The 72089-nt window shown below is 36.6% G+C and overlaps 1 protein-coding gene across 1 annotated transcript; it reads right to left on the reverse strand.

The window, feature by feature from the left end:
* Nucleotides 1-3934: 3934 nt before the first annotated feature.
* On the reverse strand, nucleotides 3935-45802 carry LOC129252995 (dendritic arbor reduction protein 1). The gene is made up of 3 exons (XM_054891204.1): nucleotides 44429-45802; nucleotides 16618-17478; nucleotides 3935-5951 (listed from the first exon to the last, which is right to left on the reverse strand). The coding sequence occupies exons 2-3, from the start codon at nucleotides 17444-17446 to the stop codon at nucleotides 3949-3951; spliced, it is 2832 nt and encodes a 943-aa protein (XP_054747179.1). The 5' UTR covers nucleotides 17447-17478; nucleotides 44429-45802; the 3' UTR covers nucleotides 3935-3948.
* Nucleotides 45803-72089: the final 26287 nt, after the last annotated feature.

Raw genomic sequence — 72089 nt, forward strand, 5'->3', positions numbered from 1 at the left:
TGTAGCTTATTTGAAAATATCATCGAATGTTTCTTGCGCACTTAATTTTGTGGAAAGAACATTTATATGCAAGTTTTGAATTTATTTTCAAAATTGTTTGTGTTTCATTTTCTATCAGAAAGGGGGGTAATAGCAAATTGGGTGATGCTGTGCTGGGAGATGTCTGTGGTGCAGTTCAGTATGACAAATGACAATTGACAGTTGACATTGACAAATTGTAATAACGGGTGAAGACTGCAGCTATTTAAAAGGTTGGGGTCGCAGAAAAGAAAAAAAGTATATACAATTTTAGCCGGTGATGCATGATTTTTAAAACAAAGGAAACTAAAAAAAACAAAACTAAACAACAGCTAACAGCAGACGCGCTAAAGAGAGCAAATGTTTTCAACCGAAAAAGCGATACTCGTACTTAAAGCTTTATGCTCAGCTCATATCACAGCTTAATGCCAGCCTCATTTTTATTTAGAGCCTGTTGCTTATCTTCTGCCTGTGTGATGCTCATCAGGACAAGGGCTGAATTTGTCATCACAATGTGCTATGAGACTGAGTGTGCCCCCTAGTAGAGAACTTATCCTAATCTAACCATGATGCTCAAAGTTTTTCTCTCTATCGTGAAGGTTTGAACTTTTAAGTTTGTTGAAGAATATTAAGCTGTATCAATTATGATCAATCATGTCGCCAAAGACTCGGCAGCAGAATTCTGCTCGCTCGTTGCACGTGTATTCACGAGCTTGTACAATCAGTTGTTGTTCAACCGATGTAACATGAGCGGAGATTATGCTGATCTTTTGTATATCACCAATACAATCTCAGTTGTTTTGTAAGCAAATCGCTGTTATGACCCCGGTTACGTCAGCCAATCAGCTGATTCTTTCAAATTTGGTTAGATTCAGAAAGCTAAAGACTGTCTGTTTTCACCATGGTTACTACCATCAAAATCTCATTTGAAAGTGGTGAGTTTTATGTTCCCCTACGTTTAGAGCTTTAAAGCGTGAACTACTTAATCCCATGCAAATTACTTTACTGTGCAATCAGACGCGTTACTCAGTACTTGGCTACATGTGCGAGTGCGTAAGAAAGCTTCTTGAGGAGTTGATTAGGCTTGCACTGGATTGTCGTGAAAAAAATGTTTTTTATCTTATTTTATGGAATATTTTACCCTTTTGGTTAGTTACAAAGATGTGCTAGTTTTTAAAATAATTATCAGAATAGCTTCCATACAAAAAACAAAATTTGTAAGGATGTGAAGAAGGATACACTAAACTCAAAATTTTACTGAACTTTACTTTAAATTGGAAACAGAACTAACATTTAACTGAAATCGAATATCTTGAAAACGGTTGAGTTTGAAACATAACAAAGTTAATCAGAAATGCCTTTAAGTGTCCAGGACTGCTTTGCCGGTAACCCTGCATATTAAAGCTGGCAGCGATTCATTTATTGATTTATGTGGAAATGGAGTAAATGAAAAATTTTACAAAGAAAATTAAAGATGGGTCCAAATTACGGAAATGTACTCGGCCAATAATACTTATACATATGCAATCTATTTATTCACAAAGCTTTTGTAAAACTATCTGCTTTCATCAGATTTGATTGATTTGAGTAAGCAATTGAAGTGAACGGTTCATATTTACATTGCATTCCGCTCATTTGCTGTCTTAATCCATCATATGTGTCACAATCCAAAAAAATGAAACGAAAATGTCGATAAGAACGGCTTCATAGTTTTTAATTTGCCTTTGTAGTTTACTTAATTGTAAGTAAAGCCACTTACATCTCCATCTAATGAGATACTATGATACAAGGTGGGGCAAAAGTAATCATCCAATTGGTTTTTAAATCACTTCAAGTCAGCAGTCATTTTGGAGATGCCTGTAATTGGCAAATGTCGGGCTGTAGAAGCCATATTAAACTGCGATAGGCCACAACAGGAAAGTGAAGATTTCGAGGAAGCGGTAATTTGGTTACTAAATTAAAAACAACAAAAAATATTTTGACTGATGGAAATTTCCTACAAAATGCAAAACAAATTATTGTGACTGATGGAAAGCTTTATTTTTACCTTTACGCACTCTAGGGCTTGTCTCTTTGCTGCCTCAGCTGCCTAGTTCACAAGCGTCAAATATGATTGATGTGCGATGCCATTTGAAAAAATTATAAATGTTTCGATAGAATGATTAATTTTGCGCTACCTTGTATTAATTGATAGATATCGCCATGAATTTTTTGCATAGCATAAAAGAAGAGCTTATGGTCAAAATATTTTTTTCTTTTGGATTATGACACGCTTGCAGGGTATGAGCGATTTGTTGGAAAAGGATGGAAAATTGTATCCGCAAATTTTTTATATAATACGACCATTTCTTAGGTGGACCATAGGGCCTCAATTCACAAGTTGTAATTTGATTTATTTAGAGTCAGCAATTTAGTTTGAATGACCTGTTATTTTCGCTTCAGCTTGAACTTTTCGCCTCCACGGCCGTTACCCTTACGAAAATGCTTACAAAATTCAACAGTATTGGTAGCCAGCTGATAGCTAATCCGAAGTTTACATTTCTTACAGGGTACACACGCACATACACACACACATATACATATCGTACTAGATACATATCTCTCTATTTATTCTATTTCTATATCTTTAAAGTGCCCTTGGTTGTCGTCAAGATTTGCGTCTCCACTCATGTGGAATACACATATGCATGTATACAACAACAACCATACTTGTGCATATGTATTACTATTCATATAGGCGACAATTGCGCCATTAAACTTAATGACAATTTATGAGACGAAACACAGTAAAGTACAAAGAATTATTGTTAAGTCCATTTTGAAAAGAGTAACATTACAATAACAAAAAAAAAAACACAAAAGTAAACGATAGTCCTCGGACCAATAGCAAATTAAACCAGTTTTATATGCATTGCGATCGAAATACGTATGTGTGTGTGCGTGAATGTATATGTATGGCAAGTAGGTACACCCTGTCTGGCTGCTACCAATTGTCTGTCATAGGTAAATAAAAGTGTTGTTACCTTTATGAGTTACTGACTATTAAAAAATTATGACTAAAAATGTTAATCAAACCAATCTAATCGTAAATATTCGTCGGAATAAGCGGCAGGAGTGATTTGAAAATAAAATGAACTTTAAAGTGTTTCACTTCCTAAGATATTTTGAAAGCAGCACACAATTACCAAGTATGCCAAGTTAAGTTCACTTTTGAAATGATCAGCTATCAACTGCCAAGTCACAACACCAAGCAACTCCCTAAAGGTTTTTGTTTCTTGCGTTTTTGTTCGTTTGCCACATTTTGACACAGATCTATTGCATTTGTTAAATAATCAGCTGTTGATATCTTTACTGCGAAAGAAATACTATTACCATATCCTGATTACTGCCATCCGAAAGGTGTGTATGGATTCCGCGCAATATGGCGCATGGTGCATTACCAGCCGGCTCAGCCCCTCTGCCACTGCCACTGCCACTATGACACAACGTGCCCACGCTGATGTGACCATATTTCGTATTCAACGGCGGCGTTGTATTCGTTGCCGCTTCAACAGTGCCGCCGACGCCATCTGCTTCACACTCACTGAGTGCGCTTAGTTCCACATCGAGCTCGGATTCGGTTTCATATTCTTCCATCTCGTAGTTTTCACCACCTAATGCCGCATCCTCTCCGGTCAGCTCACTGTCTTCGGGTGTTCCAGCACTTTCACCCGCCGGCGCATTTGTGGGAAAGGGGAAAGCCGTTGTCATTACTTCATCGTGTCTGCCGCGTAACGATAGCTCGGCTGTAGGCATCGTGTCCAGTGGCGTATTTGGTGAGAAGGGTGATGATAGTTTTGCGTGCCAGTCCTGCACCATCAGTGTTGGTGTGTTCGTCGATGGCGGGGTGTATTCGGAGAAGGAATCATTCGATGATGAGTTACTTTCGCCCTACAAACTAGTGGCGCTGCTCGTCACAATGGGTAGATCACCGGAATGGAGCATATGGTGGGCTGTGTGATGGTGATGATGTTGTTGTGCAGCTGCTGCCGCCGCGGCTGCTGCAGCGGCCTGTTGCTGCTGTTGTTGCTGCTGCTGCTGGCTCAGCTTGGACTCTTTCTTGATGCGTTGCTTGAGATGCACTTTTGCGTGCCGCTTTTTCTCATCGGAGCGCGCAAATTTGCGTCCGCATATGTCGCAGGAAAAGGGTTTCTCGCCTGTGTGCGTACGAATGTGCGTTGTGAGGTGGTCTGAACGACTGAAGGAGCGCATGCAAATGCGACACTGGAACGGCTTCTGGCCGGTGTGTATTCGTATGTGGCGGGTGAGCTCGTCAGAACGCGAAAAGCGTCGATCGCAGTTTTCAACAGGGCAGGCGTATGGACGCTCGTGCACGGGTGTTTTACTCGGCCTGTTTGGGTACTTTCGTGGCTTAACCGGCACAAGTTTGAGTGGCATTGTGCTTTGTTGGTATACCTGCGAGAGAATTTCGTGGCCTTTGCTTGTTGATGGACTGTACTCGGCTAACTGCACGACGGAATAACCAGATTGGCTGCCTTGCGCCGTCGATGGCTGCATGTGATGTGGCGGTGTGGGGTCTGTGTAGGTTTCTTGCTTTGGAATGATGCCACCAACTACAGCGGAAGCTGCCACTGACGTTGCGGATGAAGGACCAGGTACAACCAATGACTGTTGCGTGCCATACTCAGCGGGCGAGTCCAGCCACTGGTACTTGGTCGTGGCAACGGATATTTGCTGGCGATACTGCTGCAATTCGTGGCTAGCCTGCGCCTGTTGCATATCAGAAAGGCTAGTGAAGCTGCTGGTGCTGCTATAGCTCGGTGGAGGCTGTTTTAGTATAATCGGCGAGCAATCCATATTGAGACCGAGCAGTTCGACATGTTGCGCTGCTGCACGTCCATCGTCGTAAGCGGTGTGCATATGATGCGAGGGTGAGGGCGTGGACGATGGTTGCGCCACGGCTTGTTGGGCGGCATAGTGAGCCTGAGCGGTACTTTGAGGGCCAGGGCCAAGTAAGCTAAATATGGGCGGCTGAAAGAGTGTTTTGTCGGGACTAGGCAAACCCCAACTGTTGCCAAGGCCAGCGGACGGTGGTGACATTTGGCCGGGCAGCACGCTCATCTGCGGCGAGCCGATTTGTTGTTGTTGCTGTGCAGCTTGCTGCTGCTGTTGTTGTTGGGTAGCTGCAGCGGCGGCCGCGGCCGCGGAATTCAAGCCGCTCATTGCTGTATTACCTGTAGTGGTGAAAATGCCACGATATGATATTTTGCCGCTATTGCTATTGCTAGTTGCATGCGTCTGTTGTTGTTGTTGCTGCTGTTGTTGTTGGTGGTGGTGTTGCGCATGCTGTTGTTGTTGTTGTTGGTGGTGGTGGGTGTGTTGTTGATGAAGGCTATGGGGCGAATGTTGATAGTGTGGGTGTTGTTGGTGGTGGAGTGTATGATGACTGTTGTGTTGCAGATGTTGCTGCTGCTGCTGTTGTTGTTGTTGTTGTAAGGCATTGTGGTGAGATATTTGGTTTAGCTGTTGTAAGTGATGTTGTTGCTGTTGATGTTGATACTGGTGTGGTGAATGTTGGCCGCTGTGTTGTTGCTGGTGATGTTGGTGTTGTGAGTGATGTTGTTGCTGTTGTTGTTGGTGATGCGATTGTGATTGTTGGTGGGACTGATGGTGATGGTGTTGTTGTGTATTGCTTTGTGTACTTGTATTTGTTGTATTATTACATAATGTTGTGCTTGTTGCTGTTGTTGTTGTTGTCTGATTCTGATTCTGACTTAGATGTGTAGGGTACATGGTACAACTATTATTACTTGTTTCTTCCTTGACAATTGCCAACGTTGGAGGTGTGCTGCGCTCTTCCTTCAATGGACTGCACAGCACAGGGCTGGTCGTGGGCTGGGGTTCGAGGGACAAGTCCTCGGACTCAATAGAACCTGCGAAATGAAAGAAAAAATAAGGGCTTTTATTAGTAAGAACTCCTCTGTAGTTTACATGAAAGATAGACATTCCACTCAAAGCTCAGTGCGAAGAAAAAAATTATTTAAAGAACTGCTGGCGTCAGTAGTCAACCTTACCACTAGGAATTGTGGAAGTAACAGCAGCACTTGATTTAAACATTTCTGCTTCTTGATTTAAAAATATTTGCAAAAGTTATATTCAAATCAATCGCTGCAATCGGATCTCCCTTGGACACATCGCCTAAACATTTCGCAATACCCATCCCAAGCTTTAGAAATTCTCCTACAAGCAAACGCCAAAAAAAAAAAAAGAAATCAGCTTACACACTCCATCCAGCTGTTCGTTACCAATTAATTTCGCTCACTTGTAACGAAAGAATCATTCAGCATTTTGCGCCCGCTTCCACAAAAAGATAACCAACCGTTGCAGCAAAGTGATTTCCGCGAATGCCGCCCAGTAGCTGCCGTCGGAACTACGTTCGACGAACTTGACTGCTCGAATTGACAAAAATCAAAACGCCAAAGCCAACAGCTACAAACGAACATACGTACATATGAGTAAAGTGGCTGCCAACCAGTCAGCTGGACTCTTCTCGATTCGCAAGAAATCATCACGGGAGGTCGGCAGCAGCAGCAGCAGCTTGAATTGCGACAAAAGAAAAACGTAAAGCGCAAAGTAATTGGAGGGCGACAAAACAGTGGCACAAACAATAACAACAGAAACAAAAAAAAAAACAACAAAAACTATGGTGGCAGCAATGTTGATTGCAGAAAGAAGCAGCACCACCAAATGGGCAGAAAAAAGCGCGAATGTAGCACAGCTTTGGTGTGCAAAGAAGACTAATTACATTCCGAACACCGGTCTTTGGACACTCTTTTGTTTGCTGATACATTATATAGTGTGTTTTTATTTCGATTTCTTTTTGTACTGTATTTTCTTGCAATGTGTGCGGCGGCAGAATTTCTTCGACTCGAATTGATTGAGTTGCAATACGTTTTTAATGCGATGTGACAGCAATCCTGCGACGTTACTACTGTGGTCTTCATGTGAACACTTGTTTGAGTGACTGTAAGTGGAACCACATACGCATGTATGACCATAAGTATTGTTCAATGAAGTAGTCACATCCTCTGCTCTTCCTACCGCGGCGCGAAGAATTCAGAGAATGGGATTTCATCGCATTTTTAGTTCGTATTTTTTTACCCTTTATTTGTTTACTTCTTTGGTGCGATTTTATACTATTATTATTGTAGTTTCACATGCTGTCGTTCTTATGTTTTTCTGCCGTTTTGCTGCGTGTGGCTCAAGTTGTTCTTGTTCTTGCTTTTTTTTTTGGAATTTGTGCTACGCTCCTTTTAGGTTTGATCTATTTATATATTTGCGAAAGTAAGCTTCACAAAGGTCAATTTATTGCATAATGATTTGCTCTGATGATGCATTCCTATAAATAGAGCAAAATAAATATAAAAAAAGGAGGAAGCGGGGAGACTGAGGAAGCAGGGAAATTAATACCATCAACCACAGTGATTTTAATAAAAATAATAAGTTGCTTTGGCTCTGCTTTCCTCACCTCAATGGCGTATATTCCAATAATCTCTTTGAACTACAGAGAGATCAGTAACCAACTAAAGCTCTCGCAACATCGCATGATGAGAAGGACCTGAAGTCCAAGTATTCACATACTCTCTAGGCAGCAGTAGATACCAGTTTTGGACTTGGTGAATCTACCACCTAAGATGGTGGTAACTAAATGAGCCATCTCTGGTAACGAAGATACTGCTAACTTTACCACTGTTGCTACCGGTAAAAGAATTATGCGATACCTCTGAGTGGCTTAATAAAATCACCTATTTTAGTATTTGAACCTGTTCGTCCTTTAGTATGCACCAGCTAGCTTGCTGCAAAAGGACTGCTTGACTGCTGAAAAAGCAAGAAATTTCATTCGCGGACAAATAATATGGACTAAAAATTGAAGAGGCGATGGTCGGCGTAGCCGAATGGTTAGTGCGTTACTACCATTGGGAAGTGCACGGGATCGAAATTGCAAGCATGAAATATTAATTAATAGAAAAAGTTTTTACTAAGAGCGGTCGCCACTCAGCAGGGAATATTGCAAATGAGAGTAAACAGTCGGTCTTTGTTCTTCGTGTACATGAAAAACTGTACGTAAGGATATTGGCTTACGTGCCTATAAAATACAGCTCATGCAAGAATTGAAGCCAAATTACCATCGTTTGCGTCTCATGTTTGCCTAATTGGGCTAATATAGATTTGTCATTTAGCAGTTTTGGGAAAGTAGTCAAAAATTTGACTGATCGAATGGACCATGCAACTTGTGGCCGCCGGATATCGTATTCAAAATATAAATTCCATGAAATTGTCTAACAGATTATTAAAAGAAAAATCATTCCAACAATATTTCTGCTTTGTATTATCTTCTTAAGTTCTCGAGCTCTTAAAAACACCCTATATATGCGAAAATAACGAGTCTCAATTATTTACAGTTTACCATATTTTCCAAGGCTCTGAAGACGCCATGCTGCAAATTCAAGCCAGTCTACTCCTGCAACGAGGAGATCAAATCTCTTAGGAGTGCAGGTAATATTGCTCTGATCTAGGCTCCAAGACATAGGGACTCCGTCTATTTAAAATTGCTGATGAGCTTGCCAGGAAGGAGACTGAATTGGTCTCAGAAACCTGCAACCCGGTCAACGGCACGCCCCTGACTGTTGTTAAAGGGGAATTGCAAAGTCCTGAAGACCCTTCGCCATTCAATTTCCCAACTCGTAGCTCTGTTTACCGGTCATTGGACGATCGGCATACACGCAGAAAGGCTAGGTTTAGCATTTAATTTCCATTGCAGAAGCTGTGGGGACCTTTCACGGAAGGAGACTGTTAAGCACTTTCTCTGTAAATGTCCGAGTTTGACAGCTAGAAGATTAAGACGATAATTCTTCGACAGCCTGAGGCAGTGCGGTAACCTAAATCCCATCATTATTTTCCATTACATCAACAGCTCTGATTGGCTGTAGATATGTACCTATTGGAGGTCTCATATTCGTATTAGAACTGTGATTTAGTGCTACTTGGGGAGTGCTAGCTAAATTACGAATATCTCTACTGCGTTCAGTAAAACTTCACACTAAAGAAAACTTTTTATAGAAACGAAAAATCAGCCGGGCGCTGTGAATTTGGTGCCCGTGTTTGATATTTTATTTCATTGCTTGATTACATTCGAATTTTTTGTTGTTATTTTTATAGAATAAGTTTGTGACTGGTGTGACGGCTTCAATTCTTCAAAGCTACAAATAATTTTTTTTCTGTTATCGCTATCACAGCTTACTCATGAGTGAGTAGTCAGTAAACTGTGTGGCGTAGGTCCAGGTTGAGTTTACGTCAACGAATAATCAAACTTCAATTATAAGCGCACCCACCGGGCTTTCGCGGGAACTTTTCAAAAATCACTAATTAATTCACATTCCTCTGATCGCCAATAGCTGATTCACTCACTGCCAAGTGCCTTTCTTGGGAAACTACCCGAAATTGCTGTGGCAATAATTTTTCGCAGAATTTGTTTAACGAATTTTGACGCGAAAGAAGTTCCAGGGCGAAATTTTGAGCGCCAGCAGCTCATACGCCATTTCCGACTTACACAGACGAAATAACGCGCCTTTCCACCCTTTGAAAATAGCTTGCATCGGAAGATTGTGCATTATGTGTGTATGTATGTATGTATGTATGTATGCATACACATAATTGCTTATTACGCTTACAAACAAGCACAGGCACGAATATATTTAAATATTTCGAGTTGCAAATAAATTATTATGAATTGCCAAAATTGTATGGCTTATTTTCGGCTAATAAATATATCCTTTAGCTGCGTTGAGTTCATTGCGTCCAGTCGAGTGCATATGCTTTATTGCTCTTAATGTACTTTCAAATTTGCTGCGGAATCTGCCAACAACAAAAAATGACATGAAAAATGTGTTTAGCGTTGCCAAGTTTAGCGATTAAAAGCGACTTCATCATTGTCACCAAACACACAAACGAAAAAATTGCCTTTCTTATTTCAGTGAAATATTTCCAATTCCTAAGACGAAATAATGGAGCAAGACGACATGGAAATTGGCGGCTGGCTAAGTGCATTGTAGAAACAAAACAAAAAATAAAATAAAATATTAAAGTAAAATAAATAACACAAATACAGTGGGGTACATTTAAATGAGACAAGCCGCCGCGTGCTCAGTTGTTTTTGGCCGCTTGGTGCACGCACGCACACATACATGCAAGCGCTGATTTGCGTTTGCTTGAAGAAAAAAATAATCTTTTTTTATGCGCTACAACTTTTCCAAAAACAATACAATATTTTCAAATTGCGTGGGGGACACCAAAGTTTTCTTTGGTTCGTTTTGTTTGTGTTGTTGTTGTCGTGGCCATTGCTGCTGCTGATTTTCGAAATTAAATGTTGTGTAAAATTTATGGTGACAGCAAATTTTTATGTGTTCGTAGCTAATAAAAATATTTTATACGATTTTTTGTTTTCTATTTTTTTTAATTTTGTTGTTTTTTTTTTGTGGAAATATGTACGTTTTTGTAATGAAAATGGTTTTTATTTGTGCGCTCAAATATATCTACTTATTATGGATCGTATAAAGATATGATTTAGAAATATTAAGTAATTAATTGTTGTTGAATGCAGCGTTTTTTAATGAATAAACGAATTACAGTGTGGCTAATTTTAAAATTAAGTGCTAGCGAAACTGCGACAAAAACTGAAACTACGAGGAAACGGCGAACCTGACAAAAATAGCTGCCATAAAAAAGTGTAGGTGAAATAGCTGCGTATTTTGTGGTTTCACGCTGTTGTTAAAAAATCGATTTAATAATTTCGATTGACAGTGGCGCAGTGAGCGGTTAGCTAAAAATTAAGAATAATAGGAAGAAGATTGCGCCCATCAGAGAGTGTCCGACGTCAAATTAGTGCAGTGTTGCCAACCCCTTTCAAGAATAGATAAAATAAATAATTGGCGCGTGCTCTTCTGTTAGATGTTTGGCCGAGCTCCTCCTCCTATTTATGGCGTGCGTCTTGAGGTTGTTGTACAAATGGAGGCACCTGCAGTTTTAAGCCGACCCCGAACGGCAAATGGGTTTTTATGCAGAGCTTTTTCGTGGCATAAATATACTCGGAGACTCGCCATTGTCTGCCGAAGGGCGACCGCTATTAGAAAAAAAGTTATATCATTTTGTTGTTTCATACGCGGAGATTCCTCCCAACGTATTAGCTTTAATTATTCCGAGGGTTTGGAAAAACAAAGAAAAATTGTTGAGTCTTCTCGTGAGGCCAAAGAAGTGTTTTAGGCCTTTTTTTTAGTTAGTCTAGCACAAGTGCACTAGCCTGCCATCCCAGAGGTTGTGGGTTCGAACCCCACGTAAAGCACGGTCCTCGCACTTTTCCAAAATTACCTGCTTTGCCTGTTTCTAAAAAAACAAAACAAAATAAAAACAAAAACAAAAACAAAAACAAAAATTCCTCCAATTCCATTCCTCAACCCCAAAAACTTATCCTTTCCATCCAACATTGCATCAGTGGCGCTCAGCAAGAGGAAGCGAAATTTAGCGAAGTCCTCAACCATCTGTGCGATCCTTTGCCAGAAAAATGTGAGACACAGATGGCGCTCCAAGCAGTAACAAAAAGTTTAGTTTAGTTCTTAATTCTCATAAGTTTTAAATGCAACGATGGATTTTTAAAACTCTGTTTTTTAGGGATAGTCTTTTTGAACAAAGTTACAAAGTTCTTTAAGTAATTTAGTAAAAATTTGGTATTTTCTTTTCTTTAAATGGAAAGTTTAGTTGTTTTTTCATATCTAAAAGTAGGTAACACTGCAGTTGCGAAAGAGAGACTTGACTGCTCGAAGGAGAAGAACAAACTTGAAAAAAAATTTTAATAAAGCTATGAAATGTCACATACAAATTACACACGAAGAATTATCAACATCAACAATAACCGCAATCGCTGGGAATGTGACCAGATACTAAAAAAGTAACTATAATTTGAATTGAATTAAAAAAATATATTTTACATAATTATATTTTTTAATTATTTTGCACATATAAAGGGTTTTCCAATAAGAGTTGTTATTTTGATATTCAAAGAAAAATGCTATTTTTTTAATTTAAATTATCGGATGTTTAATTCATTATAAAGAGGAAAGTATGCTGTTAATAGTGGAAAATAACATCAGGCAAATGACCACCATGACCACGTTTACAGGACAACATCCTTTTCATGAAATTTTCCATAACCGAATTGCAAAGTGGCTGCCCTATGTCCTCGATAGCCTCACGAATTCCATCTTTGAGGTCTTGAATCGACCCTATTGACCCTGGGCTGTTGGCGTAGGCCTTCTCTTTCACGTGGCCACAAAGGAAAAAGTCACAAGGTGTTAAATCACAAGATCTCGGTGGCCAATTGTGATCACCTCTTCGAGAATACACGGAAACTTTTCCCGTAAAAGATCAATGGTTTCGCTGCTTGTGTGGCATTTAACGCCGTCTGGTTGAAAATAAACGTTGTACAGATCAATACCATCCAATTCCGGCCATAAAAAATCGTTAATCATCTCCCGATAGCGCAATCCATTCACCAATAGCATCTCTTATCGGAAAACCCTTCATTATATGTTTTGTATTATTATGAACACCAAATTTTAATTAAAAGAGGTTAATGAAATATGAGCAAGAAAGAACTAAACCTCCAGGCTAGAGCACAAAAAAAAAGCTAAATCAAGTTACGAAAATGTTAATCTGGTCACACTGATCATCAATTGTACTAGTGAGACGTCACAAAAATCAGCTGATATTGTCAAGTTCACTGAGAGCAGAGTAATGGTACCACAATGAAATATCAACCAGTAGTTTTGACGTAAAAAAATTTTTTTTTTAAAGAAGATCAACAATAAAATGCTTTCTAAACACCAAAAGCGAAGCAAGTTTTCGATGTTATTCAATTTGCTTCTCTTTTTTTTCTTAAAAACTTTCAATCGTAATCAAGCGCCACTTCCTGCCACTTTAAGCGTCATTAATTGCTTTTTCATATAAAATGATAAGAATTAAAAACGAAACCGAAAAGCAATGGTCTAGTATATGCAAACTAATTTCTGAAAAATCCTAACTCCACACCTCTTCCCCGCCACTTAGTTAGTCGTCATTGACGTGCCTAGGGAATGTTATAAAATTTGTATTTCCTTTCTCAAATGACTGCATCAATTAAATTCAATTTGTTGCTCTTTATATTCACATGTTTGCTGTTTCTTTTGCTTTGTTTTATATCAGAATGCAAAAAAAAATTTAAATGGAATTAACAAGTGCGAGGATTTCTTGGCGAGGGCCGCGCGATATGTGTAATCGTGCCTTGAGCTCTTATGTCGGTATCAAATACATTCCTTAATTCAATTATGGAAAAACTTGTGTTTTTGGTTTTTTTTTGTTTGGTATCATTACTTGCACGAGATCTATTCTAAAGAGCTGCATAGAATGTCAGCTGGTGATAATGCCATAATGCCTCCAGAACGTCTGTAGCAACATTGACACTGAACGGAAATGTTTAATAGTATACGAGTTACGATTAATTAGTACCGTTACGACTATGATACGACTTATAAACAGCAGTAGTTAAGGGATAAAGTTGATATGTAATTACATACAAATACATACATAATTATATCTACATACCTACGTCTGTGTAAATGGAACAAATGCCGGCATTTAGACAGCAGTCACTAGTCACTAGACATTACATGTTGATGAGTTATTAGTGGGTATTAAACACCATTGCTGCCAAAGACTTCTGCATACATATATCAAGCCATAAAGATTTGTGAAAAAAGTTTTATTACATATTTTTCAGATAAAAAAACATATAAAGTATGAGCGGTAAAAGGGTAAGTGGATCTCAAAGCAGTAAAATAATCGGCCGCCACAGCGGAATAGGTTGGTGGATGACTGCCATTTAGAAGTGCGCAGGTGCTAAACCCTGGGTGCGAAACATCAATTGATAGAAAAAGAAAAATAAGACTCAGAGTGCATTCCAGGGCAACCGAAGAAACGTAAATGAAAGTGTTACCTAAATAAAAGTTTCTGAGTCCTAAGCTGACTAAGCAGTTCCTCTTTTGTGTAGAATATTACAGTTAAAAATGGTAAGAGGTTGTCCAAAAGAGATAAGTGGCACATTTAAAGTTATGCAAATCTGACGCTAACCAAACTTTGTTCGATGCGATAGGAAAAGCTTCAGACGAAATTAGTGTATTAGTATATATTATGTTTTACTGTTATGTAGGAAGAAACAGGCTTCCTCTGCGTGAGATAAATCAAGTGAAGAAATACTGCTTTCACTAGGTTTGTCTAACAGTCGCCGAATAGCATCAGAAAGGAACGACTGACGCACTTTGTTGTATTTGGCAAATATTATCGGCAATGTGAACTGAAGTGAAAAAAATTCAAAAATTTGGAGAAGAGGACAGTTTTAATAAATTTGGTGTCTCGCAGACCAACATTTTTTACAAAAAGGTTCAATGTACAATATATTAGTATTTTTGTTAAGTTTAATTAAACCTCACCAAAATATTTATTTCTCGAGCAAAAAGTACATCTATAGATCTGTAGATGGGCGCAATAAGAGGTCTAGACACCACATTTACATTTCTTTAACCAATTTAACAAAATATACAAACATCTCCCAAGCAAACAAAAAAAAAGAAATCTGTAAAAAACTGTATTTTCTGCAATTAACAAGAATTTTGGCGCAATTATCTTTAATGTGCAATAAAATATTGTTGCAATTAAGCGCATAGCATCCCATCATCTTTCTCAAATGTTCAGCAGCGCGCACGTATTTATGCATATTATTTTGAAAAAACTTAATTGAAATTAAAAAGCTGTTCGCTATTCTTTCCCAATGGAAAATCAGAATTTAACAGCTGCGATAAATACAGAAAAACATTTATTAAAGCTAAAAAAAATTAGACGGCCATTGTAGTCGTCAAGATCACTCGTAAACAGGCCAATCACTCAGAAATGCCAGGCGCAAATGTTTAAAAAAATTAACTATTGAATTTTCTAAAGATCTGGTACTTGTAAAAAGCGTTGCTACATTGTGATTATTGTTTTAACAATACAACAAATTTTATGTAATGAAAACATGAAGAACAACATGTTTTTACAAGAGCTTAAGTACTCTTAGCACAACACTCGAAAGGCATAAGTGCCTTTTCAGCGGTGCGCCAAAAGATATTGGAGCAAAAAAACAAAAAAATCAAAAACACGAGAAAAAATAATAATATAAAATTGGTGAAAAAAGAAGAAAAAAAGTAAGAATAAATGAGCAGAAACACATACACAAATAAAAATTATGGCACGATCAGCCAAAAATTAAAGGCTGTTAAGCAAAAAAAAAAAAGACACTACTGTACCAAGTCCCTGCGCTGCTCTGCTAGAAAATTGTGCAAATATGTCCACGTCCACAAATCTATGCTTGTTTTATTTTAAATTTGAATATTAATAAATACGTTTCAGCTATGCCCGACTGCCATAAATTCGAGTATGCACGCTCACCAAGTCTGCTGGTTATAGCTATGAGTTTGAAACTATAAAGACTCGAGTCGATAGGTGGTGGTGGTGTACGCAGATCTATGAAAATCTTTAAAACTGGCAAACGGAGTCCAAATTGTTATTAAAAAATGGAAGGGGTAATGCCAGTTTTTCGAATGCTTGAGCCAAATATTTATGTGCGCAGCTGATTGCTTCACATCAGTTATAGGCTCGACGCTCGAAAATAAGGGGTCTTACTAGGTGTCACTGTGCTGAAAAAGAGATAAAGCACGTTGAGGCGAAGAACTTCTCATATGGATATAAGAGTGGGTTCGTGGCTTACTTTAGAGATCTGCATAAGATTTCAGAATTTACTTGTAGCTAAAGTGGGTTGTTTCGTTATCAGTACATTCGAAACACACTGACATTAACTACGGCTGAAGGGAAGTTGTTTAGAAACTGCGTTAAGTGTATGACACAGTGCTTGCGCAGACCCACTAAGACTGCGCTATCAATAAAATTACAATTTAAAATTTCGTCGTTCGTAAAGGTAAGTGGAAACGCCCACTCTGCTCATGCAGCATCAGTAAGCACAGTATGAGTTCTTAGACGCTTCCAGTTTTCTTACCACAGTTTTCAGATATTGCACAAGAAATAATTCTTCAAGGGCCAAATTTTTCAATTTACTTTTTTCCGATAAATTTTGAATTAATGGAAGACTGAACCTAAATGCTAGCATAAATCTTCAGGAAAAATTATTTTGCTTTGTACTGAGACAATTTTTTTTATACAATATGTAGTTAGAGACTGGATAAAAACATTTCTCATACAGTAATCGTCGTTGGTCACTGTGACTCTGTATTAAATACTTTAAAAGGCTTAACTTAGTTTCTTAAATATTCTAACAACGAAGAATAATTCAATTTGAAAACTGCGCTTTGGCTGGAATGACTTGCCTTAGTTATATACATAATTACATACATATATACTCGTAAGTCTCAATAAATTTTTAGTAGAATTTCATCAATGAATAAATTATAATTAAATCCATACCTGTGATTGGTGGCGGCTCAACAATGGTTGATGGTCCGAAGAATGATGGAATATCGTTGGATGTGGTGACGGGCGTATTCAGATCGCCCGTCTGCGTGTCACCGCACTGCGCGTCCGACGGCAGCGACTGCGACTGTTTAACGCTACTCGCGATATTCACACCACTACTAACGCCTACGCCGCTGAGACTGACTGCCGCGTGACTGCCCGGACTCTGTTGTGCGGTATTGAGTAGACTCAAATGTGTAGCGGAATTGCGTCCACTGCTACTGTTATTGTTGACAGCTGCACTGTTGCCGCCTGCACTGACTGCAGCGACAGTTGGTGTCGTTAGCGCGATGCTGCCGCTCGCGATTGCTACACTTGACTGTTGCGCTGTTGATGCGTTAATACAACTGCTGGCGCTGCTATTGCTGCTGCTGTTGTTGGAACTGCCGATGCGTGCAAAATTTGTGCGTGTAATGGCAGCGCTAAGCGCTGAATTAGTTCCTGCTGCTGTTACCGGGCTAGCGATATTATTGTTTGTGGGAGTGCTGCTACTGCTGCTGCTGCACGGTATGACGCTCTGATGATTGCTATTCGCCGTAGAGAGATTGTAGTGGAGTAATGTTTGGGCTGCGCCCAAATGACCGCCACCAAATGTATGCGATGGGGTGCTGAGATATGTGGCCGCCGAAGTGGCCGCTGTCGATGGACTAGTCTGCGCGGTCGTCTTGAAGAGACACGTATCGAAGCTTAGCACATTGAAATGTGCAGCGGCGGCGGATTCGGTTAGTAGGAATGCGTGATGCGATGGCGCCACCAGGGTTTCAAGCCCTTCCATGATCATGGCCGCTGATGGGGTTCCAGGGGCTACGCCACCTACAAATAGATAAAAAGAGAGGAGAGATAAGTGATTAGCATATGATTTGTTAGAGCTTATAGTAGAAAGGGTTTTTGCTAAGCGAAAATGCAGTGCGGCGCTGAATATATAAAAAGCTGATAGGGGAGAGGAATGGACGTACATACACATTTTATATACATATCTACATAACTTCTAAAGATAGGAATTCACGATACAGTTGAATTAACTAAAAAATAGGGATCAGACAAAAAGATGTTGAAAAGGCTTTAATAAAAATTGGGGTTTTGAGTGGTGGTGCCACCTAATTTTTAATGAAAAAATAAAGAAAAAAACTTGGTTAAACATTAGAATATAGATATTCAAATGAAAGATATTTGAGAAATATTTAGCACAATTTTTTTAAGCGTGTTGCCATCTAATATTTAATGAAAAAATTTATAAAAACAAAACTTAGTAAAATACGGGAATATGGACATCAAAAGAAAAGAAGAAAAGTCTTTGGTACAATTTTTTTAATGGCGTTGCCACATATGTAAGCTTTAAAAAAAAAATAAATTAATAACAAAACTTAAAAAAAAAAACATGAGAATATGGGGATCAAGCGAAAGGTGTTTAAGAAATCTTTGACAAACACTTTTTCAACGGCGTTGCCACCTAATTCTTAATGAAAGAAAATATTAATTAATAACTCAAGTTAGTTAAATATTAGAATATGGGTATCAAATGAACGGGAAATATTTCGTAAACATTTTTTAACGGTGTTGCCACCTAATTCTTAATGAAAAAAAATGTATAACACAACTTAGTAAAATATGAGAATATGGGCATCACACGAATATCATTTAATAAATCTTAGGTAAAATTCGTTTAATGGTGTTGCCACCTAGTTTTTAATGAAAAAAAATTAAAAAGAAAACTTAGTTAAATATTAGAATATAGATATCAATATTTGAGAAAACTTCTGTACAATTTATTTTAATGGTGTTGCAACCTAATTTGCTATGCAAAAAAAAATATAGTACCAAAACTTAGTAAAATACGATAATATAATTATCAAACAAAAAGAATTTAAGAAATATTTCGAAAACATTTTTTTTAATGGCGTTGCCACCTAATTCTTAATGAAAAATGGCGAATATTAGGCACGCGTAAACATACTCCACTAGAGTGGCCGTGATTGAGTTAAATAACTAGATATGGATATCATACAAACGGTGATTAAAAATACTTTTATAATATTGAATGGTGTTACTAAATATCTTTAAAATGCTTTGAAGCCAAGAAGTATTGAAATATCTTTTTAATGAGGCGAGCATGAGGTAGGGTATTTCATGCCAAGGGATTAATCAATATATCAATTTATAACATTTGTCTGGCAACACTGAGACCTAAGAGGATACAAATAAATAATTAATATATCAATTAATGAATTTCACAAAATAACTCCACATACTCCCCAGATTCTACTTATATTGGTTATTATAATTTTTTCAAAATTACATTATTTCATGCTGTGACTAAGAATAAGTAACTAGTACGCTGTGAATTTGAAAGTACCCGCTGCCGAACTTTAGTCCACGATTTATTTCAGTAATAGCCTGGCCACATTATTGCAGCTTTTTAATATTTGTAAAAGCTCCCTTTGAACATATTTTTCCCCAATTGCTGAATTTCTATTGACTAAAGTATTAAATTCTCTAAAACTGTTAATCCTTGTTTCTCGTTTTTATGCGAGCATATGTCAAAATCTTACGCGTTAAAGTTAATTGAATTGCTATGACAGCAATTAGGTTTTTATGCCCCCAAAGCAGAATAAACCGTTCGATGTGAAAAAAACCGACTAATTACGATTTTTAACAATTTCAACCAACATTCAAACATTTACTCATCGAAGCAAGCGAAAACAGCAACTCATTCATTTGCTCTGTAACTCATTCATACTTTTATTTGGTTATTTACGACAGCAACAGCAACAATACTAAATAGTACTAGACATCAAATAGACATAGAATTAACGATCTGACATCTGTGCACCCACACACGACACGACACGGCACAACACGCCACGCACACAAACGAACAGATATCTTCAATGCTCTCACAATCTATGTAGCGAGCCATCGATCGCGCTGACTGACAACTCAGAGTCAAACAAGCGCCCGGGACGTGTTACCAGCAACAGTGTTCAGAGCTGCCAGATGTTGTTTATAATTAAATTGAAATCGATTAAGCACTTAACCACAACTGGTCGACTGAAGAAGCAATCAGCTAACCGAGAAGAAAATAAGAAGAAGAAGAAGAGGTATACAATAGGAATTGATCGCACCTAAAGGCGAAGGAGACGCGTGCGAAAGCGAGCAGTGCACGTTCCAGTTCCCACAATGCGCGCTGGCAGTCGCTGCGATAGGCGTTATATGCAACGCTTTGGGTCCGATCACCACTGACCCACTTTTGACAGTTCAAATTGTCAAATGGCCAGCGTGCATATACGTACATATATAGTGCAAGTGGGTATGTGTATGTGCATGTATGCGTGTGTGTGTGTAAATATACTCATATTCATGTGAAAATTTGCCAAAAGCATGCGCGCATGCGCATCAGATGTCCCGTAAAAATCTAAAATACGTGCAGATAAGTGTGTGTGTGTATGCAAATATGTACGTATGTATGTGATTGTGTTTAGTAATGGTAATTCCGTTTTCGGCTATTAAAAAGTTGTAAAAAATGTCACTTGACAATTTACTTTGCGGCGTGATATTAATTTGCTATTATTTGCATTTCGAAAAGCGTACCTACACACATGCATATGCACTTATACGTACGTATGTATGCGTTTATGTCGATCGTGGACCTATCACCTCGCCACATGCCCGCCACAGAGCTGAGCTGAATTGCTTTAAGCTTTGCTGCTTCAACGCTTTGCCAATTGCAGTGAACGACGGGTGAATGGATATACATCAGCGTGTGTATGTAGGCATGTGAGCCCAACTCATCTCAGCGGCTGATGTCACTAATTTAATTTCGTGCGTTTAATTGAATTTCACTTGACAGTGTAGAAAATGTTGAAATTGATTATTTTATGGTTTTTGTTGTTACTCAAAATGTTTTAAATGAGTAATAAACTAATTGTACAAGTGATGGGTAGGTGTGATGCCTCATTAAATACTGTTGGCCTGTTGGTAATTGAAAAAGTTGCAGCATGGCGTAAGGCTTACCGCAAAACGGTTGTTAAATATTTGGCAAACATTTTAGAGTTTTTGAGCTCAAGAGAGGCCAATGTGTAGTTGAGATTGCTCTGAATTAGTTATCAGCTCAAAAAGAAAAACTCACATTAACTAAACGTTCTCAGAGTCGCTATTCACTAGCGCTACATGGCGCTTTCGCCAAAAAAAAAAAACGGTTTTTCAGCGCCAAACATCAATGTCAATTGTAGGCACTGTCATTTCAGCAACGTCACTCTTCTCATCATTGACCGCTTAGTCGCTCACCAACAACCCCTTACAGCAGCTCAAGCCTCAGCGCAAACCCAACCAACCTCACTTATGCTGATGTTTTTTTAGTTATCTGTATTGCTGTTGACTTTACGTCAAGCGTCAAGCGTATTTTTATTAATTTTTGCTATGTTTTTAGCGCCTCCATATATTTACATACACACACACATACATAGTTGCATACGGGCATACTTACATACGTATGCATGTATTTGTTGCCTTTCGTTTTTTATTATTTAAATAGAGGAAGCTCTTCTCATCCATTTGCTTCTCGAGTGGAGTGCCCTTCATGTCAGAATCTCTGCGCTAAAATAACTACTGTGCGCTTTTATTTCTTTAAATAATAGTTTTTGCTGTCCACGATTTTGTGAATAATGCCGTTTATGCTTTTTGAAATTTTTGCACAATATTCATTGTCGGAATTGCTGTGAAGTGTGTTGGCGCACTTATGTTTCATCAACAGCAAAAAGTGAAACCGAAGTGTGCGACCATTTGTTTTGGTTGTGTTTTTGGTTTTTTGTCGAGAAATGGACAATGAGCTTTTCGTTTTTATATTCACTAAATTAGTGAAGATAGGTAAGTGGCGAAAATGTTGAAATAATGAACAAATAAGTATTTTATAAGCAAAAAAAAAAAAAACATAAAAATAAATAAAAATATAAACAAAATGTAGGCAGTCGCTATTATGTGCAGAAAATAGGCCAAATATTTAAAATTCCTTAGGAGAAATTTTAAAATTTTTAAAGCGAATTTGTTTATTAAACAATTTCATACTATGTAATTTGTATTTTGTGTAAATTGTTTGGTGATAAAATTTTTTTCGCCATTTAATGAAGGCGAATGCGTCTGCCACATAACTGCAATATAAACCAAGCTGGGGATATTTGGTATAGAGCAGGCAGCTATGCTTTTACGAGGGAGGATTAACAAGCTTCGTTAAAAGTCATACTTTAAAGGCTGTATGATACGAAGCAGTCAAATTGAGGATTGTAAAGAAGTCGCAGTAAACATTAGTCTCATTACCCGCTCATATATCTATACCTATAATTATCGCTTACATCCTTTATTGCGTGTTTGGTCGAGCTCATCCCCCGATTTGAGGTGTGCGTCTTGATGTTTTTTCACTAACGACCTACAATTTTAAGCCGACTCCGAACGGCAGATGGTTTTCTATGAGGACTTTTAGCATGGCAGAAATACATCCGGAGGCTTGCAACTGCCTACCGAGGGACCACCGCTCATAGATAGTGCTTTAATTGTCAGGCAATGCGCGAAAAGGCAAAATCTCTAGACAACGTACGTCCTAAAGCCTATATAAAAGGTGGCACCAAAGAAATCATCCCATTGGTTTGAACATTTTTTTTACTAAATAGAAAAAACAATTATTTTGTGTGAAACAAATCATTATTTAGAGCTGCAGCCATGTACATTGCAGCGGTGCAGTTCACAAGTGTCAAATATGATGAGGATCCGACACCATTTCCAAAAGTTATTACACCTTCCGATATGTATCCATAGGTTCCAAATCGGAACAAGGAGCCACAAGAAGATTTTTCCATTCGGATTGGTTGTACAAACAAAGCTTTCACTTCACTTCAACTCAGGTTCATGGAGCTGATTTCCAGTTCTAAAAGTCGTCTCCTGATATTTGCTGGTTTCCCTCGTCTGCGACTACCGTAAGGGTTCCAGTCAATGGCAGTTCTTGTTTGGTCTCTGCGCCCTTTGTGCAGGACACACCCAATCCAGTCGCAATTTCCTTTGCGTATCTCAAGCAGCACGGGCGTTTGTAGAGTTTTGCTCCATAAGTTCGCGTTTGATAAAATGTTCGGCCAGAATATTTCCAAGATTCTCCTCAGACAATTATTTATGTATGTAGACTTGCGGTGCGTTATTGTCAGCTGTAGAGGCATTCGAGGTTTCGCATGCATACAGACAATTTTTCAATTTCGTGCTTTTCGAAATTCGTGAAGCATTCCAAACTGGCTGAAGCGCACCAAATGCCGCGTATGCTTTTTTGATGCGGTTTTTGATGTCTTCACTTAAACCGCCTGATGCGGACACCAAAAAGATTGCACATTTTCTAGTTCGACCACATCCATGAAAAATTTGCGCGTATTTCGCACAGCTTTCGTTTTTGAGATGTAAACCTTTAAGCCGGCTTTCGCTTCTACTTCATACAGTTTAGATGCCGATTCTGAAAAAGTACGGCTCAGCAGGTCGATATCGTGCGCGTATTTAAGGTCCGATAGGGTGATTAATTTTGTGCCATCTTGTATATATAGGAATGTATGTATTTGACGTTTCCAGTAGAGAAGCAAAAGTTTTCTTAAATCAGCCCTAACTGGGTGCTGAGATATTTCAACACCCCTCAACAATTAAGTATACCTACAAGTTCTCTCAGCAGGCGTTATTAGAATGAAAGAAGCATGAAATCGTTCCCGGAATATATTCCGAAAATTCAAAATACAAGTTTATGGTATTCCTCAATAGTGATATTATCGCCTTCAAAGTACTTCCAACAACTGCAACTCATATATCCCAGCGTTTGATCCGGCTCTCGAAATATTTCTGGCACTCGATTTTCTGTATAGCCACCAGTGCCGTCTTCGATTTTGCCACTACTTCTTTTGGACTGTTAAAACGCGTTCCCCGTAGAGATTTTTGTTGGGAAAACCTGGCGGTTGTTCCGTACACTTTTTGATCAAAGTTGTATTATTGATTGTATTTATTGTATTCGAGAGTAAATGTTGAACCGGCTTAAATTCGCCTAACGCGACCCAGCATCCCTTTATCCTTCGTTCAAAAAAACCATCAAATCCCAAATACATACATACATAGATTTGGGCGTGATAATTCGAAATTTTTATTTTTATTTATTTCCACCACGCAGCGCCATTTTCACTAACTAATCCATTAAAGCTATTTTTTATAATTTCTGTTTTCGTTACCCTAATTATGAGCTCATATTTTCATTCGTGTATTCTGTTGTACCTTTCATCTGAAATGTTTTGATTTCACATTACAACTTTTAAGCTTACGATTTATAGTATCTTCAATTTAGCAATGGAGACTTAGTCTTTGTGCTTCCAACCCGACTTATTGGATTGCTTAAGCATATCGCAAGTTCGCATAGACAAAACAATATCATATTTAAATATTATTCCTCTAGGACAATATTTCCTTAAATATTTTGAGAAAAAAATTGATTTTGTTATACCCGTGACAAGTGAATTTCCTCAAACAGCAAACAGATGCACCCTTCACAATTTTGGGCACGCTTTCTTTATTCCTCAAAGAACAGAAATATTAGGTGATAAGCATCTTTGAAAAGAAAGAGGAAACGAAAAAACCCCAAATATGGTAACAGTGTGTCAAACATGCATATGTAAGTAGTGCATGCATAAATATCGACTTTTAGATTGGCTTTAACAAAATATGGTATACAAAATGATGGCAATCTCACACATACACATTATGAGCAAAAGGTGAACAATCAAAAGTTATAAAAAAGCTATAAAAACAAAATAATTTTCAATATCAAATCACTTGAAATAGAATAGAATAATTCATTCATATTTGTGACTAAACCAGCAAAGCCTGATCGGATATACATATACGTGTATGCATACATACATATGTACTTACATATACCTGAGGGCGAAGCCAAAAAAAATTAAAAACAAAAAAATATATGTATTTGCTTTAAGGTAAAAAAGCCAAGTACAATACCAACAACTAACTGCTCATGCAATGAATCAGACAAAACAACAAAAAGAACATACATACTCAATATATGCACACATGTACACACATATGTATGCACGGAAAAGAATCGCGAGCAACCGAGCTTCTACAACTACAAAAGCTGAGATTAAACTGCGCTCAGCTGAGCTGTACCAAATTGCCGTAGTGAGCGCGACTGGCGTTGCTTTTTTGCTTGTGTTTATTTTATTTCTTTTTGTTTTTTGCTTGGTTTGTGTGTTTTTTTTTGCTGTTTACTCATATGGCGCTGTGTAACAGGAGAATGGTTTGGCTGTGTTGAATGCGCCTATGACCGGTAAACGCCATTGACACTCCTCTTAAATGATGCTGCTGTACCTACAAACGTCGTTGCTTATTTTGATTTCTTGATCTTTATGTTTTTAGTTGTTGTTTTCTTTATTGCTTGTTGCTTAGCTCTTTCACTGCCTATAATTTTTATCGTATCTGCTTGGATATTTTTATTTCTTTTCGTTGCGGTTGTCAGTAAATGGGATATTTTGGCATATGTGGAGCGAACGATGCACGTATGTACAAATGTATGTAAATATATATGTACGTACATATAAGCTGCCCTTATAATTCTTGGCTTGTGGCTTAACTTCTTCAAAGTCCTAATCTAGTTTGGGTTACACAACAGACAAATTTAACTCCATTCGACGTTTTAGGCGCCTCGAGGATCTAATCAAGGCTGAGACAATTAGAAGACTAACTCCACTAAAAGGCAAACCTAAGCCTATGCACTTCTGAGTTCAAGCCCAAGTCTATCTAACAACTAAGGCTTTTCTAGGTCTCAGGCTTACAAAACACCTTTCTAATTCGATTATAATCTTCGTATACTTGTTCATACATCTGGTTACTCTCATTTTTGTCGTGGCGCTTTATTTCGAAACTTTAGTTACTTCCTGTAGTCTTCAACCGCACCTCTCAAATACCTTCCGACCATATTTCAAGTTTGCTAACTATGAATGACAAACAGTCTTAAAGCTGGCTAATATATAGCTAAATAGGCGTTTGTACGGACTTTAAAATGCGCTAGAAAAACCGAATATAAATACATACGAGTACGCACATACTTAAGTATTTATAAATGGGCAAAAATATTTAAGAATGGAATAAGTTAATAACAATAATGCAAAGTTATATGACGGTATTATTTTAATTAAGTATTCAACCGGTTTCAAGATGAGAAGGTGCTCGAGCTCGAGCTCGGGCTGTGATTGTATGGTGACTATGGGGTTCGATGGTGTTGGTGTTGCTGTTGGCTGCTGCCTTTTGGCTTGCGGTTATTGCTGTTGATGGTGTTGCTTTGCTTTGCCTTGCTATGCTCTACACAAAAAATACTTCAAACTATCAACAACAACAACAGCAAGAACAACAACACTGCTGCGCTTAGACGCACCTTTAACGCTATTCATAGCATCGCCGTCGACTGCGCTGTCGTTGGAGGCGGCTAAGCTGCCTGGTGGAGGCTGTGTTGAACGATGTTTTGGTTCGTCTGTCGCATTTGCCTTGCAACGTTTGTCTTGATGTTTTAAGCCGTTGTCGGGATTTTTTCGATTGATTTTCAGTGTTTTTCTTCTTTTTTTGTGGATTTTATTTTTAGTTTCAACTGCGTTTTGATTTCCATTTTTTTCGTGGTTACTCCAATGGATTCTTGCAGTAAAATGTACAAGCTTTTATGTGTGCCTGAGTATGTATCGATATTAAACAGCTCTTTTATATTAATATTTGTTTATTTTTGTTTTTGCTTAGTGTTGTCTTTGGCTGTCTGAATGGGATTTAAAAACAAAAAAAGGGGGAAAACACAAAAAATAAAATTCGCCTCAAGTTGGAGCGAGTCGAATCGTATCGAAGTGAAGTGAATCGTTGGCAACCAGCCGCCAGCCACTAGCCACACCGTCGTTTTGGCCTTTTGCATATTGGCTACTTAACGGCTCCATAAAGAGAGATATGCTGCTGTTTTTATTGTGTTTCTGTTATTATTATTGCTATTATTGGTAGTGCCAGATATTGGTTTGTGGGGCTTGACTATTTGTTATTGCTTTTGTTATTCGGGGTTCGGTTGTCGTTAGCAATTTTTACATTTCTCTGGTCATTTGTGTAAAAATGATTTAATTTTTTTTCCTTCCTTGCCTTCGCTGAACACTTATTATTTAAATTATTTAGCAATTTTTGGTGCATTAAACAAAATAGAGAGAAAACAATGTAGTGCTAAATAAATTAAATCATAGATACTGCCGAGCAAATAAAAATATTGGCATTATTGCGCAAAATGTGTTGGTTTGTTCGGTTTATTCGATTCGTTTGGCTTGTTTGGTTATTTTATTTTGGCTTTAATTTCAGCCTTGATGGAATTAGCTGACGTTTTAAGGTTGATTTCTATGACCTTCTCCGACCGTAATTGGTTGACATGATTTGGTGGCACAAGTGCATTCAAAAGTACCCAATAAAGAATTAAGCTTGTTTGTAACTTGACTTTACGCTGAGAGCTAACTAAAAGAGACCGCAAAAAACAAGAAAGTTTCCAATAGCATCGTGCATGGAGAATGATAGCATTCACAATAAAAATAGGCATACGTATTGGGACAATTGTTATGCAAGGTGGCGCAAAATTAATTATCCAATTTTTTTATAAACTTTTTTACTAAGTAAGTTTTTTACCCGAACACTATCCGAAATACGGACTCGCGGCAGATCACCGAACAAGATTCAATCCAAGAGGTGCTAAGTGGTCGTAAATGGTGATGGATCGGGCACACTCTAAGGAAGAACAAGGAAAACATTAGCAAAACAGCACTGGAGTGTAACCCACAAGGACACAGACGACCCGGTTGTCCACGCAATACTTGGAGGCGTTCTAACCTTCGTGAACTAGAAGCAGTTAACCAAACGTGCGATGTCGTAAAAAGAACTGCGGTTAACAGAATAAGATTTATTTTTATTATTTTATATTTAATGTTTTGTTGAAGCCCTATGTTCCCAAGTGAAATAATAAAGGAATAAAAAATGTATTTCGAGTTATAAAAATCTCTATTTTGCCCTTCACCCCTCCATTGTTTCTCTGTTTGCATACTGCAGCTGTCTAGTTCACATGCGTCAAATATTATTGACGTGCGATGCCATTTGCAGAATAAATAAATTTTCCGATAGGGTTTAGTTCTCAAACTGGGTACAAATGTGTTTCACAAACTTGGCTTGCTTAGAAATTTTTGCATTGCCTTCTATTAACCCTCCGTTGGACACCTTTTTTTAAATTTTCGGTTGAGCACCTCGTTTTGGCCTTTTCTTCGTCCTGTTCGAGGATACTTTTTAAAAGTTTATATCCATAAATTAATTTAATTTTAGGAATCTACCTAGAAGCTCAAGTCGTTAGCTATAGAAATATGTCAAATTCACGTCCAAAGTCGAAAAAGCCAGTCTGGCCAGTCCTGGGTGCCCAACGAAGGCTTGAAAACAATACACTCATGCCAGAGAATATTATTTCCAACTCCAGTTAAACTTACAAGCTAATCGTTACCGATGTGAACGTTACATTTGATTGAAATGCATGAAAATTATACATTTATCGACTTTTTAATTATAAAAATTTTTATAGGCTCAATATTTTTTTTCATATATGACTGCATAGCAGCTAAATGAAATATTTCGGCATTTTATTCACACTTTTATTAGCAAAGAATACACAAACAATGCATACCTGCATACGTAAATATGTGCATTACAATACGTCTTCGCCCAAAAAAAAAAAACATGTATCAACAATTAAAAATAATTGCATGCTTCTATTAACACTCAACGAAATGTTTATTAATGCTATAAATTAAATGGCGACTAGTTGCAGTCATAATTTTACCTGTGCATTAAATTTACCACACTTTGATAACAATCTGTTGACAATTTTGAGATTTCGCGTATGCAGTGCATTAGGATTTTTATTGAAACTGATTTAAAATGCATAGCGAAGCGTACATTCGCATAATGACGCAGAGGACGCTGTCACAAATTATATATCAACGAAAAGTCAAAGTGAAATACGGACCAACATACACATTCGCATGGATGTTTTAATACAGCCTTCCATATGCATAAATATACATATGTATTTACACACATACATGCACGAGTGCAATGTAATTAGGATTTTTATGGCACATATTAAAAATTCTCTTTTAACCGCAAGACATTTTCCACAAACATTGTATCCTACCCATTTGATTTGTATATTTTTGGCTTTAGATTTCGTAAGGCATTCTGACTTTTTGCATTAAAATTTCAGCCAGTTTAACAAATTGTCCTAAAATATGGTGCAGAAAGGAAAATTTATGCACAAATAAAGGAGCGAAGTTAATAAAAAATTAATAAAATAAAGTGCATGCTTACAAATTAAGTAAAAAGTACTCGCCGCTCCCAGCAAATCCCAAATAAAATCTTTCAAGGCAAAACAAAAAAAATATATATTTAATTAATTTAAAATTAATATTGAGGCTCAATGTTCCACCTGAGAACCACGAGAAAATTTATAACATATTTAAGAAAATACAAAAATTAATGACACAAAATGAATCATCCAGTTGGATTGATTTGGGTAAACTTACATTACATTCCGCTTAGTTGCTGCAAGAGTGCCATAATCCAAAAACCCAAAATTTTGAGAAAACGGCTTCATAGTTTTTAATTTATCTTTGCATCTCTAAGTGCAGGGTGGGCCAAATAAGACCTACTAATGTGAAGCACAAATACCTTTTTTATTTTTTGACATATTTATTTTTCTCTTTTTGTAGGTTGTAATTGAATTGTTGGAAATTTATTATGGCACCCTACAGTACAACACAAGGTGTTAAAATTATCGAGTTTTTCTATTCTTACACAATTAGCCATACAAATTTATTTTTTAAATTATGTTTTGATGTCGGATGAAGCGCATTTCCACTTAAATGGCTATGTCAACAAACAAAACGGTAGATTGTGGTGCTCTGAAAATCCAAGGGTAACACACCAACATCAGTTGCTCCCATCTAAATGTCCTGTTTGGTGCGGTGTTATGGCCACTAGAGTTATCGGGCCATATTTCTTTGAAAATGAGGATGAAACGCCGGAATCGATTTCAGGAGCTTCTTACAGAACATTGATTGAAAAATTTTGGCGGCCAATGGCGGAGCAGTATCCTAATTTGTGGTTTCAACAAGATGGAGCAACTGCGCATACTGCTAGGCAGTAGTCTTTAGTCATTAGTAAGTCTTATTTGACCCACCCTGTAGATGTGAATACATATTTATCTTCATCAAATGAGCTACTTCAAGGTGGCGCAAAATTAATCATCCAAATTTGTTTTTGAATAACTTTTCTCCTAAATAAAAAAAAAACAAAAATTAGTTACTGCCGTTTTTGCTTAATATAATATTATCGGGGCAAAATTGATTGTTCCTCTCTTCTAGAAATTATTAACTTTTTGGTCCTTACGTAATACATATCCGTTCTAATTTCAATAGCTTGAGAACAAATTCTGCTTGCAATGCTCCTATTGCTCGCTCTCTTCATGAACTCAATGATATCTCGAATTTTAAATTATCTAAATTTTTGACAAAAACATAAATGTAGCCACACTACAACAGCTACTTAACACAACGCTGGCCTGATTCAATGCATGGGCAATCGAAAGTAACACAGATAAAACTATCCAAGTAATATACACAAACAGACAATAACTTGACTATATATAATAAAGTTATTAAATATGATACAAAAGCCAAATATTTAGGCATAATAATTGATGCAAAATTGACCTGGAAGGAGCATGTACTTCAAAAGAGAAACGTAGCTAAAAACAGAATCAGACAAATCTGCTGGGTACTACGAAATGGTTCGCGTCTTTCACTTGGTCATAAATTGTTAATCTACAAAACTCTTATAACTCCGATCTGGAAATATAGCATCGAATTATGGGGAGCAGCAAGCAAATGAAAACCTTAAAATAATACAACGACTACAATCAAAAATGCTAACGACTATCACAAACACAACCTGGTACATAACCAATGACGATATACACAGAGACCTCAAAATTAAATTTGTGGAAGACGTCATACTAGAATGCAGCACAAAGCATATTCACAGACTACTAACACACATAAACGAAGATATGCTGAAAATTCCACATTCAGAACTGCAGAAACGAAGACAAAACGAATAACTCCGGCAGCCCTAGCAGATACTTCAACTAATTAAAATAAATATCAACCTGTTCTACGTTTTATGTTATATAATTCTTATTTACATTACCCCTCTTATGTTGTAAAAAGAAATGTACTTTAAAAAATGATTTAATGTTACGCTTGTATTTCCATAATTGTTATAAAAATTACTAAGTATCGAAAGTTGACAGATGTATATTAATAAATTGGGAGAAAAAAATAAAAAATTTGTTTGATAAAAGAAATTTTGCTGGGTCAGAAATGTAAATCTACAGGGTTAAGGTAAACCATTCTAGATGCCTAAGGGCATTATTATTTCAGTAATTTCTGATTACTTTGCGTTAAGAACAGTTTTGATTCTTTAAAAATTTAAAAGAAAAAAATTAATTTTTATTGTTATACAGAGTTACCGGAAGGTTCTCAAGGATATTATTATCCAGGTAATTTCTGATTAATTTCTTTGAAGCCATGCAGTCCAAAACTTAGCCTTTTTCGGGATATTCGGCTAAGATTATTTAAAGAAATTGGTTTTTCTGCTTGTATGCCTATTTTTTAAATGTTAGTTCAAAGGCTTTTTCGAAAGGTTTGAAATGATTTGTTTCTGTTTTTAGTTAAAGGGTATGCCAATTATTCAAAAATTGTTAAATAAAATTTGAACCAAAAAATGGCAGTTAAAAATGCTGTTAGTTAAAATTTACTATTTAAGATTTTTCATCAAGTGATTCCTACTTCAGATCATTAAGCAACAATTTTTTATATAAAAACTATTCTGCAATTATTTTAGAAATTAGTATGCACTTCTATTTTTAGCTAGTCGCAGAGGCAGCTGCCGTACCCGAAGAGGCTGCTGCGGGCCTACCAATCGGATGTGCACAGGTTCGAAAACCCAGGCATGAAACACCAAACACTAGAAACGTTTTTTTTTTATAGCGAGCCGAGTGTATTTCTGCCATGGAAAAGCTCCTCATCTGCCATTCAAAGGCGGCATGCAACTTTAGGTTCATCCATTTGTGGAACAAGATGCATACTAGAAATGGGAGGGGCACCTCGGCCAAACACTTAACAGAAATTTACCAGCCAATTATTTATTTTTTTTATTACTATAGCACTCTAAAACACTAAAAAAACATTTGGATTTAATTATTTTTGTATTTATTGTTTGCTGGATTATTATTATATTTTTTTTTTTTTTGTAAAATATATAATATATTTTATTATTTTTTATTTTAAAATTTATTTCCTTTTTGTGCTCTTTAAACCATAAAAAGGTGCTTGCGAGTGAAATGCGAAATGGTTTGAAATCTGACACATTATCTTCGAGGTAGACTAGATTAGATTTGTGAGGGTTGGACCAGCCCAAGCGCTCAGTCAGGAAGACCATTGTACTACACCCGGCTAGATTACAGTAGAAAGAAAAAAGAAAAAAATGATAGACACAATTTTTATGACAAGACGGAGAATTGCTTTGATCTCACTCTTCCGCAAATCTTTTGGATTCATTAATGAATCTTAAGCGATTCGGAAGAGTATACATTTTAACCATGTACATCGCAACACAACAACCTAAGTCAGGTTCTAAAAAACGCTGGATATTCTCAAGGCAAGATAAGAATATTGGGACGCCAATGATTCCCATGGTAGCGGAATGCTGACCACAGACGTTGTACCCTGTGACTACGTAAACCAGCACTTTTAGGTCTTTCCAACTAAGTTTTAGAAGAAAGGTCGTTAATATGAGGTCGTTAGTCGGTGCAAAATTGACATCTAGAAAGGGTACAGGGCCTAGTGATATGCTTGCAGAGCCTTTATTAGCCATTTTATCAGCCAACTCGTTCGTTGTAATACCACAGGCACCCAAATAAGTACAGGCACCCAAATAAGTACAGGCACCCAAATAAGACAAACTTTGTTGGGTTTTGTAAGACTGTTCAGTTTTGTCTTACATACACCGACTAATTTCGAAGAGCAGCGTAGGTTTGCAAGTGCTTTTAGTGCAGCTTGAGTGTCAGTACAAATTTCTATTCAGGGTGCCATAGACTTCCGTTAGGAATACCTTAGTCATTTGTCCTGTAGCGTAAGATTACTAAATGATTCGTCTAAGTACCATCCAGATCCGGTACCATTACTGGTTTTGGATCCGTCGATGTAGAAAGTGTGCAGAAATTCCATTAATAGGTTCTCTGGACCAAACCATTGATCTCTATTTGAGATCAAAACATCATGCACGAAGTATGAAGCTAACGTAAAGTATTTTTGAGGTAGTGCGTAAAATAAGGAAATAATAAACCACTATAATTCAAGTAATCGAGATTTCGCTGTAATTACGCAAAAATACTCAAATCTAAAAATAAATTAAATATTTTATTATTTCTTTTCTGTTTCCAAATCTTGCAACTGAAATGCTCAACTTCCAAGATTTTGTGAAATGTCATAAATGCTACAGCCGTCACAGCGCTTGACGTGTCACACTTTCCCACATATGCACAAGAAAGTAAAAAAAAAAGTTAAAACAAACACATTTTATTTAAATTTTTATTTTTTCATTTAATTTTTTTATTTTGATGCATTTCACACTTCTTCTTTTTGTTATATTTAACTCCACACAAATTGCGCGTTGAGTACAATTTAATAAAACAAACAACTGCATTTGCGTTTAAACGCATCAACCGCCGGCGGCAAGCAGCACCGACGAGCGCCGACCAGCGGCGAGTGTTTTCTTAAAAAATTAGAAACGAAAATATTTGAATGCGGCTGCCGCGTACACAACGAGCGACGTGTCAAAAGTTTATTATTATTTGTACTTTTTTAAATGTCAGCCCGAAGAGACAACGAGCAGCGCTAACTGCAATGTAGGCTACTGTTGCAGTAATGTGCATACATATAAACTTTTGTGTGTGAATGTGGCCTGCATTTGCTACACAGTGCACGCACAAAGTGGTGTGAGAATGCGACGTATTGTCCATGTAGTTATTGTTGAACACTAAGTAAATATCGGTAACTTCTGAGTGGCGAATGCAGGTGAGTAATTGTGTAATAATTAATTTGCTAAGTAGCTAAGCAAACAAATGTATACACATATGAACGCACACATACCTACACACATTCGCCTTTTCATTTGTCAAGTCGCTTGGGCACGCAGCGTGCTATGATGTCCACAGAAAGCTTTATTCAAACACTTTTCAAAGAAATCTAAGCACGCATACATACACAAACTCTTACACATACAAATATGCATTTTCATGGGAAATATTACGATAAATTATTGAACAAACTAATCGAAGAACGTTTCACTCATATTTACAAACACAAATTTCTTAAGCGTTTTGCATGGGAAAAACTAGTCAAATCAATGCAGCATCACAGCATTGCAAGTGTATGTATGTATGTACATATGTATTTACGAACATTCGCTCGCCTCATTTGGTTCATCCGCTACTCATCGGCGGCCATGGTTAATCTGCCAGTGGTCATGGGGATTGATTGTGGATTTATTGTCATTGTTGTTGTTGCTGTTGATTTTGTGAAGAATTTAGAAAAGTGCTTGCATTCGCGCATAAAGAAAATCTCGGCATATTTAAGCCGCCGATAAACAAACTATAAATATTTTTACGGCTGACTATTTTCATATTTTTTCGCCGCTAATACGGCCACAACTGACAATGTTGTCGGAATTTTTCTTCAAATGTCATTTGAATGCAAATGCATACATATATAGACAAAACTTAGAGAGAGAAGCAAAAAAAAACAAAAAAATAAAAATAAAAAAGCACATCACTTGCGAGCGGCTTTCGAGCGAGCGCGCATATGCTTTTTTTTGGTAAATTGTTATTGTTGCACATTGGGCATGTGTTGTAGGTGATTATTTGTAGTGGAAGTGAATTTTTATGCGCATAGGCGCGGGTGTGGCAACGCTGCTAATTGACTACAAAGTCACACGACCATTGCGGCAGTCAGTCAATCGACTTAGTTTGTTGTAAAGGCGATGTTGCAGTTTTCTTGCGTTGTTGTTTTGTTATGTAGCCATTTAGTTTTTTTGTTTTTGGCCATCTGCACTTTTTTCGCCGTGACGCCGTTTTATTTTCATAACATGCGAATTTTTATTGAGCGTTAAATGAAATTACATTCCCGCCTATTGCAAATTATTTTCACTGGCCTTTAACGAGTTTTATATTACGCAGCTACATATGTACAGACATACATATGTATGTATGTATGTTTGCAGATAGGTAATGTATGCATGCAAGTGTGTTGTCATAAATTTTCTTAAATATTAACCTTTTTTGTTTTGCTTCTAATTAAGTTATCTTTTCTGTGTGTTTATTAATTTCATCCATGAACGCCAGCAGTTGAAGCTCCGTTGGGCCAAGTGGCCAGACGCCATTAACGTACATACATTTTTACAGCCATTTTCCTATACTGCTTGCAACATTTACACGAAATAAATCTTAAAATCGCCGATATATACGAATTATAGTACATATGCACTTACGTATATATGTATACAGTCCGATATTTTAATTTTAAACGACTTTTAAAGGAATTCACTAAGCGAAAAATGCTGTGAGTGGTACCAGGACTCTGAGAATGCTTCAAATATCTTTCTCTCGCTATATAATTTTGTATAAAATATTTTATGAAATTTTCGTGGATTCTTTGTAAGCCCACTAAAATCAAATGAGCTCTTTCTACCAGTCAAGCACTACATTTCAGGATTTTATTATTATTATTATTATTTATAGGAGATATATATAAATATAACCCTAACTTAATTAGTACACCGGCTACTATTGCCTTCAGTGCTATGGATTTTAAATATTAATCTTTATCTAAAAGCAAAAAATGCTAAAGTAAAAAAAAATATTTTCTTAATTATTTTAATAAAAAGGCCAGCATATTTTTCGGTTTATAAAACCATTGAGCTCGACCAAATACCTAGAACTCTCGCTCCTAACTGGCACCTCTCTTAAGCGGACACCTCCCATAAGCGAACACGTTTTGCAGGCATACCACAAATCCTTCAGAATTTTAAAAACAAGTTTTTCTTGAGCGGACAACTCGCCCATAACAGTGTAACCTACTCTTTCCTGACAAATAAGACTCTTAAGCGGACACTTCTTTCAATACATACCACTTTAATACTTAATAATAAAAAAAAAATGTTTTTTTTTTTTCTTGAGCGGCCAACGCTCACACAACACTTTAACCCTCCCCCATAACTTATTAATTTTTTCACACTTTTTTCTCATAAGCACACTGAATACATATTTATTTAAATATATCCCAATTTTTTCAAAACAGAAAATTTTGACAAATTTTACAAACAACTCAGTCTTCCTAACCAACATTGCGTTAGATTCGCTTAGATTAGGCCAACATTTTTTAAGAGGCACGAAATGCCTATTTGCGAAAAGTGCTAACTCGTAGTAGATAGATTTTAGTAGATTTCAGGACAAGATTTTTCTTGGCAGTAAGTCGTTCGAAGGCCGGCTCAGCTAATTTTCAATAATATCTACATATTTGAAGTTATCTTCTCGTGTAATAGAATAGAATGTATTCCTGAACTAGAGCTGAGCGACTCCTAAAATTCGCGAGCAGTATGCGCATCTTAAGAAATGCATATTTTCGCTAAAATAGGACTCTGATCTGGTATTGCTACATGCAAAATGGTCTCTGCATGGCTACGGTCAGCCAACCTAACCTAACCTATCCTGTATATAATATTATACTCGTACATAAACGGCCTTTCAAAAGACGCCTGTTTTAAAAATAAAACATGTAAAAACTGACCTTCCTTCAGGCCTCACTTTTTTTTATTCAAAATACAGCTGTGAAAATTATAAAAAAATCGCCAAACAGTCGATTCATGATTGCCTAATTCTTGAGAACGTCGAACTATCAACATTGAAGATTGTGCAGCAATACTTTGGCTACAGCAGCGATATTTTCAACAGAACGCCCAGCTGTTGGTTTGCCAGTCCTTTTTCTACGCTCGACAGAACCAGTTTCTCGACATTTTATCACCAACCTTAGACTTGTCGTCTCATTTGGACGATTATTTGTACCCAAAAATCACCATTTTTGAAGACCAACCATTTTTATAAAAAGTTTTAATAAAACTGTTCATCTGTCTACTTGACAAATGTCAAAGATTGCATAAAAAATGTACCATCTAGGAATTCTTCTCTACTTTCACCTTCACTACTTTCACTTTTCAAATACATTAAGTTTGAAGTTAAAAAGTGAAATAAAAGCATTTCAAGTGGGAAACTTTTTTTAAGTTCACCGCAGAAAATTCTCTATTCAAAATGACAGAGAGCGTTCAACTCTATGATAATTTCTTTAGTGTGGAAAATTGACAATACAAAAGTTGGATTCGACATTGCTTGTTTTATAAATGGATTTATAACTCTGGAGCTTGGTCGAAGCAAGAGACCGAAAGTGTGCAATTCATTTCCTCTCAACTGCCAAACCGCAATTGTAAGTACAGAAAGCTGCCACCTGTGTGGCCACAAAGGGTTTGCCCATTTGCTCTACCAAATAACTGTGCTCCTAAGGATATCCGTCAAGTTTACTTTTCAGTCGTTAGCATTTTCTTTCAAAAGGAGGTTAGCAAATATTTCATTATCCTCATATAAAATTGAAACAAATTTCTAGTTGCCATACGCCTTTAGCAACACGAGCGCGTTTATGAATCTGGGTGTTCTAATAATGAATCTGGGTGTTCACCACTATATACATACAAATATTAAAATATAACATTCAAATGCTCTCCTGACAATTTGAATTACATACAACATTAAGCAATATTGCAACAAAATGTACTAAGTTAAATTGCGCAAATAAAATTTTTAGGAAATACTACAATAATAAAAAAATATTTATTATCTGCAAGAAAACTGCGTATATTTAGCTGCATATATGTATGTGTGCATATCTATTTGCTTACATATATTTGCCACTTAGTTTGCATATCGCCGATCTAATAGGAATGTGTGCATACGAGTATACACATAAACAACGTCTGTGAAACGATTAATTTACTTTTATTATTTATTATTTGTTATTAAAAACTATAATTACAGCCGAACAGACAGTGGGGTACGACCGTCAAATTGCGCCCCGCAGGCAGGCAGGAGACAAAGCGGCAGACGCCAAGCTGCAAGAAATTGCTGACTACTTGATTTTTTTACAACACATTTTTGTGTTCAGCGCAGCTGAGCTGCTGCACACTTAGACACAGTAAATGGTATACTTACACCTAGACGGTATATCGTACAATGTGGCTGAGGCTTTCAATTACCTCAGGTGTAAAATATGCATAAAACATACACACAGATCTGCAGTGTATTTTATTTTCCAGCATTTATATTAATATAAGTTCTTGCATACATCGGTCGTATATAACTATGTGAACAGATATGAATTAGTAAATGCATTCTAAATAAACAATAAAATATTTTAATTTGCCGCATTATGTCCTGCTGCGTTCCCAATGAGCTATTGAAAGTTTTTCATTAGACTGAGTTATTTGATTAGTTTATAGCAAAATGAGATTTGTATTCAAAGTACATGTTGAGCTTGTTTCGTTTTAATAAGAATTAATCATAACAACATATGCGAACAAAAAATATATACAATTTGCCATTATTCGACCTTTACAAACATAATTTAATGTTGTATTTTAGCTCTGTTAATAATAACAGCACACGACATTTTCTGTTAAGCATATTAAAATGGATGGACTAGTGTGTTTTATACAGACTTCTTTAACGAAGCTGAAGCGAACAGTAACAGAAGCATTTCTAAGCAGGATATTTGCCGAAATATAACATTGCATTTTCTCTGCTATTTAAATGAAAAGCCGTTAAACTTAATTTTAAGCTAGCCGATAGTCGATACACCCAATAATTTTAATTGCAATTAATCTAAATAAATAAATAAATTTAATAAATTTTAAGGTAAAATAGATTGAAGCTTTTGTACGATTGGGTACATAATTCATTTTATGCTAGACTACTCTGTCAAGCGAACAACAACAGGAACATGCGTAGTAACAGAAACAGAGATATAAGGAGCAACAACATATTTGCCGAAATATGACATTGTTCAACAGCAGTGACTTCCTTTTTGTATATTGCTTTAAATTTTAGAACTAATTAAATATAATTTAATAGAAAAATAAAAAAAACATTGCATTTTCTCTGCCTTTCAAATGAGAAGCCCTTAAATATAATTTAGGTATAAAATTGATTTGAACTATTATAACGAGTATGTATACCTATAATTCATTTTATGCTAGACTACTCTGTCAAGCGAACAACAACAGGAACATGAGTAGTAACAGAAAAGTAAGGAGTAACACAAGTTTGCTGAAAAATAACATTGCATTTCCTCTGCTCTTCAAGTGAGAAGCCGTTAAACTAAATTTCAAGATAAAATTGATTTGAACTATTATAACGAGTATGCATACAATTTATTTTACAGAAACTACTCAGCCAATAGAACAACAACAGAAACATGAGTAGTAACAGAAGCATGAGTAGTAACAGAAATATAAGGAGTAACAACATTGAAACATGAGTAGTAACAGAAATATAGGGAGTAACAACATTTTTGCCGAAATTTAACAATGTTCAACAGCAGTGACTTCCTTTTTGTATGTAGTGTTCATTTTTAGACCTAAGTAAATATAATTTAATAAATAAATAAATAATATTGTACTCTCACTTTTTTCAAACAAATAATTCGCAGAGTTTTTCTTATGAAGATTTTAAATTATCATTAAAATTCAAGAGATTTTTTAACTAGATATGAACTTATAAAATAAAAAAATATAAATAAAAATGAAAATGAAAAATTTAAATAAATAATATAACTAAATTAAAATTTGTTTTTTTTAAATACTAAATATTTATTTATTACAAATATAAATTAAATTAATATTAGATATATACAAATAAATAAATATTAATATTTAGTATTTAGCATTAAAAAAAAAAACAAATTTTAATTTAATTTAATTTTTAATTTCAATTTAATTTCTTAAATAAATATAAATACAATTTAATTAAAATTAATTTCGTGGTAGTTAATTTTTAATTTGCTAAAAAATATTTTTCTAAAAAAATTTATGTATAAATTATATGTTTGTAATTTTAAAATTGTATGTTTTGAAAATTTTCCTAAGCACAGGAAACGCAAAAAATATGCCTCTCATTAATTTCAACACTTTGAATATTAAAAAAAAAATTAACACCCAAAAGCATGGGTAATTTAAATTTCCTACTATTTTATTTTTTTACTTTTATATATCAATTTAAAAAAAAAACTCAAGCAAATGTCGAATTATTTTTTAATGACATATCGAAGGAAATAGTTCTGAAATATGTGTTTGTTTATCAACCTAAGTATATTTAGCTCATGGCCCATTTGTTGGTGGTCTAACAAAAGGAGACAAATTATGAGAAAAACAAAAGTAAATATCTATAAATAAAAGTATGCCTGTGTGTGTGCATAAACGTATGTATGTGTAGCAGGTAGATAGGCATTTTTATTTATGAGCCAACACTTGTGGTTTGCATTTTCTAGTCGCTCAGAAATCATTATTGCTAAATATTAAATAAGATATGTGAACTTAAAATTTATGATACAAAGTAATTTTTATAATAGCAATTAAAATCTTTCGTTAATTAAGAAGGAAAAAAACCACACTACTATAACATCATATTAATTTTAAACCTTACTATTGTAATATATATGAAATATGTAGGTCTTAAGATGCAAAGAAAATTTTTATGGTAACATTTAAGATTTTATTGGAAAATTTTCACAAAATTACAATAACAAATGTAATAAAATTTTATTTATAAGAAATTCTAAGCAAAAGTTCTTAAGTGCTTAAGTTCTTAAGTTATTAAAAATTTCTAAATGGTTTTACAAGTGCATGCTGGTAGGGTACTAAATCAAAAGATTACTCAGAAGTTGTATGATTTGTTCAGTTAACATCGACATTGTTTCTGTTTGTAAGTATATATGAAGAGGTAAGTATTGAATACTTTCTTGCTTCACTTAAATAAGAAATTAAAATATAAAATCGAAATTTTCCACACATTTTTTGGGAAAACGATAAATGAAACAACATAAATATTAAGCGAGTAGGTACTTTGCTAGTTATTTATCATGCGCAAAATGCTCTAAATATGCAATGAGGTGGATTATCCGTTTTTAAACACATCTTTTTTTTGCTGAAATTATTCTTTTTTGTCGCGAGAATTTTCACTCATCGCCCACGGTGCTAAAATAAATTGTTTATTTCATTCAAAAACGCTTAATTTTTTTCAGTTATAACAACGAATCCAAACTTTATCGTTACAAATTTCCTAATTTTTTTCGATTTTTTTCTTTGATATTTTATTTAATAATTTTTTATTTTTTCTACGATGCAGCGAAACTCGTTTTACGAAGCTCAAAACTGTTTGGTATAAAATTTGTTGCTGCAAATTTCATTACAAGGAAATTAAAACTCAAAAATAGATAAAAAAAAAATAATTCGTTAAAGGCATAGGTTTTTTTAACAGAGGCTTAGATCGGGTATACCGGCTGTATTTGAAAATTTGTAAAAATAATTGTTATTTGTGGGTATGCTTACATTTTTTAGATTATGAAATGAGAAAATAAATGAGCTGATATTTATTAAAAAAGTCGTTTAAAAGAATGCAATTTTATTGTTTTTTTTTTTAATTTTATTATTCAAGGTGGCGCAAAATTAATCACCCCATCGGAAGAGTTATACTTTTTGCAAATAGCGACGTAATTCAATCATATTAGACAGCCGCTGTATACAAACAGACTAGCAATGGCGCGCATAAAAAATGTTCACTAGTCAAAATAAACTTTTTTGTATTTAGTAACAAACAAAACAAAATTGAATGATTCATTTTGTGCCACTTTGTACCCGCGCCTCACTAGAGCAGTATTTCGCATTGATTTTTCACGAGCCCGTTATACTTATTTGAAAATAACTCGAAAAATTAATGGAATCACACTAGGAAATTTTCATTAATTAATGAAAGAAATTTGAAAACAAATGGTCAAATGACAAAACCACATTTTTGAACAAAAAAAATATTTTCTAAAAAACAAATATTTTGTTAAAAATGAAATATTTTTCTTATTTCTTTTAAATTATATTTTTTATTCACAACAAGCGTTTGAGTTAATTGGTTTTAAACAATAAAAATTAAATGTTTCTTAGAGTCGCAGTTCTACTAAATTTGAGTATTTGAGTTAAAATATTCTGAAAAACTAAAAAAAGTTTATTTACAGACATTTTTCTTACATGAGAAGTTGTAGTAATTTTGTTTTAATTTATTACAATTTTATAGAATAAATTTTTTTGGAATATTACATTCAGTTCCAAAATTGTGTAGAAATACTTCATAGAATTGAACGAATTTAGAAAGTCTTCTTACATTTTGCGCTTCTCGGATACTATCCCTACCTAAGAAGCACGAGGCTTTTTGATTTGCTTAAAATCATTGCAGAACAGGAGCATAATTTTATCTTTCTCTTTCATTTTCGATTTGATCCAAAGTGCTGTTGACTGTGGCGCTGTCGACTGTGTCGTGTTGCTTAAGAGGATTTTCTTTAATATTGCGGCCAGAGCTCTTCGTAATGCTCGAAAAGCTTCTATTACTAGAGCCCTTATTAAGTTTTATAAAATCTATGAATTTATTGAAATACATTTTTCATGTTCAAAAGATGGTCTATTGAATTGTTTCAATAATTATTAAAAATTTGTTTTTTTTTTTTTTGTATTTTCCTATTAACGCCTATTAACCTTAAATGCGTTTACTTAGTCCATAGGGATATATTGGGTTAATAAATAAATAAATATACATAAGCCGACACCTGGGAACTGGGACTGTGTGCTTATAAGAAAAGTGTGAAAAAAATGGAAAATATATTATTTTATAGGAGTATTGTCCGCTCAAGAGAAAAAATTTAAAAAATTATTAAGTATTTGTGGTATGCACTGAAAAGAGTGTTCGCTTATGGGAGGTATTCGCTTAACAGAGGTGTCCGTTAGGAGAGAGTACAGTGCATTTATCTGTGGCTCAAATAACTATATGATACAAAAGAGGATCAGCAGGAGGAGAGGATTAGCATGCCTAATGCTAATTTCTAATAATCGCTAATAGTGCCCTGTCTGTGCAGTATTCATAGAGTCCGCTTCACTTGAGAGAGGCAATAATTTTTATGGAAGAAAATGGTTATTAAAGCAACCATAGTAATCTAAAGTTTTTTGATAACCCAAGTGAAAAGTCAAAACTATTGGTGAGAACTACAAAGGCGGAACTGCGATGGCTTTAAAACGGAATGAAAACTGCAAAGCCCTTAGGATTGCATGAAATTCCACACTTCCAACAGCAAAAATTAAAGAAATGGCTAATGCCCTAGCCAGCAAATCAATCGTTCGCAAAGCTATTCTTAAAGCGCCATATCTGAAGCATAAAAAATGAGAAAAAGAATCAATTTTGAATAAATTTCAACCCGACTTTGCAAGGGATCACTTGGCTTTGAGTTCTGTTACAAATAACGATCCCGTTGAGTGGAAAAACGGGGTATTTAGTGAAGAAAAGAAGTTCACAATGCAATGGATGCAATTACTATTTTCATGACTTAAGAAAAGAGAGAAGATACTTAAGAAAGGAGGAAAGGTAATTGAGTCGACATCTTGAAAGTGAAGTTGGTGTTTTGTTATGGGGAGCAAAATCGTACTATGGCGCATTCAAAGTGCAGATTGTAGACTACAAAATGACAGGAAACAGCTAAGCGCTGTTGGAATCATCTTTTCCCCTCAGATTTGTGACACATTTGGAGCTATTGATTGGTTCTTTCAACAGCGAAATGCACCTGCATAGCATTCAAGTTTGGTCGAAACTTGGATTGCGTTCAAAAATTTTGAAACTTTAGCATGGCTCCCACATTGCCCAGTTCTGAACATCAGTGAAAATCTATGGGATGGCTCGCACGTAAGGTTGATGAGAATGGGTTTGTAATTGTAATTAGTTTTTAGTGCTTTTGGTAAAAAACTTTTTATGCGTCTATAGACTGTAAGAAACTTGTATTTTTATAGACTAAATTTATATGAATTAACAAATTATTTGAAATTTTTTATTTTTAATTTTTAACTTAAAATATTTTTTTTACATATTAACTTATTGCTACTTACAAATATACATAAAAATATTGGCTCTAAATAATATTTGCTACGAGTGCCACGATGTGTGCGCAACAGCCAACTACCCACTACAGTCGCTACGTGAACTATGCTACGAGGGTGAAATAAAACCACACAATTTCAAAGCGTGTAAGCAAATGTAAGCATTGGTTAATTTATTTCAACTACTATTTTTCTACTATTTACAACACATTTATTATCACAATAATTATTTTGATTATAATTTATTGAAATTTTTTTACTAAATTTAGTTTTTTACTGAAATTCAACACCCACTCACCTGGATATGAATGGCACTAGTAGAAGAATTCAACGAATTTTGCACTTGCTGCTGTGTGCGCTTGTGTGACGCCGCAGCCCACCTTCTCTGTTGCTTTCACACGTGCACAGGACCTTTGGAGTGCTGAACTCTTTTATTTTTTTTTTGGCTTAAAGTATTTTTTTTTAATGCTTGCGTATGTTCCACTTTTCCTTTTTATTTTTTATCCTTTTTTTTATAATATTTTACACTTTAAGCAACACGCACAGTGAGTGTAAACTTTCACAAATTTGTTTGCGATCGACACGGCACGGGGAGCAGGGATAGCGGCTAATGCCGGTCGAGTGTGTGACGCGCATTTGCTGAGTTATTTGAGTTAAGGTTTCAGCCTGCAAATTCCCGTACTCTAAATACACTTATTTATGGGTAGATGCGTTGCTGGTGTATTGAGTGCGTGCGTGTGTGTGTGTGTTGGCGTGTTGCGCGCAAAAAATCGATAAAAGTTTACGCGAACGCGTGCAAAATACAATAATGAAAAAAAAAGAAACCAACAGAATTACAGCCGGGCGACTGATACTAGCAAATGCGTACAAAATACGTCACTAAGAGTCGCTGGTTATCTGCATAAAATTGTATGCTTGCAAAATGTATGTTTGTGTGCGCGCAGTAGAGCGATTCATTCATGCATTCATTCAACACTGGGTAGCTACTTGTTGTTGCTTTGTTTGATTTGTGCTGCTATTGTTGTTGTTGTTGCTATTGCTGCTCTACGCCGTTTACACGCTGTGGGGGTGTAGGCGTTTGTCGTATGGCCGCTTCGGCTAACTAACATACGGACATGCACTGCATAGACGTCTGTATGTATGTGTGTATGTATGTACTTGGGTATGTGCATACATAAGCGTGCATATATAGGTGCGTATAAAGTTGTTATACCAACAAATTGTTGTCTGACTGACTGACTGGCCGACTGTTTGATCTAATAAAATAAAATCCTTTCACTTTTTATCTTGGCGCACCGCACACACAGAAAGTAAAACAGGCACCCAACAACAAACTTCGTGTGTGGACACTTTCTTTTTCACGGTTCTCACCTGCTGTTTGTGTTAGTTGTAGAGAATTCACTTTGCTTGGCACTTTTTAAAACACTAAATATCAGAAAATACTTATTGGTTGGCTTTTAAGCTTTGCAATTTACCAATTAAGGTCCACCAAGTTCAAGTTCATGCGCTGATGTTGTTTTTATTTTATTTGCATAATTTTTTTATTTTGCGATAGACTCTGTTGCACAACCGAAATTGCTAATTTGACACGCAGTTAACTCAATCAATTTTTCTGCGCTCGCATTGGTGGTGAAAAGTCTATTGTAGGTAATTCTGTTTTCACAAAATTTCTTATATTTCTGCAAATACTTTTCAATGTTCTTTAGCGCGTGTTTGCTTGCACTGAGTTTTGTTTTTTCTTAATCACTTTTTACTTTTCACACTCGAATTTTCAATAATTGAATTTAAATTTTTCCACTTGTATTTCTTGCTTTCTGTTGTATGTGTTTGATAGCTGCTGTTGCTGTGCTTTTGCTTTTCTATTAGCCGTTGATGCTTGTTTGCTTGGAGCAATTAGAGAACTAACCGACGCGCTTGTTCGAACACAACTGAAGCACGCGAAGAGCACACATTTGGTTTTTATGAATGAAAATTCAACTTGCAGCCGCTTCGGCATCTATCAGCCGCCAGCCAGCCACAAGCAATGCGGCTGTATGGCCCAGCACACACTTACACACACATACACAATGGTTTGAATGTGTGTGCTTAGCCGGCTTGCGTGCTCCCCAACCATGGCCCAGCTAACCGCTTGCTTACGTAGTTACCATCAGCCGAATAGGGGCCGGTGCGCTCAGTACCAGCGCTATGAGCGCGAGAGCTACAGAAAATAATATTTCCCCTACATGATGTGCCACTTTTCGAACTTCGAAAAACACGCTGTACACTTGCACAAACTTGCTGTGCCTATGTACTTGTTTATTTGTTTGTGCCTTGAGTGGAGAACGACGGCACGTAGCGCCAATCGTGGTGTGGGTCACCTCCCTGTTTTGCAGCCATTTTCGTGCAGACGGGGCTGGCGCAAGCGCACTTCAACCAATCAACAGTTTGTTTCTGCTGGTGCTAGCAACAAAAACGGCTATAACACACAGAGCGTACACATTCCAACACACACACACACAGCCACAAGTGCACAACGAATTAAGTGCACGCATACACACAAATAAAAATATGTATATTTAAAAGAGTTGTTTTTATTTTCACTCTCCGCTTGAATGCTCATTTAATTTTGGTGTTTATTTTTACTTTTTTGATTGCCATTTAGTGGCTGTGGTGAGTAAATAACACTCACCACAATACGTTTTCTAATAAGTTCTAATTTCTCGTTGCTTTGCTCATTCTGCTAAATAACCAAACTATCATATCTTATTTTATTCGCTTATTATGTTTAGCAGCGCAATTTTGTTCCTGTTTACATTACGTTTTCATGCGCTCGCTCTTTATGTTTATCTAATTTGCTGCTAAATTCTAGCTATACAATACATTTGTGGCACACACAAAGGGATACATACATACGTTGTCATATACATACATACATACACACGTATATGTACATTTATATTTTCCTTTTGTTTAGATTTTTATTGCATTATTTGGCTTTCAGCCTTCACCGACGTCATCAACGAAAATTTATTTGAAAATTTTTGTGGAACTCTTACGTCTTTGTTTATTGTTTACCGGTGTTGTGACTGAATCATTTGTGCTGTTTTAGTTCGAAACGAAGAGTGCGAATCCATATAAGGAAAGGAACGAACGAGTGACTTGTTGATGCTAATTTGTGTACTAATATTTGCTTAGATATGTGGGTGTATGTATGTTTATGCATAAGCAGTTGAGATAATTTTGGGCGTTGACATACGGATTTTTGAAATGATGGAAACAAATGGACAAGCACAGATGCACATTAGGTCGCCGAGGGTGAAATTTGTTGTTAATTATATTGCCCACTTTAACGACTTTTTATTTGGCACTGGCTTAATATTTTACTGTAATTGTAAGCTATTACAAAATTTTAAATACCTAAAAATAAAATACAATTGTTATAAATTTGGTCGGCGTGCTGATGGAATAGTTGTACATCCGCACTTTTATGAGGAATGAGTTCCAATGTAGAACAGTTCAGCAGGGAGGAGCCATTTATAATATTTACCCCACTCAATAACGCCATTTTAATGACAATTGCTGGTACTACTCGCACCTAAACCAACCGTAGCCATTTAGTAGTTGAGCTTAGAAGGGGCGTCTAGGTGATGAAATACCCAGTGTCTAGATGTAGACATATTCCAAAATTGTTATCTCCGCGTGAGACTTGCTTTTGGCATTCTAAGCCTTTGGCTCGGGTTGACCGAGGGGATAGTTGAATAATTGCTGGCTAACAGAGCACAGACTTCGTATGACACTGTCACGGAACCGTTACACATTCGTAGTGAACTAAGTCGTAGTAACAGTTTTATGTATTTTAGCATGAGAGGGATTTATGTTAAAATGCTTGGCTGCAGACAGGTGCTGCTTATGCATTGTAATATTCGATAATCGTATCCTACAAATGAGTATTTATGTTGCTGGTGCGAATCGCTATAGAATAGTGATATGATTTTCGTATTCAATAAATACAATGCGCGGCTTTAGAATTTTGTTGCTCTATGGAGAATTGAAGTAAAACAGGTTTAAGTAAGAATGAACTTTACAGACTTAAAACGGACCTAATCCAGAATGCGTTCCAGAGCTCTACAAAGGGGAAAAAAACCCAACTCGGATTTACATGGTAGATACATTCCTTGGAAATGCGTGCAAAAAAAAAGTTTAAAAGAAATACATGCGACTTACGGTAAATTTGGCGATAGGTCCTACAACTTTTAAAAAAATTGTGTTAGATGAAAAAATTCTAAATATTTTTCCAAAAATTTGTGCAAAAAACGTAATAGTGAAATCCATATTAGATAATATTTATAAACAAAAAACAATTCATTTTGAATATAAAAAAATTAAATTAGTAAACAGTGAAAATTCAATCCATAAGTACTAAACATATAAAACGTAAAAAATGCAAATTGAAATTAGGAAAAAAAAACAAAATATTTTGCAACTTTTCATTGCTACTTGATAACAAGCGTGCACGTTTGTTACCGATTGGACCAAAAATGCTATCATCAGTAGATATGTCAAAAATGTACAGCCCATCTGTCAAGTTTTATTCAAATTATTAACGGCTTCTGTTCGTTTTTTTTTAGTTGCAGCAAAGTGTGTTATTTGCCATTGTTTTTCTTTTTCTTGAGCTGTTTATACAAGGTGGCGCAAATTTAATCACCATATTGGAGAATTTATAAGTTTTGCGAATTACGTCGTACGTTAGTCATATTTGACGCTTGTGAACTAGACAGCTGTTGTTTACAAAGAGACAAGCAATGGAGCGCGTAGAGGTCACACAAAGATTTCCAACACTCAAAATAATTTTTTTCAGTAAAACAATGATTCGAAAACCAAATAGGGTGATTAATTTTACGCCATCTTGCACATACTTGTTATCCAGATAGACCCACCGTGGTTAAGCACACGAATGAACACATTCGTTGTATTTGCTGCAGGTATACCGAACAATTGAACCTGGCAAATGCATTAATTTAAACTGACAATTTTGACATTTAAATAAAAATTATTCCAAACAAGAAGTGTCAAGCAATCAAAAATAGTAATAGTGGCTGATTTATAATATATTTCTACTCATAGTGCAACACAGATAAAGAGATATAGTGTAGATAAAGTACATTTAGAAAAGTATAACTTTTTTAGTGCTTTTTTTACCAAAGAACGCGAAGTCTATACAATTTTACTGAAAGTTAGCATTTTATATTTATTTTAGAGGCAACACCACTACATCTGCGAGTTGTTGCCATCCAAATTAGAAAAAAAGGGTGGGTAAGTTTTAAGGGCCGGTGTTGACTTTAATAAAATACAATATTTTTAGAAAATTATTGTCAGTTCTCTTTATTATGATAATATTGGTATGACTCAATTACGCATGCAACAAAATATCAGCCAAATGACCTCGGCGGCACCGCTCCATCCGATGGTCCAAATTTTCGATGACGCTGAGGCATAATTGAGGTTCTATGCCGTTAATGTGCCGAATTATCTCATCCTTTAGCTCTTGAATTGTTGCTGGCTTATCGACGTAACCTTTTCTTTCAAATAATCCCAAAGAAAGAAGTCCAATGGTGTCAAATCACATGATCTTGACGGCCAATTGACATCGCCGAGATGTGAGATTATTCGGCCATCAAATTTTTCGCTCAAAAGAGCCATTGTTTCGTTAGCTGTGTGACAAGTGGCACCGTCCTGTTGAAACCACATATCGTCCACATCCATATCTTCCTATTCGAGCCATAAAAAGCTCATTATCATCTCACGATAGCGAACACTATTCACAGTAACTGCTTGACCGGCCTCATTTTGGAAAAAATACGGCCCAATGATGCCGTCGGCCCATACCAAACAGTCACTCTTTGTGGGTGCATTGGTTTTTCCGCAATCACTCTTGGATTATCATTCGCCCAAATGCGAGAATTCTGCTTATTGACGAATCCACTGAGGTGAAAATGTGCCTCATCACTGAAGATGATTTTCTTCGATATGCATTTTGAATTGAACGCCCGTTTTCATAATAAGCCTGAATAGCTTTAACGCATTGTGTATCTTTCCATGCTTAAAATTGAATTAGTCTGAAATTGAAAAATGTCAAATGAAATGCAGAAAAAAGCTTGACCTTTATGTGTTGTTCACATTCAACACCGGCCCTTGAAATTTAACCACCCTTTACATAGATTTAACTTGGAGACATCTACAATTTCACCCTTTGGGTGCATACTTATGTGATTGAAATTCATTTTTTTTGCGTATAACTTTTGCGCAAGTGGTTTAAAATGGTTTCATGGTCCATTGCGATGCTACGACTACTACCATCCCTGTCAACTTCGATTATTTCTGTGATTTGAACGATATTTTCGAGGACCTGCCTTTGAGAGGTGCATCTTTAACTTCAAAAATGCTTAACGGGAATCGACAAAACCAAAATTCCACTTAATTAGCTGTTTAGTATCGGCACCATAAACACCATTCACAATTTCAGCGGTCTAGCTTGCATTTTCGCCTTTATCAAAGAAAAACTGTAAAATCTACCAAATTTTCTACTTTTTGACTGAATGGAATAAACAAAAAACAGCAAAATAATTTTTTTAGTGTGAAATGTCTCCTTGAGAACTAACATAAACTTTAAATTGTTTGTTCGACACTTTACCAGATATCGATCGCTACAGCTATCTAGCAAAAAAATAACGGATTTATTTTTCCCCAAACTAATATTTTTATAATATTTAATAGCTGCTGCCTATCGTAGCGTCAATGTGTTTGTACTATCAATCCCTCCTGTTCGTCATCCCTCTATTTGCTACGTTAGCAATTCGTTAGTTTAATATAGAGATGCCCTCTGAAAAGTTAACTGTCTCCCTGCATTTCATAGTTATGCTATTAGTACTCTACAGGATTTAATTTTCCGCAAATCATACTAACACTTCTCGCTGAGAAATGGAACATTGTTTAAATCGTAAGTCATGCCAAAATTACACTAATACCAAACCAGGTTGAAACACCAAATCCTCTATTCGCTATCGAAATTTCGCTCCAGCTTATGTTAAATATACAGGTAACTTAGTAAAAACACTTCAGCTGTAACAGTGCGTAACAGTAATTTTACAGAATTTGTAGCTGTTAAATGTGATAAGTGGACGAGCAATGACAATTGCAACAACTATTTAGTATTGTAGAGAGAAAGAATGATCGACACACATAAGAGTACTCAGGTGCTCATATTACGGAAATATTCAAAAATTACAATTACTTTCCCTCTGTTACGAACAGCTGAAGCTCTACAACACTAAACCACACTCAGTGAATAAAACTGTAGTATTTGCTGTAGAGTATCGATTAGTTTCTAAGATATTTGCTTAACGATTTTGGCGGGATGAGAAAGCAAACCCCATTAAGGCATTGCTTACATTCCCGCGCTGGTCAAGTCGGGCAATTGAGCGGTCATTACGTCAACATCAGTGTTCACACCTGAGTTGCACCGCCCCCACAGCAGCAAACGTTTTTCAAGTGTATAGAACGCCACTAGTGCTGCCTACACACATACACTTATGTATATAAGTATATACTCTACCACCGGTCATAGTGAACTAAATGTGTTTGAAATTTATTTTTAAATATAACTAAAAGAGAATAGCAAAAGTGGGCAGGTTTATCCGCGGATGCGGCCAGGGCAGCCATGCCGCATCAAAAATAGACATGAAGTGTGCGGCGCATAGCTAAAATTAAAAACAATTTGTTTACAGAAATTTTCCCAAAGCGATAATTGCACTATTTTGAGATTATTGAATGTTAGTTTGCGCCTATATAGTTGTGGTGTTGACAGTATAAATATCCCCATGCATACACACATACAAACAAACATACATGTGCTTTATTCGCTTACAGTTTATGAATGAAAGGACGACGTTGCGCTTGATTCGATGGGACACGTGCGAGCAGCGCGCACACCCACAAGTGGTGGTTGCAGTGTGCATAAAAATACCAACAACAAAACAATGACGTAACAACTTACGACGTCACTGTTACACTTGCTGCCGGTTGCACTAAAATTGTTGGCTCCATATCTAAGTGTAAAAATGTAACAATACATCTGCATGAAATTTGTAAGTGGTGAGCTTCAGAGGTTTCCCCTTCTTCTAGTCACTTCCCCTAGCTAATACGCATGCAAAGTATGTACTTCCTCGGGCGTTCTCAAGTGATGACGTTGGCCCAACGCTTCGCTGCCAGTTAGCCACAATATTTATGCACACCCTTACATTCACACACACATATGCACATAAGCACTTACATACATACATATATACCCATCAAAGTAAACCTTGCGTGCGTATCGCTTCAACTCACCTTCACCTTCGCACACATTTTTGTATATTATTTTCATTTGCTCGCGCGCTGAGTTAAAAAACTAAAAATAAAAACAAAAAAATTCCCAAGAATTCAATTATTTTCGGCACACAATCGCAGCATCAGAATGACGTTTGCAAAGGTGGCTAAATATTCGGCAAATAAGCGCACAATTGAATATTCGAATTTACCTTCGCGTCTAATGCAAAATTGTTTACATGTGCGCACACACAAACATACAAATATGCAGTGAATCGGTGTAATTTTGTTTTTCCTTCTATGCCGGTGATCATAAACAGCGCATGAGTTCAATATCAGCCAGCCAGGCGGTTGTTGTTCATGATGCGCGAGACCGACGCTCGTTCGACGTCAGGGATTCCTCAAATATTTCGTGTGCGTTTATTCTTGGCCATGTCTAATTAGCGCGCATTGCACAAATGTTAAGCTGTGCGAAAAAACATATAGTGGCCTGTGTGTGTAATAATATTTCATACTTGTAATACCCCGCAGGAAAGTCCACCAGAGCCGAACTGATGCACTGCTACTAGTGAATGTAGAGCAATGGCTGTTGCCCTTTTATCAGTAACTGGAGAATTTCGCTCGGCGATGTTCTACGAATTGGCTTTTTTGATAAATTATTTTGAAATTTGCATTTCTTTTTCGGTTTTTGAATCATTGTTAAGTTCGAGAAACAAAACTCTGATTTACAACTTAACTTCGAAAAGTATAAAAAACCAAATTATCAACTTTTATCTGGCTTTGAAATATTTGCAGGCTTTGTAGATTTACTATCGCAAGCAGCTGATACAAATAATCACGACAGTGCTGTAACAGCTCTTCGTACAAGGTGGCACAAAATTAATCACCCTACCGGAAGATTTAGAGCTTTTGCAATTGGCGGCCGCCGTTGCCGAATGGTGCATGACTACCATTCGGAATTCAGAGAGAACGTAGGTTTGAATCTCGGTGAAACACCAAAAGTTTTTTTTCTAATAGCGGTCGACCCTCGGCAGGCAATGGAAAATCTCCGATTGTATTTCTGCCATGAAAAAGCTCCTCATAAAAAATATCTGCCGTTCGGAGTCGGTTTGTAACTGTAGGTCCCTCCATTTGTAGAACAACATCAGGACGCACACCACAAATAAGAGGAAGAGCTCGGACAGGGCGTACACGGGTTATTAGTTAGTTATTAAAAAAGAAAATAGTATATTGATTAAACATTTAGATTGAGGTAATGAAACGAAGAAAAAATTATTTATTACTCGTGTAATTATCTGAAAAAAGTCTACAAAATATTAAACTAAGCAGAATTGGAGGGAATGAAAAGCTGTATATCAGATTCACATTTTGGGGCTGATAATAGGTCGATAGTAGGTTAGATTGCTAAAAACATCTACAGCCATCCAGTGCTGCTGATGTAGTGGAGGAGAGAAAAGGGATCTAGGCCGGAGAACTGCCTCTGGCTATCCCCAAAAGGCACACTAAGAAATCTCAAGCGCCTAGCCGCCGAGCCCGGACATTTGCAAAGAAAGTGTTCAACAACTTATTTCCCTGCAGGATCCCCATAGCCTCTGCAATGGCAGTTGTTCGAAAGTCTAAGCTTCTCCGCATAAGTTCAATTTCCCAGTGACCGGTGACCACCGCTTTGAGTTGCGTCTTGGGTTCATTGTACTGGGGCCAAAGATTTTTTGAGATAGCGCACGATAAAATAGAGCTCCATCTATCTTGCGCTTTTTTAATCAAGCAACTTTGCAATTTCCCTTTAATAACGGTCAAGGTGACACCGATGTCTCAGATGGGGACAAAAGAAACCGGTTCTATCTATCCCTTCCTGGCAAGCTCATAGGCAATCTTTCCTGCAGGATTGAGTCGCTTGATCTCATCCTTGCAGGTGTTGAGAGAGAACAGAGAGAGCCGGAACATTGCGGCGGCTTTGTCTATCCTCTTTCTCCTTCAATATCGGAATATCCAACAGCGATCCCTGAGCATTTTTAATGCCTGCGGAATCACGAAAAACACTACTAGTTTTCGGCAGTTTAAAAAAATGAAATATTGGCTGATTTATAGAAAACCCCCGCTTCCACTCCAGATTCAATATTGAAGCCGTCGGGGAAAACAGAGGTGCCTATGGACGTGCAGATTCCTCTCTACTTCCAATCCAGCCTGCTTGGAAAGATAGCCCTGGCACAACCCCCAAAACCCGGTTTGCGGATAGAGTGATCTGTACGAAGTACACAGAAGAAAGCAGAAATCTGCCTCGAAATGTTACTATGTCCTACAGGATATGGCCTTCAGAGGCCAACCTCCTTTAAAGTCATAGCGCTCTGAGCAGAAAATCCGATGTTGTAAAAAAATCAATAAAATGTCCTCAAGGTCTCACTAGTTCCAAGTTTTTCTTACCAAATTCATTCAGTCAAAGTTCTACGAGTATATCTCCCTCAGTTTTGCTCTGAGTTGCTTGATATTCTTACACAAAATTACGAAGACACCGTATTTTTTTTTAATGTAAAAACCACAAAAATCAGTCAAATATCCTCAAAGCTTCCCTTACTAAAGCTGCAGTAGCTGCTTTCATTAGATTATATTGTTTTTGCTGTCCCAATGACGCAGTTAATTGAATTCATTTATTATAGAGTGCTTTCGTATATTTGTTCTTAAATTGCATTCTAAGCGATTAGACTGAAGTAAATCATTTAATTTTTGTTATATTAGTTTGTGAAACAGAAATCCATTATTTTTGCGCGAATGGTTTAAAACAGTTTCATGGTCGAACTTTAGCTTCTGGGCGACGCTAAGACTAGTAAACTGTCGGTCAACTTCGATTATTTCTGTGATTTTGTCGACATTATCGGCATTTTCTTTTACATCAGAAAAACCTGAACGGAATCGACGAAACCAGCATCGGCACCATAAACAGAATTCACATTTTCAGCGGCTTGGCTTGCGTTTTCGCCTTAATAAAAAAAAACTGTAAAATGCACCGAATTTCCTCTTTGTTGACTTCCTTTGTTAACACCCTGTAGCTCATAACTGCATGGAACAAACAAAAAACAGCAAACGATTTTTTTTATGTGAAATGTCGCCTTGAAAACGAGCTTACACGTTAAATTGTTTCTGATCGATGCTTTGCGAGATATCGATCACTACAGTCATCTACCGAGAAAATAACAGATTTCTTTTTCCCATTTTTTATTTTATTAAAACTCAATTTCGACGCAGTAGGTTGCATTTATTGAAGTTTTTTTTTGTATTGAATTTTATTTACATATTACTTAGAAAAAAAAAAAATAATAGTCCTCTAGCTCTATGCAAGCCAGCAAGTCACTGTATCAGAAGCGTAGGTCAATTTCGCCGCACCGAAATCGTGGCAAAATCTTAATCTTTGATTTTTTTCTTACTTTACTTTACTTTGACTACTTTTACCCTCTAAATACAGAGCCCAATACTCACCACATGAATAACGAAGTGTTTCGCAATGAATGAAATCGTTTGAGGCTTGCCCTCAAACTTTGCATCACTTCAGGTTTTCCCTGCAGGGGTGGCAAATTTGTATACGCATTTCACACATGCGAATTTAGAACCGAAATGTTGTTTATCTTTCGCAAACTATGCCAAGTTGATAATAAAAATGATTTCAAATGAGTTCATGCGTTACTCTGTGGCCCATGATTTCATGGGTGTATAAAGTTGGCCATTCGTGCGTTAAACAAGGCAAACAAATGTTCATATGTTTCTAAAAATGGTTCACATATCGCACTAAAGAGGGAATGTGCCGCGTGGTTAGCGCGTGCCAAATGTTTATATCACTTATACGTAATATACAGGCATTAAAATATGTATGCATATCCCACTAAGTTTATAATGCATACATATTTTAACATAAACTGCAATAAAAATTAGAACATACCCAGGAAAAACGAAAATGAGTAATTTCAAAACCACCTACAATTTACATAGCTACATACATGGGTAAAAACGGTTGCAGATTGAGACAGCTGGGCACATGAATTTTCAGCTGGCAGCGCTGCCGGTAAGTTTTTATTACGTTTATGTAAAATAAATAAATTTCATTAATCAATACCGAATTTTACGAAAAGCGCAGATGATGATGTTGGCCGTCGTATCTTAATGTACATACATATTTGTGCGTAGCATTCCGCCAGTTGGTCTCGAATGCAAAACGCGCTGCGGATACACTAAAAATCGGTTCTAGCAGCGATGGATCCTTGACAGGAAATTCAAACCATGAAGGACTATGAAAAAGGTTTTCCTAAAAAATATGGGGTTACATCAGCTTCTGCGAAGCCCCTCAAGATGAACACCACAAATTTGGAGAACAAATTTGGTAAAGTACTTTGGAGGACCCATTAAAGTAGTTATATGCGCCGGTCTATTTTTTATTACGAGGGTTGCCTTGTAACAGGGTCGACTTTGCAATATTACCTCCGATGAGCTGTAATTCGATATTTTCTTCGAAAAAAAAACAAAATTGCTTCTTACAATATATTAACAAACAATATTCCAGCGGTACTTACTAAAATAGCAAAAAACCGTAAGTAATGAAAATATAGAGTTTTCCAATAACAGGTGCTGCAGGTTAATGGAGTGCGCCAACGAGAGATGATTAGCCACAGTGGAATGCACGCTTGGATACGGTGGTAAAACCAGTTCCAACATGGCCGTCGATACGTGCAGAATGAATTTTGTGAAGGCCAGAAACAATCGAAGTTGCGTGTTAACTGATAACGCAAAATCGTCATGTGAAATATCGGTTGATACAGGTATCCTTGGGCATTAGCTGGACCAGTATACGTATACATTCAATTATATTGTACAATACATTCAATATTGTATCAACATTTGGTCATGAAAGATTTGTTCTCGTTTCCGCATTATTTGACAATGGCCCAGAGAAGGAGTTGTACTCGTGTCGGTTATTGCAAAGAAATGTTCAAGAAATGCAGCCGCAATGGTTCAAAACATGCCTGTGATATTGTAACAGGTGACGAATCTTCGATGTACACATATAAGCCGGGAACAAAACAGCAATAGACAGTATAGGTGCCATGTTGGCTTAATCCAGCAAAAGTTCTTCGCAAAAGAGGAACCCCAAAGCAAATGGTCGCCTATTTTTTCGGGAAATCTGGTCATGCCACAACTGTACCACGAAGAAACTAAGAAGCAGTCAATTTTGAGTGCTACACAACCATTTGTTGCCAGAATTTTACGGAGAATTAAGGAAAATTAATTGCCGAAGACGAAACATACTTTACCAAGACAATGGGAGCTCTTACGTATCGGCTTACACAAAAGAGCTTTTGAGTACTCAAAAGATCGAATTAATGATTCATTCGCCTTACAACCCTGGTTTGGCACCTAATGATTTCTTTTTGTTCCCGAACATGAAAATAAAATGGAAGACCAATGCTTCTCAACGCCTGAAGAAGCTATTGGAGCCACTTCTGAGTGGCAAAGAAAATTAGTTCAAGCGAATGTACAAGTGTATTGACTTCCAAGCAAAATATTTTGAACAACAATAAAGCCATCATCATATTATTTTACTGTGTTTCGAAAAAATAGAGCCGCATTGAGTTCTTTTGAGGGCATCGATTGGTTTTACTGTAGTTTAACTATTCATATTCAACATAGAATGTTGACACATCCCTACGCTTAGGGAAGGTTTTTACGACCATAAAACACTTTAATTTGGCAGGAGAATTTATTTTCGGGTAAAGTAGCAATCCCAACCCGGCTCTTAATATGTTTGACAGAGCTAAGCAGGTAAGAGAAATGGCTGAAATACCACTCTGGCATTTCCCAAATAGCACTAAAGCTCCATTTAAATACGATTATGATACCTCCAACAGCCAACCAGAGCTGTTGATGTAGTGGATTGATAATAGATAAATGATTGATTGATGGGATTCCGGTTGGGCCCCAGGCGGGCGAATAAAGGAGCACGCACTGACCTTAATCATCTAGCTACCAAACCTGGACATTTACAGAGATAATGATCATCATTCTTCTTCTCTGAAAGGGCCCCACCGACCTAAGTGCTGACCTGTCAAAATAGCAGAGATTTGTTTACATTTAAATTTGCTGCATTCTTCTGTATTCGAGCTGCCGAACGAGCACCCGAGTTCGGTTATATTTTCTATGTACTTACAGTTTCTCTATTTTATTTCATATTATTTGTGTATCCAGTTGGAGGTTTCGTTTTATTCAAAGCGAACCCATGCAAGATATTTGCAGTAGCACAAAACCAAAAATTGTAGCCGAAAGTGTTGAAGAAAACCCAGGTTTGTCCATTCCTCGTCGTTCTTTGGAATGAGGCATACCACAAACGTCATTACACCGTATTTTGCATAAAGATTTGGGTATTAAGGCTTATAAAGTCCACACACAAGAACTCAGGCCGGCCGATTATCAACAACGACGTGTCTTTGCTGATTGGGTCGTTCAAATGCATGAAAAGTGTTGGATCGAGTGACCTCTGCCAATAATATAAAGAAAACACCTATATACTTTTTATTCAGTAAATATCGCGAATTGCTGATATTTCTTTATTTCAAATTAGGTTGCCGAATTTCAATGTGGTTTGTTAAGCGTACAAATATAAAAAGGAAAGAGAGATTGGTATTAATATTAGAGATGAGATACGGCGCAAAAATTAGTTGTGTGATAATCGATAAATTAGTTACGTTACAACAAAAAGGATCCGGAACTCCATCAAAAAATACCCATTTCCACCTCGGTAGCTTCGTCAACAAGCAAAATTGTCGGATCTGGGGCTCAGAAAATCCAAGAGTTATTGTTGAAAAGCCTCACTATCCTCAACGTGTGACTGTTTGGTGCGATTTATGGTCCGGCGGAGATATTGGACCTTACTTTTTCGGAAATAAAGCTGGATAACAGTTACGGTGAATGGATTGCGCTATCGAGAGATGATTAACGATTTTTTATGATCATTGTTATTTTACGGGAAAAGACCTCCAATAACACCTCTTATTGGAAAACCCTTTATTACCACCGAGGATGAATAGACCTCGCTTTAATTTGAATATTTATTTGAAGTTTAGCTGGAGTTTCTGAAGCACTTTCTAAAATCAATGTGTCCTTTGCAAAAATGTTAGAATATCTCTGATTTGCACCTAAAGGGGTGAATCTTCGCCTGGGTAGAGCAAAAGAGTGGCACAGAAGGTGCGAGATCGTCTCTTCCTTAACTTTTGCTAAATGGCGCGACCGCGTAGCTTCAGCTAAAAACGGTAGCGCGTACTACTTTTTAAAGCTCTGAGGAAGTCATACAAAAGTGAAGCAAACCTTGACCGAAACCAATTACAGTCTTGAGCAGATCAAAGTTGCTCATCATCTTTATGGAGCTGATGGTCGCGCTTGTTTCCTAGCAGTCGAATTAGTCGAATAGCCAGCTGCTTTATGGGTTTAAAGTCGGCGAAAAGGTGATGTGTGACGATTTATCTGCATTTAACGCACTCTGAAAATCTGGATTAAGGCCGATTAGCCAAGTCTGAAGCCATTTATGTAAGAGTAAATCAATTGGTTGACAACGAGCGATATACCATAGAAGGTCCTTATAAGCATTATAGAGCAGCTCTACCCTGCAATAATTGACGGGAACAGCCCGGCCGCCCTTTCTATAGTTTTCAGCTTACTCTATTTTTTTGTGTTGACATTTATGCTTCAAGTTATCGTGTGTTTTTCGTTTGACATACATAAATAAATAGTAAATACTGCATGCATTTTTGTTTATTTTATAAATTCGCAAGTCAATCAATAAATTTTCTGTCTAATTCCACCACTTGAATTGAGTGCAAATCGATTTCTATGAATGAATTTCATATTTATTATAACAATTTTGTAATTGAATGCTTGATACGAAAATATCTTAAAGACTCGCAAGAATGAAATAAATTTTCTAAAAACCCACACAATGCTAAACAACACAAACAATCATTTATTCGAACAAACCTATAAAGCGCATACATACACACATAGACGAAAATAAATAGGTATTTGCCTATGAGTAGTCAACTATAAAATAATCAAATCGAAGACAATTGAATTATTGTAATGAAATTGTACGCCTACTATCAGACCTCTAAACCAAGGCAGGGCTAGTCTAAGATGTGGGGCAAGGCATGAAATGGAGTCTAATCGATGTTGGTTGGGTCGTGTATTTGTAGCTGAAAATTAAATGTATGTATGTATGTAAATATGTAAATGCTTATAAAACGCTGCGAGAAGTCGGCTTCAAATGCAAAACCAACTTAATTTGTCTTTTCCGGTAGTAAATCGTGTCGACTTCAAAATTATAGCAACAATAACATATATACCATAAAAGAGATGAAAAAATACGAGTTACAACAACAACAGCAGTTGTATTGTAATAATATTAGTGACAGCAATTGTAGCGATTATGCACACACTGTGGAAAAGATTGTAAACAACAATGTTGTTGTTGATTTGTGCACAGCGATGGTGGCTCATTCGACGACTTCCATTGGTGGAGCGACACAGAGGCGAAATGTGCGAAAGAAAACTGTGTACAAAGCGAATTCAAAAATATCGAACGTACAGAGAGAACTTCAGCTAAGCAATAACAATGTCGAAACAATAACGGTATGTGCCATAACAGTAGCAGCAAAAAAGAAAGTTCTGCCATTATTGTACAACAATTTATATGAAGTACTCCACAACAAACAAAACTGAATGGCGGTCAAAAGCGCGGAAGCTTATTTTCAATTTTTAATGCACGCTCATACACTCTGTGCAATAAGTAAATGGTTATGATAGAAAAAAAAATCACATGTTATTTTTAAATCACATGTCAACTTCGCGCTGACAAGTACTCAACGCTCAAAAAAGTTACAAAAACTCACTAACATATCCTCGCGGCAACAAAGTAAAAGGATAAAGAGTTTTTGTAGGCTTGATTTATCGTGGTTAGCAAATATAAAAAAATTTGAAAAATGAACTAAGGGGTTTGAGTTTCAACTATCATTGCCTCTCCTTAACTACTACGATTTATACACTGCACAAAACTCTAACTTTTCTAAGACTTCCTCCATTAAGCCGTAGTATATAACTTTGGGAATGATTTTAAGTTGGCTAAATATAATACGAACTCACGTCTGTCGCTGTGGTAAGTTGTAGTGTTCATGACACAGCAATATTTTTTGTGGCAACGAGTGACAGACACATCGGGAGATAACTATTTCCTCCCTAAAAATTCCAGTACTTCACTTTCTCATTTTGATATTGATAATTCTTAAGTAATGTTAGCCAAGTGTTTATTTATTGATCTAAAGTAATTGCTTAAAGTCTCATTGGGTTTTGTCCCACTACAGAATTCTTTATCATTATTTGTGTCATCATATTTTTTAACGTGTCCTTCTCCTTTTTCGTGCCCTCTGCTTAAGTGATTTTGGCCGAGTTTAACAAAGCACGCCAGTCATTTCTTTCTTTCGCCAGTTGGACACATAAAGTGAAGCCAAGTCCCTCTCCACCTGATCTTTTCAACTCAGAGGACGCCTTCCTCTTCCTCTGCTACCACCAGCTGGTACTGCATTGAATACGAATTCGCATCAGTTCGGACATGCGAAATTGTCACTATTTAGCAAGTGCGAGAAGTCCTCCCTCCTTAACTTACGTATTTTCTGGACGTCAGTCACCAGATTGCCATCTTTGTTCTTACGGCAAATCTTATTGTGTTAAGACTCACATTAATCCATATTTAGTCCTGATGGTTCATTCACCGTTGAAAGTTTACTTTCAAAATTTAGTGGGAATCTTGTTATTTACGCACCAAAAAAGTTCAGTTCACAAAACTGAGCATTGTTGTAAAGGTTTTTATTGTTTTTCCAAATATTTTCAATTTATCTCAATATACTTTTGTATTAAATTGAACCAATTTTCGATGCATTTCTCTTATTATATATATATATATATATAATTGGCGCCTACATCCTTTTTTCTTAATTTTGGTGTTTCCACCGAGATTCGAACCGACGTTCTTGCTCTGAATTCCGAATGGTAGTCACGCAACAACCTATTCGGCCTCGGCGGCCGCCACCCACGTATTAAACCACGTCAAAAATTGTGAAAAATAATCACACAAAAATGTTCACGGCTGAATTGAATTTCTTTGACGAGCTGAGTTTGTAAAGCTACTAGAAATAACGCTAATATGGCTCACACATCAAAAATTTTGAACCTTTTCAATGAGAACGTCAGGTGGCTCCTGACAACAAGTGCCCAAGACCAGAAATATGAATGGGAACCCTCGTAAAACCTATCCTAGTATTGCTTCCCCTAGTTGACACAAACCTCAACAACTTGATATAGCTTGATGGGAGTTCTGCTTAGACACTTCAGCTTATTCACTTATCAAGTGCAGATCCGTTTCCCTTGTCGTGTCGCTTGTCACTATGCTTTCATTTGAACGGAGGTTTTAGAATATAGCGAAAAATCAATTTCTGAAGCAAACGAAAGAGGAGTCCACACGCTGGGCAACAAGTTGCTCTCAAGTTTGCTTTTGATAAAAACTACGCTACGTTTTACTCAGTGGTGAACAGGAAAATAATTTGAGGTCATAACTTTGTCACTCATTTTTGAATTTATATCTTTACAATTTTAAACTTCGGAATCTTTTTACGCAGAATGTTTGATGTCAAATTTCTAATATATGTAAGCGTACCTAATGTATACGCAGTTCTCAAAAATGGCTATAACAACTGAATTCCGTTTGTGTATTTTCTCAGCATTTGTATATACTTATAGGATGTAGATATGTAGAAAGATACATCTACGTATACTGGTACATTTGCATGGTATAATGTACTTGGTGCTGTTTTCAAGTGAAGTTAAAAATCCAACCTAAATCCCATTATTAATGAACATTAAATAACAACAATAATGTGCGCTCAAGTGTGTCTTGTTCATATATTTGTTTGCCTCGTATGTGTGCTTGCATATAAGTATTTGCCCAAGTTTAGCGTTAGAGGTGGAGTTAAAATGTTGGAAAAGACCATTCATATATTGGCATCACATTCACGCTCTCGTGCTCGATTACTTAGCGTTTCTCTTTTTGCTCATTTCTTTTCATTCATCGAGAAAAAGTATATTTCATATAACTGTACGTACGTACATATGTATAAGTATGAATGGGCATATGTACATACTTATGTATGGCTTGATAAACATTTGTTGGTATTGCCAGAAACTGTACAACTAACAACTTTATCGTCGGCTCTAATGCGAATAGACAAGTCACCACACCGGTGACAAGATCAGATAGATGGGTAGCTCCCCTTAACGCAGATCAAGCGATCTCACAAAAACACGTTGCAAATAATGAAATGGAGTTTTACTCGCCTACTTACATATGAACATATGTATGTATTTATATAAGTGTTTGTGTGCACGGGCGAATGCTTCTATGCTTCTGCGTACCTATGTATGTGTTCGTATTTTTCTACCCCTCTAGTTCGAGTTGCTAGTGCGAAGCTGACGATTTCAAGAGACAATGGGTGATGACCACTACTTACTCAGCTAATTACTTGTTACTTCCTTTTTGATCGAAGATGTCATATGATAAAGATTATCGCTATCACATCGTTTAGTAGTAGATACAATATTAATCATCCAATTTTGCTTTCGAATAACTTTTTCACTAAATAAAAAAAATATTTTGAGTACCTACTGAAAATCTTTATTTTGACCTTTACGCGCTCCATTGGTTGTCTGTTTGTAGCTTCTGCTCAAATATGAACGAGACGTTATCAATAAAACAGTCCGCGGGTGACATATGGCAAAAATAAATTTTTCTGATTTTTGGTAGGACTGTGATAAGCTTACATGGCAAACTTCAGCGTGATATGTCACATAGCTTGTTTTCTGTGCTACTGTAAACAAGTCAAGCTCGAGTGCGTTCTTCGAATTCTCTTCTATGACTTCAATTGTCTCAAAATGTTTTCCACGGAACGGCAACTTGAGCTTGGGAAACAGGAAAAAGTCACATGGAGCCATATCAGGCGAATACGGTGCTTGCGGAACGATATTAACATTATTTTTGTTCAAATAATCGCGAACAAGACGTGATGTGTGAGCTGGTGCATTATCGTGATGCAAGAACCATGACTTGTAGTCCCCTCGCGCAAACGCTTTAAAACGTCTAAATAATATTCAGCGTTAACCTATCGGCCTTGCGGAAGGAACTCCGAGTGCACCACACCTTCGTATTCGAAAACAACAGTCAGCATAACCTTAATTTTTGAGCGACTTTGGCGTGGTTTTTTGGGTTGATGTACGGTCCTCTTTGAACGATTTGTACCATTGGAAAAAACGTGCACGCGATAGAGCAGAGTCCCCATAGGTTGTCTACAGCATTTTTAAGGCGTCTGAAGCCGAAATTTTGTTGGAATAATAAAATTTCAAACAAATTCTTTGTTCAACTTGCATTTCCGTCGTTAAATTCGAAGAACATACTCGAGCTTGACTTGTTTACAGTAGCACAGAAAACAAACTATGTGATATATCACGCTGAAATTTGCCATGTAAGCTTATAACAGTCCTACCAAAAAACAAAAAATTTATTTTTGCCATATGTCATCCGCGGACCGTTTTATTGATAACGTCTCGTTCATATTTGAATAGAAGGTATGCCGCAGCCGTCTAATTCACAAGTGTCAAATATGATTGACGAACGACGCCACCTTGTATATATGTACAGTCTGTGTCAGAAGAAAAGAATCGTTTTTTTTTCTTGTAACTTCAAGATATACATATTTCGTTTTGCTTTTTGCTGCATAATAGTCCCACTCAAGGGCTTCGACGCCTGCAAAAGTAATTAAAAATCCAAAAAAGTTTGTTTTGATGTGGAATCAGCGGTATAAAGTGTACACAAATGTTGATGACTTTTCCGAGCGCGGCTTAAAGCGAGTGACGACAAAAAAGCAGGATAAAGTGATCGTCCAACTTTTTAAGCGGGCCCCTTCTTTATGACTACGCCAAGCACGATCAATTCTTGCTAAAAAGGGAATAGATATGAGTATGAACACCATCGAACAACGACTGAAGGAGGCGAACATATCCTACCGTCACACATCATCGAAACCACTGCTCACAGAAAACACACATTGAGAAACAAGAAAATGAAGTCACAGTCCCCAGACGCCAATCCCATTTAAATTGTGTGAGGAACTATGAAAACGCATCTTGCCAGAAGGCTAGTCCATGATTTAAGCAACTCGTGCGTCAAGTTCGCAAAATCTAGTCCTGTTAGTCGTCGAGCTACGCAGAAAAGCTGGTTCAAAGCATGCCGAGAAGATACCAGGCTATACTCGACAACGATGGAGATTATACAGCTTATTGAGTAATTGCGACTCGTAGTTTTGTACATACTTTTATGTAAAAAAAATTAAATTATTTATCTGTATTACTTCGTGAATAATCGCGGTTCATTTTTTCTATTCACTATTCATTACTCTAATTCTTTTATTTTTTGTTTGGATACCTGGGAAGGTCTTGCTCCATTTTCAATTGCATCTGAAATTATATAAATAAAGGGTTTTCCAATAAGACGTGTTATTCCCGTAAAAGATCAATGGATTCGTTGCTTGTGTGGCACGTAGCGCTGTTTTGTTCAAATTAAACGTTGTCCAGATCAATACCATCCAATTCCGACCATAAAAAATCGTTGATCATCTCTCGATAGCGCAATCCATTCACCGTAACTGTTACCCAGCTTTATTTTCAAAAAAGTAAGGACCAATGACTCCGCCGGACCATAAACCGCGCCAACCAGTCACACGTTGAGAATAGAGAGGCTTTTCAACAATAACTCTTGGATTGTCTGAGCCCCAAACTCGACAATTTGGCTTGTTAACGAAGCCACTGAGGTAGAAATGGGCCTCATCACTCAAGATGATTTTTCGATGGAATCCCGGATCATTTTCATGCATTTTAACGACCCAATCAGGATAGACACGACGTCGTTGATGATTGGCCGGCTTGAGTTCTTGTGTTAACTGGACTTTATAAGCCTTAATACCCAAATCTTTATGCAAAATACGGTATAATGACGTTTGTGGACTGTTTAATTCCAAAGAACGACGAGGAATGCACAAATCTGGGTTTTCTTCAACCCTTTCGGCTACAACAGCAATATTTTCGGCTATTCTTGAGCGACGTGCACGGGTTTTATTCTTCACATCACTAACTTGTCCCAACAGCTCGAATTTTTTCACCAATTTCTGTATTGCGGTCCGACAAGGTGCTTCACGATGACCCAAAAATGTTCGAGTTTTACAAACCGTCTCTGGCAAATTTGCACCATTTTCATAGTGAATTTTAATAATTTCAATGCGTTATTTAAGCGTGTACCATTCCATTTTTATTAATGACTTGGTTTCTACTTGTCCAATATCAAAAAATGACAGCTTCAAAAGCGACATCTACCAAAATGGTGGGCTATTCAAAATAACACCTGTTATTGGGAAACCCTTTATAATTAAAGCATTGAGACTATTAATACACATTTATAATTAGCTTTCCTATTAATACTTCATAGAAATATTTAAATTGTTTCAAATTGTCTTCCCTGCGTATTATATTCGGTATTCGGTTTTATTATCGTCTGGCAAAATAGGTTTTCTTTAATTTTTGGCTTTTGACTTTAAATTACTGATATCTGTACAAATATAAAGAGTATTAAGACTCTTGCTAAGTCCTCAGCACATTCGTGATTGTAATCATTTTTATGTTCTATTTCTTAAAGTTCAATTTCTGCATTTCTATATCTTTTTGTAACTGATCCCACAGAATTTATGTAGCAAAGTCTCTTACTAAAACCAAATATGAGATATAAATATCTTGCAGCAGATATTTTACCAAAAGAAAAGTAGTTTATATTCATGTATTCATTGTCTTTGCGGTTTTTATTAGTTGGTTTGACGGACTGTGAAACGTAGAATTTTTCCTTAATATTTTACAGTTGTACTAGATTCAGTAAAGAGTTTACTTTGTTTGCGTTTTTAGACAACGATAAAGCTTATCACATAAAATCCGTTAGCATTTTTTGTATCGTCGAAACTACGTTACCAACTTAGACCAACTAAAACTGCAGTTGCAAACCTCCTTGTGTACCACCTTGATCAAGAAGTTCCCGGAATATTTTCAGAAAATTCAACATTCAAGTTTATGGTATACTTCAAAAGTGATATTATCGCCTTCAAAGTACTACCCATTAACAGCAAGGCATTTATGCCAGCGTTTGACTCAGTTCCCGAAACCTTTCTGGATCTCTATTTTCGGTCTAGAAATCAGCGCCGTCTTCGATTTTTCGATTACTTCTTTTCGCCTGTTAAAACGCATTCTCCGTAGTGGTTTCTAGACTCGATGAAATAGAAAAACTCGCAGGGAGTCCTATCAAATGAAATCGATGGCTGTTGGTTGGTTTAAATTCACGGGTACTGATGGTACTGTGCTACGGCGCGTTATCATGTTGCAAACTCGACAAGTTGTTTTCCCACAAAGTGTTTCTTTTTTGGCGAACTGTTTCACGCAATTGGCTCAAAAAGCCCTAAAAATAAGCCACATTAACTGTCTGACTTTCTGGCCAAAATTCGTGGTGCACAATGCTGTTGTAATCCAAAAAAATCATCAAAGCATCGCTTTCTTTTTTGACTGACGACAACGTGGTTTTTTTGATGTTGGCTTCACTCGCCTGATGTCTAGATTGTCTATCGTACTCATAAATCTACGTCTCGTCTACGGTAATGATGAATCTTGGGTCGTACTCAGCATTGGAAGTCATATGAGTGGCGATATCAACTCGGTTTCTTTTTTGCATGAAATTCAGTTCCTTTGAGACCAGCTTTGCAGCAACACGCCGCAAACACAAAGCATTAACTGCAGTGTTCTATAAGCAATGTTGAAATCCTCTTTTAGCACTCTGATCATTAATTTGTGGTTATTGATCAACTTTTCTTTCATTTTATTGGCGCTTTCATCAGTTTTCGATGTCGACGACCTGCCACTATGTTCGTCATTCTCGATAGACTGACGAACTCTTCTGAAACGTTCATGAGACTCGTAAGCGGCTGTTTTCTTTGGAGTACCATTACCGAATCATATTTTCCAATATTTCTAAGGTCTACTCACCTTTGAATCCATTTTTAACGCAAAATCTAATACAAACTCGTTGTTGCAAATTCAAATTCATTTTTAAAGCTGTAAAAAATTAAAAACTTCTTGCAGAATTAGATTTACTCAAGGCGGCGTAGCAAAAAACAGAACTCAAGCAGTTTACGTAGGGCGTCAGCTGGCGGTCGTTCCGGGAATTTGTTGATCAAGGTATTAAATTTCTGTCCTTGTTAATTTTGAGCTAAGCTTTTGTAAGTGCTAATTTAACTTATTTTTTGTAAGTCAATGGACAATTATGTACATTGAAAAGACTTCATATCTTAATGTACTTTCTGATATAAATAACTAAAAGAGTAACAATTGTGCCAAATTTTATTTCGAAATCTCCTTTAGTTTCATAGAAAACTATTTTTGAGCTTTTGCTCCATACAAGTGGAAATTGGTGAACATTACAAATTTTATTTATGGAGAAATATTTGTGACTTGTGACATATTACAATGTTGTAGGACACCACAGGTCTACAAAATTCGATTTTTTTGCTTTTTTTTATAACTTTTTAAAATTGATTTCTGATGTCTTTTTGTGCGCTGAACACTACTCGTGGATAAACAGGTGCCCTTCAAATTACGGTTTTGAGAGAATTAAGGTTAAATACACATAAAAACTTGTTTTGGATATTTCTACACCTTCTTTTGTCATAAACCTGGCGAGTTGGAGGCACCAACTGTGCACAAATTTAAGCTTTAATCCTAAACCACAGGGTTCGGCACTCGAAGTGTAACCAACTTCAGACCGCTCTTGCAGCTGATACACGGGCATCAGCTGTCTGTTAGTTGGATAAATGACAGTCCAGAGTATTGTTTACAAGCGCGCGGAAGCATTGTGTTAACGCGAAAAAAGAAACTCAGTAATGGATTTCAAACGTATTGGTGTGATTGCATTATATTCGGCTGGAAAATCACAACCAGCGAGAGCTCGTGAGCTCGAGCACCTTAAAGCAAATAAAGTTTTTTTTTATCGCACCATTACTCGAGGTGGTCATTAAAAGACTTCAACGTTAGGTGAAATGGTTCAAAAAGTGAAAAAGCGACTTTGAAGAAATCCCCGACGAAGTGCTAATCAAATGGCGAAAGAACTGAAGATATCTGACCGTAACGTCCGCCGCATACTGATAAATGACGTCAAAAGCAAGCCTTACAAAGAAGCAACAAGTCAGACTTGAGAGAGCGAAGGAGTTGCTTCACGTAGCCGAAAGCGGTCAATTTCCGAACAATGTGTTTTCTGACGAGAAAATGTTTCAAATTGAGCAATTCGTAAACTCCCAAAACTATAAGGTTTATTGGATCGACCGTTCATACGAGAATTTGAGTCATCGATTGGCCACCAGGAGGCAGCACCCGCAACAGGTAATAGTTTTGCCGCTGTAACCGCAGATGGACGCTCTTCAATCGTTTTCATCGAGCCTGGCGTCAAGGGAAATCAGAAATATTATCGGGAAAGTATTCCGGAGGTTGCTTTGAAGCCGTGGGTACACAAATATGTATTTCGGTGGTAGACTATGGACGTTTCAGTAGAACTCGGCACCGCCTCACAAAGCTCGAGTGAACTAAGAATGTCTAAAAAACAACGTTCCGAGCTTCATAACGTCCACACACTGGCTCTCAAATGCATCTGACGCGAATCCGATGGATTATTCTCTTTGGACCATTTTGGAGTGCAAGGTCCGAACTAAAAGATTCATCAGTCTCGAGGCGCTGAAAAAAGCCATTTTCCGTGAGTGGGACAAAATAGCAGCAAGTCACATTCGGTCAGCTCGCGATTCGTTTCTGGACCGTCTCAACGCCACAGTCAAGGGAAAAGGTGGTCATACCGAACAAAAGTAAATTGTTTCTTAATTTTATATTATTTTCTCACATATTTTTCTTTGAATTGAATAAAATTAATTTTCCAAACTAAATTTGTGACCTATTTAATTGGTTACACTTCGAGTGCCGGTGTATAATAGCCAAGTATGCAAGTTCAGAAAAAATTATTAAATAGCATTAACTCTTTAAGGTCCAGTGAGCTAAGCTCATAAAAAATATCTACTTAGGGTTTTTTGGGTTCACTAATTACAAATCCGATGCCAGTGAACATTGGAAACCAGTATCATATAAGAAAAACAGAACACATATAATATAATGAATACGAGAATTGCAAACTTATTTTGATTTACGGATGGTGTCACTTTTCAAAGCTTTCCTTACCAACTAAATGTGCATACGTTCATACATATTGACACACTGTATCCGCTTAATCGCTATTCGTTTGTTAATATTATTATTGGTGGCATTTCAGATTCTTTTTTGTTTTGCTGAAAATTAAAAGTCACTTCATTTTAATTGCAATCCCGTCCTACAGATCTTCGTCTAAATGCACACACACATACAAACTCCTCATATGCACATAAGCATATACACAGCCACGCAGATACAAATTGATTTATAGACGCTGGGCTGTATTTTCACCATTTATGGCAGGCGGGTTTTGCCTTATTCACTCAAACGTGTGGGTAAGCTCGTCTGCCACCACCGCTCCGCGCTGCCCTATCACCCTCAAACTTAGCAATGACGGCCACTTCGCTTCTTGCAGCTTTCTTAGTGTCTCATTTGTCTGATGGTCGCCCAACCCCAGGTGAATCTGTATTTGTTTTAAGTTGTTTCTTTGTTTAATTCATCTCTACTGTTAGGCGCGTGCCATGTGTCACTTTCTGTTGTTGTTATCACATAAATACACAGCCATACATATGAATATACAATAAATACTTTAGTCTTGTCTCCCCACGCTTAAAATTTTAATTTTTTGTTTTAATTTGCCGAGCTGATAGTGAAGCGTGCCTTGAAACCCCACGCATACTCATGCACGGCATCATTCATGCCGCGATTGCCAGTTACAATCTCGAAATATTATTTTACGTGATCAAAAGTAATATTATAACCCATATTCGTGTAAATTTATTATACTTTTGAGTTTTAATTGATTTTTGTAATATGCTTGACCTTATTCCTAAAGCTGCATTCAAGAGTTTTCGACAATTGACATTATTTTATCCGTTTAGCGCAGTACTTGCTATTGTATTTTTTATGTATTTTACTGTATTATTTATAGGGTGCTCCTTCTAGATTTTGGAATTTAAGTCGGTTATGAATCAAATGGGTTTGCATGGCAATTTTTTTAGGCGCCCAATTCGACTGATTACGCGATTTTTGAAGGTAGTGCGCAAAAGACCAAATGCAAGGCTGAATGTATGGCATGCAGCGCCGCCCTGTTGAAACCAAATTTCGTCCTTTTGGGCATAACTTTATTTTACATGCATATCATTGGGAATGCGATATGCATTATTATATCTAATCAAAGGACATTTGAAAGGTTTTGCCTAGATATACCTTGATTT

Source organism: Anastrepha obliqua, chromosome 1 (assembly GCF_027943255.1).
Source record: "Anastrepha obliqua isolate idAnaObli1 chromosome 1, idAnaObli1_1.0, whole genome shotgun sequence".
Lineage (NCBI taxonomy): Eukaryota > Metazoa > Arthropoda > Insecta > Diptera > Tephritidae > Anastrepha > Anastrepha obliqua.

What these genes read in the sequence shown, in the direction of transcription:
- LOC129252995 (XM_054891204.1), bottom strand. Translation starts at nt 17,446, where the DNA reads ATGATCATGGAAGGGCTTGAAACCCTGGTGGCGCCATCGCATCACGCA. An exon ending in TGAGCCGCCACCAATCACAG is followed by an intron (nt 5,952 to 16,617) that starts GTATGGATTTAA and finishes TTCATTTCGCAG; the next exon opens with GTTCTATTGAGTCCGAGGAC.